The sequence below is a fragment of the Strongylocentrotus purpuratus genome, unplaced genomic scaffold (assembly GCF_000002235.5).
Source record: "Strongylocentrotus purpuratus isolate Spur 01 unplaced genomic scaffold, Spur_5.0 spur5_scaffold_10, whole genome shotgun sequence".
In the NCBI taxonomy this organism is placed as follows: domain Eukaryota; kingdom Metazoa; phylum Echinodermata; class Echinoidea; order Camarodonta; family Strongylocentrotidae; genus Strongylocentrotus; species Strongylocentrotus purpuratus.
In genome coordinates, this window is record NW_022145595.1 from 7,090,252 (window position 1) to 7,161,263 (window position 71,012).

A 71,012-nucleotide genomic window follows, 5' to 3' on the forward strand; every position below is an offset into this window, starting at 1 on the left:
TCGGGGGTAATTCTCCGCGGGTAATTTTCCGGGGAAAATTGTCCTGGGGGGGGGGCGATTACCCAGGGGCCAATTGTCCTAGAACCCTTCATGAGTGACAAATGAAAGAAAGTCCCGAATTTTATTTGTAATGATTGTTTTATCCTGAAATAACTGCAAAACTTTTTAATTTACTTTATTTATTTTATTCATTCATGGTTTATTGAAATGGAAGCCGATGGCTGAACTGCTCACAACTTAAATAATATGTAGGCCTATTTCAAAACATGCAGACACATTCAGTATAACTCCATGTACAATAACATATACGATAATATGACATGACAGGAAGTCAAATATATAATGAACATGTAAACAGAAAAATTAAGGAGAATGAGAACGTCAATCATATCTTTAATTTTTTTTTCATACATGATATGCAAACAAAATAATTTCGTCTTATAAATAATTAACGTTATTATGAACAAAATAATATCAATCATATTTCTCAGTCATAAATGCAACACACTTTCCGTAATGAAACTCCATTCTAAAAACAGAAAGATTATTTCTTTGATTCAATTTCATTATTTTTTTTCCTATGTAATTCTAATGCTGTCAGAATCGAAGCAATAAGTGTTTGCTAAATTAAGACACACAGCTTACTCCTACCCCTCACCCACCTCTTCGTCCTTCACCTGAAATTAAATGGCTCAAACTCTTTTCATTCATATATCGATTGTAGTACGAATTAAAAGCAAGATCAAATCAAATAAATTTCCCACAAGTAAAAGGCATAAATCAGATAACCATCGAATATAGTAAAAACATTGCTAATATGGCAAAACAAATTAAAACAAAATTGGAATGTTTAAACAAAAGACTTTGAGTTGTATTTGCTAAATAATTAATTACATCACAGTTATCTGATGAATTTCGTTTTGATATAACTTATGACATATTTTAGTTTGAATTCAAAAACAAATTTTGCATTGACAATCTTGTCTTGGCACCAATATAAAATATCATTAAGGTTTTTTATATCATTTAAGGTTCGTTCAGGAATGACGCGGTAAACCGCGGCGTTTATTAAAGTTTTTTGTGAGGCCTATACATAGTGCAATGACAATGACAAATACAGGAGAGTGAAACGTATTACACTAAACTCACTGTAATAATAAAAGAAAACAAAACCGCCGCGGTCTACCACCGCGGTTTACCGAAGCGGTTTACCGAAACGGTTTACCGAAACGGTTTACCGAAACGGTTTGCCGCGTCATATCTGAACAAGGCTTTAGGCCTACATGCTGTCGAGAATAGGAAGATGGACCTAAATTTCTAACTGACTTATTTTCGCCGAGCTTGATTACTAATGAAAGCATCATAACAAACTCGGGTGCTATTGGCAAAGCATGGAGTATGTGACCATATAGTTCGCGCATAACCTCAGAAGATCGGTATTGAAGATTTTGAATATGTGATACCGCCAATGAACACCAACATAAAATGACCTACTGACAACATTTTCCTCGTAATCTGGTGCGAAATTTTGAAAATATTGACCACAAAAAAATATTAAGTTACCAATGGGATTCAGGAAATCTTTATTTTGAGAGAAGATGCAATCATCTTTTTTGTTGTAAAACGTGATGACAACGGATTGTATGATAATTTTCCTTTGCAATAATTTATAACATCATAATACCTTTGAATTGGGGGGGGGGGGGGGTTCTCGAGCACGAGTTAAGGATTCATTATTTTTATCAACTCATTGACTTTTTCTTCAATTGGAGTGCATTCCAATCCTACATCGAATTTTGAGATCGCTATATTGCAGGAATTCTTTTGCCGATAAATTTCTACCAACTGTAGTCTAAAATTGCTGCCATCCATTTGGTTGTGATTGTTCTACATACATTTCTGTAGAAGATGAGAAATCATGGTTCGAATATCACTTTCTAGATATTTGTTTAACCCTGTCTGCACTATTTTGGCCAGGAGGGATTATACCTCCCTGCAAGGTCACTGACAGATGGTTATCTCATCAAATCAGCTCTCAATCAACATAAATTATGAAAAAGGGGATCATGGAGAACCAACGGGTACCGCTTATGCATTGTTTGCTATATAGAGGGCGCAAGTAGTTACAAGTATAGTGCAGTCCCGCTTAAATGTGCGCGAACTTTGGACACCTCATCATAGTGACTAGCTTTAGGTCTTATCTCTCCTCGATGAGGATCTTGTAATTCTGAAGGACACGCCCTGCGGCTGTCTCAGGAAGGAGCTTCAGCAGGTTCTCCTCGGAATATTCCGGAACCTTTCGAAAGGTGTAGTTCTGCAGAAGCCAGGTGAAGATGAGGAAGAGATCTGCTTTGGCCACGGCTTCCCCGAGGCAGCTCCGACGACCAGTACCGAACGGTTGAAAGCTGGATGGATGTAGCCGGGTAGTACCGCTCTCATCCAGAAAGTGCTCTACGAAATAGATACATAAACTTAGGATGGTAGTATATGGCGGGCCAAGCAGGCCAATACTCGTACAACGTACATTGTGCAACCTCTACGAGCGCAACAAGGCAGCGGTAGTATAGCTATACAGACAGCATTATATTTTCAGAAAAGAGCGGAGTCTGAATTGATCGGCAACATATCATTTTGAATGAAGGCTCACAGCTACATGTATAATCATACCGAAATCATTTAGGAAGCTATCTAGAAGGAAAAAATACGCTTTCTGATATAATTCTTTTGAATTAACTTTATGTCATATTCTGATTTTCATAAAAATCAGTATTTTGTATACATTCTATGTCCTTCCGATAATGTATATATATCTTTGTAAACCATACCCTTCCATTCTAAAAAAAACTAATACATATGGAATAGAATATACAGTTTTAGATAAATAAAAAAGAATCTGAACCCGATGGGAGAATTTGATTGAGGTGAAAAGGTATTTGTTTGGCCTATTCTGTAGTTGGCCGAATTGTAAACGCCCTTGAAAAATAGCAGAGCCTGCTCACACATATCCTTTAAGTATACATTAAAGCGCCATTGAACTCCAACTTTTCTTTGTACGAAAAACCTAGTGTAAAGCTCCTCATCCCAAAACAAATTATCAAATTCTGTTCCAAATAAACAGGCAAATATCATGTCATTATAAAATCAGTATATCTTTCTTCACTTAAAGACTGAATAATCTTTTCATTTTTTGTTTACAGAATTATATTTCATTTGTAGCGGATAAAGAGCTCGACACTGTACGCTCCATAAATGAATGGAGAAAGTTACTAAGTCCGTTGTTATACATAAGAGCCTAATGCCTCAGTCATACCAACGAACCGACACCAGACCAAGCTACACCGAACATTACATTACATTAAGCCAAACCCGAATAGCCACGAATTGGCCGGTTTGGAGTCGGGGTGAGGTTCAGTGGTGTGACTGAGGATTGATACCTCCGTCAAACCTCAGTCACACTGCCAAATCGACTTCAAACCGATAGAAAACCGGACAGACTCTTGACTATTTGGGGGTGATGTAATGTTTTGCTCGGTCTGTAATATGTCTGGTGTCAGTCTCGCTGGTAGTACATGGGTATCAATCGATTAAACCGACACCCGACCGACAACACCTGACCATACGACGAATAGCCAAGAATAAGTCGGTTTGGAGTCGGTTTGAGGTCGGTTTGGCGGTCTGACTTAGCTTACCCGGTCGGAAAGAATGAGGGTCTGTCCATTCTCTTTCATCGAAGTGCATTGAGTATTGGTTTAGAAGAACAGTGGTGCCTTTGGGTATGAGATATCCACCTGCAAGGAATGATAAAACCACAATGCCTCGGTCACACCAACGCAGCCGACAGCAAAAAAAAGACATTTCCTCCTATCGCCCCAAATCGGTCCTTTGAAGTCGGTTAGGAGTCGGTTTGACGACAGACCGACCAATAATTATATTACATGTACCAGGAAACTCCCAGACTCAGGCGGTTGTGGAGAGTCTTTAAAGCACATCTGTACTAGTTTGGCCAGGAGGGGTTAGTCCTCCCTGCATGGTCAATGACAGGTGGTTATCTCAACAAATCAGCTCTCAATTAACATAAAAAAAGGGAACCATGGGGGACCGATGGTCACCGATTAGACATTGTTTGCTATATTATAAAGAGGGCGCAAGTAGCTGTAAGTAGTGCAGTGGGACTTTAAAGTTAGGGAAGGGGAAGTCGAGGACAGTGAGCAAAGTGCAATGAAAGAGTGCCTCTTCGTTAAACGAACTCAAGGGGTATTTAAAGGCCACTGCTACTTTGCGTCATTTACTGGCGACTGAGCAGTAACGAAACACGAAAACTTAATAACAAAATTCGAATTACGACTACATTTTTATCAAAATAACCTTGGTTAAAACTACGTTGCTAATAGGATTATATGAGGTGTATTGTCGACTACGTGCTTTACACAATAAACACGTTATCTCTTACCTTTGATTGTGTATCTGGCTTGTATTGACAAAGTCTACATTAAACATAAATCAGACAGTCCAACTTTATACAAGCGTTCTACGTGACAGCTAAAGTTCAAATACCTCTCAAACAAACACTCAATGTTAGTCAAGTATTACACAAAATGATCAATGTGGCATATCTGAAGTATACCCATTATTTACCGAAGCTTAAAAGTGCTGACGAGATGACGAGGTAATTCAGGACAGGAAGATGAGAAGGCGAGTCGTTCGAAATCGTTCTCATGTTCTAAACGAGTCGACCAGTCCCCCCCGGCCCCCCCCCCCCCCCACTCCGTGAACGGAGGGATACCATGCGTGTTACCAAAATGTCCTGTAAAGGGGTACTTTTCACGCATCAAAGTCCGGCTCGTAGTACACAAAAATGACTTTTATACACCGGACTTAGAGGGTGTTTTAAAGGAGGGAACGTGCATTATTATGCGTACGCGTACCCTAAATAACACTGAGTGGAGGGGCCGGGCGACCAGTCTGGTTTTTTTATCAACTCGTCTGCTGTCTTTTAGCTCATCTTCTCGTCTTCCTGCCCAAATTATCTCGTCATCCTGTCGGCACTTTTAAACTTTCATAATTTACCCATTAAATACAAAGAGAACGAATACCGTAATTACTCGCATCAGATAATAAGGCTCACTGAAAACCACTTCAAATGAGATAGTTTTGTGTGTGTGTGTGTGTGTGTGAGTGTGTGTGTGCGTGCGTGTGTGTGTGTGTGTGTGTGTGTGTGGGGAGGGGGGTGTCACAGAAATTCGCAGTAAAACACACTGGTAAAGAGGCCTCGCCACATGCAATCATTCCTATTTACTATATAATCAACTATTAAAAAATGAAATCAATACCGTATAATACAATCACACGACCATTTTTAACACTGATTAATATCACCATAACATTACCTTGACATCGAGATGATTTATTTATGTACAGAGTTTGAATGAGAAATTTCGATTGAAACGGATGTTTCCACATGATTAGGTCCCATTTGATCCAAAATCGACTTGTGATGTCTGTGACAAAAAGAGTTTTTTGTATAAAAAAAAAATACTTGTACTGTTTTATGCCAATACTATTAACAACAATGTTTATCATACTATATAGTCATACTAGACACTTCAGAACGCTTGTACAGATGTTTAAAATTGACTAACGCGGTTTCAAATTAAATGCCATGTGTTATGAAGACTATGTGAACAAGAATGTTTTTCAACTTTTTCATAATGCAATGTGTAAATCAGAGCAATGTAAAATCGCCCAACTCACCCGATGGCTTTGATGCATTTTGCTTTTCAATGAAAAAGATTAAGTAATTACTGATCAAAATGAGTATATTTCTGATATGCATAGAAACAAATCCCCGACGTTCACATGAAACTGTTTTTCAAATTAACAAAGTCATCTAAAGTTTATTCAATCAAACATTGAATATTTGCCAATCGATTATAGTTGCCTGGGAATGTGATCTCAACTGACATAAACCAGTATTTGTTTTGATTCACGGACTTTGGAATGCGTTAAAAAGGCGTGCACTACAATATAATGATAACATTTATTATAAAATTGATAATAATAACTATATTATAATGATAATGAAGTAAGCCTGTTTTGGGAATGAGGAAGGAAGTAGCTGATGTAGATCAAAGTGAATGTTATTATATTTTCTGTAGTTGAAAGAGTGAGTAGATGTTTGGAGGAAGTTTGGTTGACAAAGATTTGAAATTTTGAACAAGACAGTATCCAATATTGTATTTTCTCAGTTACTGAAAGCCAATGTATTTCGTGTAATATAAGACATTGTAATATTAGATATAATACAAGGTTTGTACAGCGGTGTGTCCAGCTTACTGTGAAATCGCCACATGAAGACCCCTCCCCCTCCAATAACAACAAATAATAATAATAATAATAATAATAATAATAATAATAATAATAATAATAATAATAATAATAATAATGAATAAATGAATAATAATTTTAAAAATATATAGGCCTAGATATTTATATAACTTTCCGTTTGTTTATGAACTACGCAATACATGCTGTTATGATACCTTCCATTTCCCTCTCCCCAAGCTTCGTGGGGTCGGGGGCGTGCCTCCCCGCTCATGTGGTTAAAATAATAGTATTATAAAAAAAAAGAGGTAGACAAAGCTGCAAAATAAAGAGAAAGAGAGAGGGGTAGAAGATCGAGAAAACAAAATGCGACCTCCTGCACCCTCCGCCTAATCAGTTTGCATTTCCACTTAAGACAGGTGCTCCACACCCCCCCCCCCCCCCCTCCCTCCCCCTCCTCGGTGGTTGAATCACTCCTGGCCCCTCCTCTTTATTCATCTCTGGATACACCTCTGGTCAGACACACTTATGTATTTCCAGGAACGTTATTGTTCTAAATTTGTTACCCAAACTTCAGTCACCTATAACATCAAACAAGGATGACCTAATGGCTGATAAAGTTTCAGTTAAAAGAGATCATTTCTTTGGTCATCTAACAGGTTTTGAGCCAACTTTTTTTGTGGACGTTATCCTCGGACTTTGGAATGCAATTCAAAGGCGAATGCTCTGTCCTGTCCGTTAAGCTGTCAAAGTCAATACACATGACATCACATATGTTTTAATGGATTTCCATGTGCTTGGAGGTGGAGCCACTTTGGTGTATGGTCGGTCTTTTTTTCTTTTCTTTTTTACACATTAGGCAAAATTTTGATTCATTTTCACCGTATATTGGTCAGTGCAGGGGCAGATTTGGGTTTTTGTAAAAGTGAGGAAGGGATTATTACGAGAAAAAAATCTCTGACAAGCATTTGAAGTATGGTCAAGTCTATCACGATCCTCAGTGCCCCTATATCACGAATATAATACAGTGAATCCGTATAAAGACCGCCAAATGGAGACACAAATAGTAGTTTTCATAGACATGTGATCTTAATTATCAGGTACCCTTTAACACGTGTGTTAATGACGAGCATTATTTCCAGAGGAATAAAAAGAGCAGTCTGTATAGATGGGTAGCCCTTCTAAACAGGTGCTCGCTAAAACAGCTTTAACTGTATTATACACTTTGAAATATAGTATAGATAAATCGACTGCTATGAGAGGTCCGTCTGTTTTTTTCAAGGGGACGTCGCATCCTGTCATGACCCCGAGGCGCGCCCGAGAGCCAGTATAGAAACAGCCAGGCAGTGAATATTAAAGCAGTCGATATGTCTTTTATATACCGAATTAACACAACAAAAGATTGGTTAAAACATCACAGAACATCTGTGACACTGTCTGTTAATCTTCGCTGGAAGGATGAGTAAATGTTACAATCATTTGGGAATCGCAGACAAGCACTGTATGGTATCCGCGCTCGCACAAAGTAAATTTTAACACGTAAACCAATGTGGATCTCATCAAAATTTTACTATTTTCCCGGTACCCGGAATCTTTCGGGAATCTTACTCGTGAACTATTAGTCGATACTGGCATTGTTCGATTCTTTACGGGAATAGCTAACATCACGACTCCACTTTCGACCAATCAGATGGCTAGATTTCTAAAGAGAAGTTTATAAACTTTTAATATCGCAGTCACTGCAACTAGATTCCGACCAGTTCTTTGTCATTCGGGCTAATGTTATGTTTTGTTTGGTCTAACGCGTTGTTGTGCCTGTGTGGTGTCGGTATGACTGAGGTATTAAATTGTAAATGTCTAAAAATGATAACAGTAAAGCCTGACATATGGCACGGCAAAACCCGATTTTATTTCTTTTTATGATGACATTAAGTATATTAAATACGCTTCAAATTTTGTATCTAATCGATAACGCAGGGTGCAGTAAAAATGCAGTGATTTTTTTTTTTTGGGGGGGGGGGGGTGGGGAGGGACGGTTTAATACTGCACCATATCTGAAAGAGCCTCAAGTACTTACGGAACTTGGTATCGACCATGGTTGCATGAGGTACGCCTACTGGGCCCACGGTGCTATACCTGATCATCTCGTACAGCGTCGCCTCCGTGTACGGCAGGTTACCGCGGTCTTTGATGACGGGATGACGACCACGTCCGATCTCGACTTCAATCTCGCCCTGGATCTTGGCCTGGACGTCGGGGTACTCCGTCATTAGAGCGATGGCCCAGTAGAGCCTCTGCATCGATGTCTCGATTCCAGCTAAGAAAATAACGAAAATCATTTTAAGTGGAGGCGTAGTGGTATAGTAGTTCATTCACTTGACTCTCAATCTAAGGGTTGAGGGTTGTTATGAGTTAATGGCCTTTTGAATCTCAAAAGATGAAACATCACACGTGGTAGAGTGGGTACGTCACCGAACTGTGGATCACAAGTTCACAAGATCCGCGGTTCGAGTCCCGCCGCGGCACTAATGTCCTTTGGCGAGATATTAATCAACATTTGCCACACTCGACCCAGGTGACGTAAACGGGTACCTGGCAGGAATTAATTCCTTAAAATGCTAGAGCGCCGTAAAGGCAGCCATGGTAAAGCCGAGGTATCAATTGCGGAGCGCCAGGAGTGTAAAGTATGACAGATAAATATGAGCGCTATACAAAAACCCATTATCATTATTATATCAAATGCAGAAGAAATTCTTTGAAAAAAACATTGTGGATTATCCTCCCTAAAAACACAGTAGGCATACAATTATTCGTAATAAACAGGTGAATTCAATTATTCGTAGGGAGTTAACACAGATTTGTGAATTTACAATTTGATTACATAACGCCGGAAAAATTGCCTTTAGATCTTACCCAAGAAGATATCGTTGACTGTTTGTTTCAAATGGATGTCCGATAGATTCTGGGATATTTTCCGATCTTCTTCGCTGTCCATCGCTTCCATTTGAGCGAGAAGCATCAAGTCACAGAAATCACGCGCTTCATCTAAAAAATAAAATCATAACATCTACAGTCAATACTTCCTCTATAAAAGGTTAATCTTCAAGGTCAATGATAGTAGACCAACATAGTCCAAATGTTATGCATACTTTTTAAACAAAGGTTGTTCTTTACCACCCTAAAGCTTGCCCGAGGTTTAGCCGACATAGCAATAAGTCATATATATATATATATATATACATATATCTATGCAGACCGGATTTCGAGTATTGTACTTAATTCATTAAATTTCACTAGATTAATGGAATAACTCGTCACTATGTTCCCAGGAAAGAAAAATACAAAAATGTGGTTATGGTAGTAAACCTGTCTATTCTGCAATGTACTCGAATGGATGGGAGAGTTTCTTCTTCTTAATTTGTTGTATTCATGAATATTGTAATTACGAGGTTGTAGTTCTCAGCCCGGGATCAGTGAAAAGGAACCTGTCAGTTTTCAATAACTTTTCAGTGTGTTTAATACTACATACTGGTTGTTAAGCTAAACCCCTGAAACACAGAGCAGTTTCCGAAGCTTATAGATTGTTATTTGCATTATCTTTCCTTAACATTGTCAGGAATTAATTAAGTGATGACATTATGAGTACGTTGCCTAGATCATTGAAAATAAGTATACGTGTGTATGTAGGATCAAATTCGAAATCATGAAAAAAGAGTCAATAAAACATGACGTCCTTACATTAGGTGATTATATTCTCAAAACGCGTTTCACACGAAGCGTCATTGCGATTGCGTCCATTACTTAAGCTTATCAAGTCTACGAAGGCAATAATACATGCGCTTTGCATTTTCCCTTTTAGTTACTCTTGTACAATACGACGCTTGCACGGCGCGTCAAAGGGCGCGCCAGCAGCTCTTGACGCAGCCTTACGTCAGCACGTTACGACGCCTCGTGTGCAACACTGAAGAGTCCTATGTGCATAATAGTGCATTTCTGTTATTACTTGGGTCCAACGTCTCACGGTGGCGTTGCAGCTGGGGTGAGGTCCATTCCATGTACTTCTGCTTCATTCTCTGGATGTAGCTGGCACCATTGTAAGACAGGAACCTGGCCCATGGAAAGTAGTCCGCAACCAGACCAAATCCGACCTTTTCAGCTAACTCCTGTGACATGGTGATGTATCCCAGCATCCTAGGATCGCTGAAGTCATAACTAGTGGAGGAATAACAATGATGATAACAAGTCATAAGACAAAATAATAACCCTACTATCCACTATCCGATGATGGCAGCTATTAGGATGGTTAATTCTTAATGATGCACGGACACGTGGTGCTATTTGACCAATAAGATTGCGACATCCGCTAGAACCCGCTTTATAACATATACAATTTCGAAATCTATGGTAATTTGGACGACAACGATAGCGATTACGATTTTGATTTGATTTGATATGATTTATTTATTTCTGTTTGATAGTAATGTTGACGACATTGTTAATGACGGAAATGATGAGGATCGAAATGGTGATTACTTAACTATGATGATTATGATGATGACAATGATTGGGTAAATGACCATTGTGATGATAACGATGATAATAATGAGCTGATGATAATGGTGATGATGATGATTATGATGATAATTATGATAATGACGGAAAGTACGATAAGGATGAGGATAATGTTGGGAATAATCATATGAATAATGATGGTGATGATAATGACGATGATGGTAATGATAATAATTGATGGTTATGAAGATGATAATGATCATATGATAATGCTGATGCTGCTGCTGGTGGAAATGATGATGATGGCGACTACGACGATGACCACGATGATGACCACGCATCGTTACCTTTCACTGAAGCACATTTTGGAAAAGACGTTGTAGAGGGTTAGGGTGATCATAAGCTTAGGATCAAACGGCTTTCCAATGTTCTCTTTCAACATTTGTTGTACTTGAGGAATGACACCGTGCACCAACTCATCTAACTTGTGTCCTGTGGCAAATTTTCTGAAGAGAGAGAGAGAGAGAGAGTGGGTGTGTGTGTGTATGTGTGTGTGACAGAGAGAAAGAGAGAGAGGTGGGAGTAAGGGGGAGGAGTGGGGGAGAAAGATAAAAGTGCGTATTTTAGGGACGAGTGTAGATCTTTTAAATGCTAATTAGGACTGACAGGAATCCGGGGAGGCGGCTGCTGGGATGTTTGTATTAGGACCAAGTGTTGGTCACGTGTATATATTGATCGGAATACATGTAGATTATCTTTTGGAATAACATACATATGATGCTTAACAATGAAATCAATAGCTTCACCCGACATTCACAAATTTGTTTGTCATCGTGCTTTAATAATCAGCAAACTCTTACAGGCAGGTCTTGAAAGCCACTGAAGTGATCCACTGCCTCTCGTATTCATACTCCGTAATATCTTTAGATTCCTAATCCAAAACAACGCCAAACTTATCTTAAACTACTAGACTTATCTTGAGAGGGATTTCTGACTTATGTCTTACGACTTGACACCATTTTGAACTGGACACCTTAATCTTTAACCCCTTTTGCCAGCAGCTACAGGGCTAGCTAGAAGTGTTAGTCAGAGAGAAAGGTAAGACATGTGCATGATAGGCATACGTGAGCGTGGTTATGCTTTAAATCTTGGAGCTCCAAAGAATTATTTCGAGCTCCATCGAGCGATATAAGCCAAGTAGAAGAAACTGGTTTTACCTGAAAGCTGAATGGGCCAACTTGCGATGAAGTTTCCAGGTATCCGAGTAATTGCTGAAGACGATGTCTTTGAACCCGTCAGAAGCAATTTCCGCTGTGGGTGTGTGTGTGGGGGGGGGGGGGGTTCAAAGGTCAAAAGAGACACGGCGTTGAGCAAATCAAAAGAGTTTTGAAACAAATGGTGGGCGTTCTGACTACAGGGAGGGTGGCCTCGGGGGAGCTCAAATTCCTCAAAACCGACAAACAAACAAACAAACAAAATCTTCTAGCTCCCACCTCCAAAAAGAAATCGCAAGGTACATGTACAAAAATGAATGTAAGAAATCAAAAAGCCCCCAAAGCCGCAAGCCCCCCCCCCAAAAAAAGGGAGAAAATTATATATATATATATATATATATATATATGTTTAAGTCCAACTTAGAGTTAAGTTCGACTTAGGACCCCCCCTCCCCCAGCATTAATAATGCTCTTCATGCTCTTCATGCATGCATTTATCATTACCCCCCCCCCCCCAAAAAAAAAAAAAAAAAAAAAAAAAGGAAAAAAATTATATATAATTATGTTTAAGTCCAACTTAGAGTTAAGTTCGACTTAGGATCCCCCAGCATTAATAATGCTCTTCATGCGACTCATGCAGTAGGTACCCATTACACCGGAGAGTGGTTATTGTAGATCATTATTTATCCGAAGAACATTAGTGCCAGGCTTGGATTCGAACCCCCAACCCTTACATTGACAGTCAAGTGATTAAACCAATACACCTCGACATTTCTTACCGGAATAAAACTGAGGTCTGCCACTGAACTCGACGTCGTACTTCAACATGGCTTCCTTGATGACCTCCTGATGATTCAAAACCACGACCCATCGGTCCCCGACCCGGAAGCTAAAGACATCGCCATAGACCTTGGACCATTTGTCGAATAATACTTCGCTGGTCGCTGTCAAGTCTATAGTTTGAAGAGGAGATTTTTAAAAATAAGAAAGTATGAATAGAAGCAAGTGCGAATAGATCTTGAAAAAAGTACTGACTAGTATGATCAGTGGCGTAATGAACAAAAAAGTTTTTTTTTTTGGGGGGGGGGGGGGCTGGCAGACAAAAAATCCGCATCACCCCACTCTTACATGCAGGCCCCTGTACGATGTGTCTCAATTTAGTATTTCTGTGTTTCTGAGTGGTCTAGGCACCGTGCATTACAAAATTAAAAGATCACTGCGCACGCACGCCGAGTAGCCGAGAAGCCTGTTTCAAATCGAGCAACGCTAGTTTCCATGCAATCGAAACCGGGCTGACCAGATTAAACTTAAAAAAAGCAGAAACACGAAGTTGCAAACCATCCAGAGACTCCTAATAAATTGCGTTACTGATTAATTAATTAAATCATTACAAATCTTTATCCTCAGTTTTCTTATGTATAATTGATTTTTCTTATAAAATTAAAGATATGGCGTATACTGAATGAACGCCATTAAACTATTACCTACAACAACATCAACATGCAGGCCCCGCTGAACGTTTTTCAAAGTAGGTGGGGGGAGGCTAAAGTATTTACGATCAGGTAGAGTGTAGTGTAAATTGGCGTGGGGTCTAGGGGCATAGCCCCGGCAGGGGTCAAGAGTCCCCAGAAGCTCAGGGGGTATGGGCAGATGAGCATATTTTGATACCTTATTCATGACACTGGCTGGTCACTAATTGGCGTGGGGTCTAGGGAGCTGAGCCCCCTGAAACTTAGGGATTTGAGGCATTTTATAACGGTCATTGAGCATCCAGGGGCCCGCCTTAGGCCCCCTGGTGGGGTCGAGGGGCGGAGCCCCCGGAAGCTCAGGGGGTTTAAGCATTTAATTACGGTCAGATGAACATATTTTGATACCTTATTCGTGACACTGGCAGGACACTAATTGGCGTGGGGTCCAGGGGGCGGTGCCCCCAGAAGCTCAGGGTTTTGGGGGCATTTTATAACGGTCAGATGAGCATATTTTGATACCTTATTCATGACACTGGCTGGTCACTAATTGGCGTGGGGTCTAGGGAGCTGAGCCCCCTGAAACTTAGGGATTTGAGGCATTTTATAACGGTCATTGAGCATTCAGGGGCCCGCCTTAGGCCCCCTGGTGGGGTCGAGGGGGCGGAGCCCCGGAAGCTCAGGGGATTTAGGCATTTAATCACGGTCAGATGAGCATATTTTGATACCTCATTATTTTGTGACACTTGCAGGTCACTATTCTTTTTTTCTTTCTTTCTTTCTATTTCTCTTTAGTATACTTTTTCAAAAAAAGTGGGGGCAGAGCTCGAGTAGGCCTCTAAATAAGCATATTTCTTGCCTGACTGTAAATTTAGGAATTTGTAATTTGCCAACAAACGCATAAAAAGTATAATTTACTAAAGATTGAGGAAAGATCTCGGAAAATTATGTCATTTCATCAACATTTGTAAATCACCGGTATCGAATTAGAAATAAACCACGTTTGAATTGTATTTGGGGGGTATCTGCCCCCAGCCTCCCCCCCCCCCCCCCCCCCCCATCAGTACGCCATTGCCCCCCCCCCCCCGATCTATTCCTTGTTGGCGGGGAAAATCGCAACTAAACTCCCCTACCTATCTTCTTTCTCTCTTTTTTTTTAAATTGGAAATTAGTTTAAGTATTAGAAAAATCAGAAATAGAATTGATGAGAAAGTTATATAGTTGTTTTTATCGAGATCAATTCATGTAATAAGATGGGGAATCTCCAACTGGCATTTAAATGCGATGTCACACGTACTCGTAACCCATGTCACACACTCCAAGGATAACTCCCATTTGATTTGTGCACACAATAACTCGAAGTGTCGATTTTCTGGATTTTTTAAAATAAAGGAACATATATTTATTCACAGGGGGACATATTAACAAGTAAAAGAATATCTCCCATAACAAATTACAAACACATGCCATATGTAATGTCACTTATGATGACATAGCCATAATGATATGGCTTTGCCATCAAAAGTGAGAAAATTGTATTCTTTTATGGAAATGGGAAAAAGAGAGAACGATAAAAGGAAAACATGAGAAAGGAAAGAGAGAATAATTTAAAAAGAGAAGAAGATAGAGGATGGAGAGAAAGGAGAGTGACAGAGAGAGGGAGGGAGAGAAGAAAAAAAGAAAGACAAAAAAGGAAGAACATGAAACTTAAATTTACCCTTACAGATTACATTCCCGATGAGTTGGCCCGACATGTGCGGACGAAAGTACAACAATATGAAAACAGAAGTTCTATAAAATTGTCTTTAGGAGAGAAAGAGAGGTTATTTCTAAAATGAAATGAAAAGGGGCTTTGTGACTTTCAAGGAGGAACTAACAATTTCTATCGCTTGTGACGACTTATTTGAATTTTTCTAATTTTTTAAAAATTCAAGATTTTCCTGGGGCTCCGCCCCAAGACTGTCGGCAAAGGCTCCCCCCTGTACCCCATCTATAAAGATAGATCGAAGTGGTTCCCAAGACAACCTTTTGTTGTCAAAAATTGGAGAGAGTGCGAGTTTTATGTAGTTAAAGCTTCTAACAACCACTCCGTTGGACCTTTTATTATTTACACAATGTCAATGCCTTGCTGTCGGCTGCCTCGTGCTCACTGGAGCGAAAAAAGGTAATAGTAATAACCCCTATCCTTTTTATCCAGATGATTCTTCTACCATTCTTGACCAGAAGTGCGTTTCAAACTCAATGATGTGGGCGTCATTCCATTGAATGTTGAGTCCAGTATTAAGGGCGTTTTCTGCTATATGCAGACTAATCTGAGGGCTTTTTTGTGCTCTTTAAAAAGAACACACAATAGGGGCAGTGCAATTTAAATATCAAGGGATGGATAAGAGTTTCTCTCTAAAAAGAAATGAAAGGGCTATTTGACTTTCAAGAGCGATAAAAACTATATAATCCATCCCTTGAAGTTCAAATTGCACTGCCCCCATTGTGTGCTCTTTTCGAAGAGCACAACAAGCCCTCAGATTGAACATTCCATCTCATAAAATTGTCTTTAAGAGGTAAAGAGAGGTTATTTCTAAAGGAAATGAAAGGGCTATTTGACTTCCAAGAGCCCTTTAATTTCATTTTAGAAATAACCTCTTTTTCTCTAAAAAAAAAAATTCTCTCTTGAAAGTCAAATAAACTCGAGAAAATCCTGGGATTCTGCTCTGCCAGGCCCCTCAGTGGATCTGCCATGTTGTAGGGATCCATTAGAAAGCACAATAAGCCCACCCAATAATTAATATATATATTCAAACGTCATAGCGATTCATCCAAATAAAGTAGGGAGATAGAGAGAGAGATCGAGAGAGAGAGATGAAAGAATTATGAGGGAGAGAAAGAGAGAGAGAGAGAGAGAAGGGGAAGGACGTCCTGTGGAAAAAGTATGGTTGAAACAAGATACCATACCACTCTAACCATTTGGACACAATAACAGATTCCGAGCAGTTACAGATATTAAACAAATATATTGATATTTATTTTTGCAATTTGCTGTTGAATATGAGAGCAGAAATCAGTGCAGCGAGCGTGAACATACACTCACACATACACACAATTAACACCCATCGACAAAACAATTTCAGTACATTATCAAACTATCAGTACAGTACGTACGTGTAAAGGTTTAAAATACAGTCCAGGCTTTCCGCGAGCGGTTTCATTGGAATTAATCGAAAAAATGGCTCGGTGTAAAAATGTCAGTGGAAAAAATGTCAGAGGTAAAAATGTCAGAGGTAAAAATGTCAGAGGTAAAAATGTCAGAGGTAAAAATGTCAGAGGTAAAAATGTCAGAGGTAAAAATGTCAGAGGTAAAAATGTCAGAGTTTAAAATGTCAGAGGTAAAAATGTCAGAGGAAAAAATGTCAGAGGTAAAAATGTCAGAGTTTAAAATGTCAGAGGTAAAAATGTCAGAGGTAAAATGTCAGAGGTAAAAATGTCAGAGGTAAAAATGTCAGAGGAAAAAATGTCAGAGGTAAAAATGTCAGAGGTAAAAATGTCAGAGGTAAAAATGTCAGAGGAAAAAATGTCAGAGGAAAAAATGTCAGAGGAAAAAATGTCAGAGGTAAAAATATCAGAGTTTAAAATAAAAACAAAAGCATGTGACAAGTTTGTTATGTTTACACCCGGGTTATATATCAGGCTTATTGAAAAAGAACAGCGAGGGATATTCTGCAGTCGTTATTTCACCGCTGACTTATTGTATTGTATTAGTTAAGTCTTATTTTGAGCGTATACCAAGGTTGTAACTTGTAGAGGAATCATGTACTTTGAAGAATGCTATCAGTTGTCTGATGACCGCTTGCAAGGCGTGAAACTCGGAGTACACCATCCATGTCCCATTAGTCTGCCTTATTCAATATTTATATACCGGTATATTATGTTTTTGTATAAGCAAAGGGTACTGGTACACTAACCAAACTTCTAGGGAAAAAGATTTCTAAAATCGATAAGTTTGGCCATGTTTTATAGGCTGAGTTGTCGCTCCATGGTGTAATCATTAAAAAAAAAAAGGAAACAAGGTTATTTAATAAAAGGATCATGCGACAACTAATCATTGTGATTCAAATTGATGCAAGGATTTTTTTGAATAAGCAATGCTTTTCACCAGAATCTTCTTTGTAAAAACGACTTTTACAAATATCAGCCATGCAAATCTGCCACTGTGTTGTAAGATCACTTTCAGATTAGGAGAAGTGTATTCTGTAATGAGTATTTTACATTGAATGGAACGTGTCAACTCTGTAAGCATGGCTGAGAATTGTAAAAGTTGTTTTTACAAAGAAGATTCGGGTGAATAGCAGTGCTTATTCAAACAAATATTCGCATCAATTTGGATCACAATCATTATTTGTCGCTTAATCCCTTTTAAAGACCTTGTTTTCTTTCTCGTTTGCAAGGGGAGAAGAAGATATGTCACGTTAAAGACATCATAAAGATCAGTGTTGTATGCGTATATATTATATACACAGGCCAGTAACAGCTATGTAGCTTGTAAATTTGTAAGAGGGAAAATGCTGATTGAAATGATAATGATGAAATAGCAAATAATCGAGGAGTATCATAGGTACCAATTCAATGGATATTTGTATAACAGAGAGCCCCCGTTGGGGGGGGAAGAGCCCCCGTGGACAAAAAATTAATTTGAGCCCTGGTTGTAGAGGAATCATGTACTTTGAAGAATGCTATCAGTTGTCTGATGACCGCTTGCAAGGCGTGAAACTCGGAGTACACCATCCATGTCCCATTAGTCTGCCTTATTCAATATTTATATACCGGTATATTATGTTTTTGTATAAGCAAATGGTACTGGTACACTGAGCAAACTTCTGGGGAAAAAGATTTCTAAAATCGATAAGTTTGGCCATGTTTTATAGGCTGAGTTGTCGCTCCATGGTGTAATCATTAAATAAAAAGAAAAGTCAGTACAGCCCCCAAAATAGGATCAGATATCTATGAACCTTCCCCCTCCTACTTCTCCTTCGTATTTGAAGATTGTTGGACATTTTAACTGCGTGGCAATGTCTACTATTATATGTAATTTCCAATAAATGCATATTTCCGACAATTCCACTTTCTTGAGGGCTTGGTATTTTGATACTCTGAAACAAGCAGAAAGCCATGTTATCAATGCTAACCGCACCATCACATTCCCGAAGTGCGCGCGTTGCAATAAAATATTGTCGATTACTATTGCGGTATAAAATAGTCTGGGAGAAAATCAATAAGCAGCTTTGTTACTCCGATACAAAGCAGAAAGCCGCCCATGTTACATCAATTAAAGAGAAGGTTGAGTTCTGGGGAAAGGTAAAAAAAAATTATTTGTGAGCGTTCAATGCAAGTGTGAAAGAACATCAAAGAAAAAAGTTATTCCCTGAAAATCTATTTCAAATGACTTCATATCCCAGATATAACAAGTAACATCTTTGTATGCCTGCCCGATTTGTATGCCATATGTTTGTGTAGTCCCATATCAATATCTTTCTGTGTACAGTGCTTGTTACTTTACCAAGACTGGGCCAATTTTTTTATCATTTTGATGACTCCAAAACCTTGCACTACACACCAATACTTACATGTTTATGCTAGATGATTAACCTTCTCTGATTGCTTCCCAAAAAAAAAAAAAATTCAAAATCTATTTTCCACATTATATTATCTTCAGGACATGTACGATATACAACACATCCATTTAGAAAGGAATATAATAGACTAGCCCATGCAGTAGCTGTACGTCTTGACATTCTGAGTGATAAAAGTGCTGAGATATTATGACGGCACTCATTTGTTTTGCTTGTACCTCTGACATTTTTACCTCTGACATTTTTTCCTCTGACATTTTTACTTCTGACATTTTTACCTCTGACATTTTTTCCTCTGACATTTTTACCTCTGACATTTTTTCCTCTGACATTTTTACTTCTGACATTTTTACCTCTGACATTTTTACCTCTGACATTTTTTCCTCTGACATTTTTTCCTCTGACATTTTTTCCTCTGATATTTTTTCCTCTGACATTTTTACCTCTGACATTTTTACCTCTGACATTTTTACCTCTGACATTTTTACCTCTGACATTTTTTCCTCTGACATTTTTTCCTCTGACATTTTTTCCTCTGACATTTTTACCTGGCACCGAAAAGATACCCCTCGCTAGCGTATAAAAAAAAAAATACGGACATACGGGTATCCAGATTTTTCGCTAAACTGGATATACGGTTATCTACTAGCGTTACTGTTAGTGGCCACTATTAAAGGCCAATTAATGACTATAAAAAACAAATATGCTCTTCCTGGCTATTTGGAAATGTGTCAGTTTGCAACAGAAATGGAGAACGCGCATTTTGTTGAAAATCATGTGATATCACGAACATTTATAACTCACTTCATTGTATGGAATTGTAAACAAGTCATGGTTTAATTTTATTTGGGGGGGGGGGGCTGGCCCCCCCCCCCCCACCACCAGTATGGACTATGAATATTGTCGAGAGTAAATATAACTTGGGGAAAAGAATGATTGTGTTTGATGAATGGGAATAATATGATATTGACGAGTCTGAATAGAACGTGGGAGGTATGTGTTTGACTATGAGAAATAGACTTTATTGAATATTGCCGAGTATGAAAGGCTTTGTTTTTGACCAGTAAGAATAACATTTGAATATTGTCGAGTCTGAATAGAACTTAAACGATATGTCTTTGGCTATGAGAAATAGACTTTGAATATTTACGAGTATAAAAGAGCTATGTTTTTGACGAGTATGAATATAATTTTAGTATTGATGGGTGTGATCAGAAACTGAAAAATATGCGTGGAAGATTAAACTATGCATTGCATTTGAATATTGAAGACTGTGTATAGGCCTATAACTTGAAAGATATGTAATTTGAACCTTAACGAGCATAAATAGGCCTATAAATTTGAAGAGATAGCTTAGTACTTTCCTAATCCAAAATATGAAATACCTTATCCGAACTGAAAAATGAAATGGATGAATTATGTATCAACGGAAAGCTTATAATAAAGCCATAGATTACAATAATATCAGATACAAATAGGACGCATTAAGAGGCTTGTTCGATCAGATATGCAGCGGTAAACCGCCGCAAATCTGCGCACAACAACAGTCCTACGCGCATTCTAGCGCGTTATAAGATACAGAAATAAGCGTATTACCCTTTACGGCATCATTTTAAAAACTGGAGGTAAAACATGACGGTTTACCGCGTCGTATCTGAACGAAGCCTGAGAATTTGGAATGCGATGGAGATGATGATGACGACGACGACGGCGATTATGATAATTAATTGTTTGTATTATGAATGGACCTACCGAAAACATTTCCGATGATCGGAAGGCCTGGGGGTCCGGGTGGAAAGCGATGTGGTCTCCTCGCGTTCTTTACGAGTAGGACGATGATGAGGACGATACCCAGAATGAACGTGGTCCCCACATTGAGATAGCCATCGCTTGCAGTAAACCCGGTCCATTCGGCACTCAGAACCCTGTCTTTCATTGTTGTTATTTTTTCTCAGTACCAGCGTATCATTCGACCTCAACACCTACCAATTGACATGCAATTAGTAGTATGGATAAGTTTATTTCTTGCTCTCTCTCTCTCTTCCTTTCTCTGGCCTTTCTGAATCTGTTTCGTTGTCCTTTTCCCGTTTTTCGTTCTTGTTCTCCTTTCCTCTTCTTGTAGTCATCCACGTTCTTATTCTACTGCAACCTCTTCATTCTCCCCTTCTTTCTCCTCTACTTCTATAGGTTCGTCTTCTATTGTACTTTGGTATAGGTAAAATATTGTGTACTTTTGTCTAAAATCACCGACTCGGGCACATTTGTGAAGTAACTTATACTGCTCAATATCAGATATGGAAGCACTTCCAAAAATAGTTTTAACCGGTGAATTTCCATGAAATTGTAATGCTGTTCTTGTAAAAAATCCCGCCCGTTGAAAATATTCGGACACTACTGGTACGTGGAAAAGTTACCTCTATTCACCAAGAGCATGCGATGTTTGGCCGACATTCTAAGCACAAGTCTCACTTGATTGAAGTTTGAAACAAAATTTTCAGAGGAAAAAGAAAGAATTAAGAAGAAATATAATCAACGATGCCTAGATAGAGTTCGGTGTAAATGACAACGTAAGAAGATAAAAATGCTGAAGTATGCATTGATTGTCTATGTCCTTATCAGAGTTACGGACTAATGCTTGTCTTTCTGATTTAAACAAAGTCTGTTAGCGTTTTTCATACTTTACCAAGGTCTACCAAGAGTAAATAAAGAATGATTAGTAATTTGCTCTTTGAACTGTCATTACCAATGTGATTAAGCATTACAGTTATATAGGCCAATTCTATCATTGTAGACGTTGCACTTGGGGATCCCCCCCCCCTGCTCACCACCCCCAACGTCCTGCCCATACGTTGCTTTCATGGTTTTAATTATGGTCATTTAAAAAGGTATTGCAACCACCAAACATACATTGTCGCTCTGAACTTTATAATAGGGACTTTTAGATTTGAGTGGACTGAAACGTGTGACGTCCATTCAAGGCAGTGCATTATTAGGACGTCGATCGTAGCATAGACCTACTGTCTTCGTGCGTATCTAAAAGTCCCTAATAGAATGTGTTGAAGAATTTATGTTTGAGTGTAAAGTAAGGACGGGACCCTGATAGGGTTCATCGCGAATGAGGATGGAGGTACCAACATGAACTAACCAAAGATTGTTGTTGTTGTTGTTGCCTTTTAACCCATTGACTACTGAATTATCTAATTCCCATAGACTTAACACAGGGACCACCAGGTTCCAGTAAGCAATGGGTTAAGGCTGACCAATCTAAAAAGATTATTTCTGCCTAGCTGTGCTGTGTTTTTTTTTTTGTTGTTGTTGTGGTTATTCATCACTGATGATTAGATGGCGCCGTTTCTTTTCCTCTTCAGTGGGTATCATGTACTGTGCAGCCTCCGTTTATTCGATGGTTTATTCGATAGACCATGTTGTTGACCTTCATAAGGCTGCTGAAGTTCCCCCTTTCTTATTCAGTGTAGGATTAATCCTTTTAAAAGAGCACATAAAGGCCATCAGATTGAGCATTCTATCTCATTAGGCCAAATTTTAAAAAAAAATGTTTCAAAATGGCCGCTCAAAATGGCCGCTCTGTACATTTTCCATGACAGTGGGGCTATGTTTCAAAATGGCCGCCGACTTTTTTTTCTTCTTTTTTAATCAGAAATAGATACATTTTAGCAGCGTTTTTCATGTGTTTTTTTCTATAAAAAATGAAGAAAAAAAAAAATCAACAAAATTCCAACAACAACAACAACAAAAAAGGAGGCGACCCCCAAACAGGAAGCGGATGGGGACGCTAAACATGTATATTTTTAATGGCCTTAAGCAGTAGCAGAACACGCCCTTAAAGAGAAGGTTGAGTTGAAAATGATTTGTGAGCGTTATCATTGTATTATGCAAGTGTGGAAGAAAATTAGATAAAAAATGTTCCCTGTAAAGCATGGCTTTTCAAATGCCTTAATATTCTAAATGTGGAGATACAAACTCTAATCCATCCCTTGAAATTTAATTTATATTCGCACTGCCCGCATTGTGTGCTCCTTTCAAAGAGCACAAAAAGCCCTCCGATTTGACATTCCATCTCATTCAGCAATAGCAGACACGCCCTTGAAGGTAATACAAAGTTTTGGTATGGGGTCATGAATTCGGTTCAAATGAACATATTTGAAGCATATGCGATCCTACAATACTCAGGGATCGTTGTCGCGGTTGAAACCGAGTCTAAAGTTATGAAATTGTAAATAATAAACACTTTATGTTGTATAGCTCCCTCTCAAGGTCAAGATATTAATTAAGCTATAAAACAATGTATCTTGACTAAACGACCGATTAGATATTCCCGTTTTGAAATTATATATCACAGCTACATTTTTGGGGATTTTCATGGTCGCAGCTATTATTGTACGGCCGTAGGCGCTATTTGAAACTTATTAAAATTTACCGGGAGCACCGGTAAATTTTTTAATTCAATTTTTCTCGAAAGCAGAAGGTATTTTAGGGGCTAAATTTTCTAGTGCTTTTAACACATCCACAGGGGCATCCAAATATATAAAAATTGTAAAGAATCACTGCCACTCAATTTTCAAAATTTCCAGTCTTGGCCCAGTCTTGTTAAAGTTGCAAGCACTGCACACAGAAAGATGTATATGGGACTATGCGATATCTATCCAGTCCGGATAGACATAATTTTAATAGACATAAATTTGTATCATCACGTATTAGTCAAACATATTATTTCACATTATGATTGGTAATAAGAGCTTTCATTTCATTTTGAGAGGGGAAACGTTTCCAAAACTGGTCTGTTACCGGAAATAGTTCAATTAAAAAATGTAGAGGATTTTTTGTTTTTGATACACTAATACTGCATCAATGGATATTCTCTTTAACGTTTGAACGTTTAAATATATCGTGTAAATATAATATATCAATCAGAAATTTAAAAAAATGTAAATAATTATGAACTTCAAGAGAAAAAAAAAATGTTCTTGACGAGCATACACTTTTCATAAACATAAACTATTCCGGGTTTATTCAATAATCCAAAAATGTATTTATTCACAGTATATTTGTTATGGTTGTCGTGTGGACGAAAGAGGTAATCTAGTTACGTTGCGGACTTTCCATTAACAAAGAAGTGATCAGTGGGACTCTAAAAAGCACATTGATTTGCAAATAAGTACATTTTTTTGTTAGTTTTTGTTGTTGTAATAAGTGATTTTTTATTGGTCATAACAAAAACAATTTTTTTTTTTACAACAACTCAAAGAGAAAACAACAATAAAACAAAAAAAAACAAAAAAGAATAAGTTGATTTATTAATGATGAGTTTATTCTGCATGATTTTGAATTAGTGTATTTTGCACGATTTTGACTGAAATAATATACCAAACATTAAAAGAAAAATGATGCTGTGAAAAAGAATAAATGACATATCCAGAGGAGACAAATTTTAAACTTTTAAAACAATCTAATTACAGGTAATGACTAGGCCAACACTGTTGTTAACACGTGAATAAACAAAAATCATATTTTTCCTGTTTGCAGGAAATTTCAACAATAGAGAGAAATTATTATCTAGTTTAAAGTTTCAACATATAGTTCTGCTTTTGTTTGAATTATGACACTTTTTGGAATCTTGTGTGGAATCTTTACAAATACCCGGAAATATCATGCACGAGGTAAGGTCACACATTTTGACTGAAGTCAGTCTTGGAAAGCCTTCCAATTTTCTCGTGTTTTTATTGATTGTAAGTTTACACAGCTTTGAACTGCTTAGAATTCGATTATATGATATATTATTCTTATTACGTATATAACATGAAATATGTTGATCTACGTATTTCTTAATGTGTGGGGGAAAAGGGAAAAGGGAAAATTTGGTCACCCACCCCATCATGTATGCACATTAATTTCATTTCAAAGCTCGTGTATTTTGAAGTAAAACATGTGAAAGTACCGATTTCGGATTTGATCAGAGCTCGTACGTAATCACAGTTGAATGTGTGAGAGTGAGTTAAGGCGCATTTCCCTTCGTGCAACTTTTCATTAAGCCTGTAGTTAGTACAACATATTAATTAAGTCCCCAATAGTTTAGAAACTACCCGTATTTTTCATCTATATATTATATCCACACCGGTGTATTCTCATACTTTAGTAACAACAATATATTAAAACGATATAAAATGTCGCCCTCAATATAAAATGATATACATCTTTTTGGTAACGCAATTATCTCGCTCGCTAAATTTTACAAACTAAAAGTCCATATTTGGGCTAGACACGAGAACCCTTGCGAGTTTGTTCAACAAACAGTAATCAGCAAACACATGAAAGTAGTATGAGCACAACTATATATCTTACACACTACACGATCGCAAAAACTTTCGAGAAATCAGCCTAAGGTCACTTCAATACCCTTGTACGTCATCTTTTTAAATGTGCGGACATTTACAAAGTCGTATTACGCAATCCGCACATAAGTTCCTAGGGGTATACGATAGGGTATTGAAATTGCTCCCGGATCGATTTTTTTCGAAAGTAATTGCGATCGTTCCACGAATATACTTGCCTTTATACCAAACACCTGACCAATATTAGCTTAATAAGAACACAAGAGTATAAACCTCGTACCAAAATTTATCACCAACATGTTTTTTTCATCAGAAGTGTACCATTAAAGCCTCTATTTATTTCTTAATCTTGAAAGAGATCTTTATGCAATCATAGCTGCATCAATATTACGACTCTTGTCCTTTTTTAGAGCAAACAGTCATGGCCCCGTCAGGGCCCGTAATCTACCAATTCAGTTAAAACATTGAGCTGGGCTTGAAGTATCTATCATATAACGCTTTGTGAAAAGACACCATTAGGTCATGCTTAACAAAAGAGCAACTTAGACCTCGGTCTAACCCTAACCTCAACCCGAGTGTTGACCAGCTAGTACCTCAGTCAAACCGCTAAACCGACTCCAGGCCAACATCAAAAAGACCGATTTTGAATCATTAGTAGGTTATTAATTCTCGGTCAGTTGTCTTCCTGATGTCCTTGATCAAGTCAATTTATCTATATTTCTCTCTTTTACCCAGGTGGTAAATTGGTACCTGGTAAATTGGCGCCATCTATATAACAAACAGTGCCTAATCGATGACCGTTGGTCCCCCATGATCCTCTTTTTCTTATGTTAACTGAGAACTTAGTTGATGAGATAACCACCTGTCCAGTGACCTTGCAGGGGGCTCTGATCCCTCCTGTAAACTACGGCAGATAAGCTTTAAGATGTCTTTCATCGTTTCATTCTCTAGATCTACATGTTAAGTACAATTCCCTTTATAATAAAATATAATAGAATAGAATTTATTGACTCATTCGACCCCCTTCTGGGGTATGAGAGTACAACACATATAATACACTGCACTGCTGCTAGGTACTCGTACTCGGATTCGGTCTAGTCTAGACTCTTCGCGAGCGGTTTCATTGGGATTAATCGAGAAATTCCCCTCGCTGCCATGTAAATAAAAAAATACGCACCCGGTAAGATGCGAACGTCAGCAGTGGCTTCATTTAGCATGTGCGCGCCCGTAAAAAGGCGACTAGTTTGAATGGCCCCATGGAAAGGGAAAAAACGGACTGTAAATAGTAAGTGAATCTAGTAATCAAACGGTTAGCGCTTTCAAATTCGTCACTTGATATTAAAGTGCTCTATCAGAAACCGGTATTACTATGATCGTTTATAAATGGTGGTCTCGTATTTTTGTTTACTTTAACATGTTTGCCGCTCTCCACCCAGGCGAAGTATAAGAGTGGCCGTTAAGAAGAAATTGCTCGAACGTTCAGCGCCTTTTCATGGCGGCTCATCTACAGCAGGGGAAATTATGATACTCTGTATTTTACACAGCAGAGCCTATCAGCTGCTCCACATAAATGGGCATAGGATTACAGTAGGCCTAACCACCAAGAACCATCCATGGTCATCCTGTTTTAAAGAAAACCTTACCCCACAGAATGAGTGTTGGTATTCTGAAAAAGGGATATGTATTTTTGCCCTTTGATGTAAAATATTCCTTATGAGAGTCTACAAGAGATATATTAAGAAAGATATTCTTGGCATGATATCATTCCTAATAGCATGACATTGGCGCAGCCATTTTTTGTTTGAAAATGTAACGTACCAGGTGGAGTTGTACATGTATCATGCACCAAGCTTTAGTTGGAAAGACATTTGAATAAAATAACAAAACCTTTATTTATCAATCAGAGAAAATTATAACTGAGATCGTACAAATTATATGTGTTGAAAGAAAATTTAACAGGTGAACAATTGTTACTCACTTATTTAAAAATACTAAAATATAGCAGTTGGCAAAAATGCGCAACCTTCACCCCAAAAGAGCACCATCTTATTTATGGAATTTGCGTTCTTGCAATAAAATTTGGTACAAAGGATAATATCAGGTGAAAGAAATACTTCATCACCATACACACCTGGGCAGGTAGCATTCATAAATTATAATACATTTGAAAAATAAATTACTTATTATGGCAATGCCCATGTCGTGCTAAGAAACTGTACATCTTTCTTTATGCCTCTCTTTAACACTTTGGTGTGGAATCTTGTAGGTTAATGGGCAAATGTAAATTACATATCTCAAAATAACTAAAGTTATATCTTGAGGTATCTTTTAAGCATGCTTCAGTCATTATCGTCACTTGATCCCTTAACGAAGCCGATTACTCGGTCGATGAAACCTAGTCTAAACTTCTGAACCTCTTCTGTCACTTCGTCGTCGGTCTCCACAGTTCGGCCCTCTGCGAACATATTCGCCATCTTTTGGGTGAGAGTCATCTTCGGTTTAGGAGTCGGTTCAGTAGTCGGTTCAGTAGTCGGTTCAGGAGTCGGGTCCGGCAGGACTATGGGTGGCCCGTCGATCACATCCTGACCAATTTCATTATTGTCACTTAGTTCCGTAAAGAAGTCGATTACTCGCTCGATGAGAGTCCTCTCCGGTTCAGGAGTCGGTTCAGGAGTCGGTTCAGGAGTCGGTATAGGAGTCGGTTCAGGAGTCGGTTCAGGTGTCGGTTCAGGAGTCGGTTCAGGTGTCGGTTCAGGAGTCGGTTCAGGAGTCGGTTCAGGAGTCGGTTCAGGAGTCGGTGCAGGAGTTGGGTCCGGCAAGACTATGGGTGGCCCGTCGATCACATCCTGAACAATTTCCTTCCGACGCGGCTTCGGAGCGACTTCGGGACGGTAGCCGAGCTCTTCCATGACGTCTTCGATGACCACCTGAAGGTTACCTATGTCGTTATCAAGGACCGGATAATTAGTCTGGAACATATCGATGACCTCGGTTCGGGTAACCGGTATCTTGTCTTTTATGTCGTCCATGATTGGGAAGTTGCACTCGATATTTCCGATTGTTAACCATATGGCGTCTATCATGTTCTTGATGACTTGCAGTTTGGTCTGTACATTGAATCTGAATGAGAAGATAATTAAGCGTAGAATAAGAATTGAATTAAATTAAACAGCGAGGTTTATATCATTTCGTCCCAGTTGCTGGCTGAATTGCGAAGGATTTACAACTTTTATGCGAACAATGAGAAATGACATTCTTGACAATAATTCGTCGCTGTTTTCACGAATTAAGTGACGGTAGTGAAAAAAAATTGCATTCACTTTGCGTCACGATTTTCCTCACTACCGTCACTTCGTGAAAACAAGGACGAATTAATGTGTAACATGACTATAATAAATTAATTAATTTACATTAGAGCAGCGATTTTTAAACTTTTTCCAGTCATGGCATCCTTTTAAGATGACAAAAAGCTTCGAGTGTCCCCAGCCCCAAATTCATCAACGAAGATTCATTTTGCAACACTCTGGCACTCGTCAAGTGCCATGTAGGCAACATTAATCTCTAAACTTTTTGAGCGAGCAATTACAAAATACATGTAATGTCGTTTTCAATTTTTAATTTTTTTAATTTCAATACACTAGATAATATATCAAAAAATGTATGCCCACAGACCGTCGCCAAATATATATAAACACAAAAATCATCTATTCGGTCACCTCGATACACGAATATGAGGATATTATGGCATCTCGTTGCCTAAAATTATCCTTCTTTTACATGTTGCGAGTGCGTAGAGCGAGCGTAATAACAAATATAATTTCTTTATTATAGATCAAAAATATGTTCGGGCACCTCGCTGTCTAATTTCATCACATGAATATTATTTCAAATTATGCACAATATGTAATTTATAAATGTTACGTTAAAAATATTGTCAATGGTGCTGTTATTTACGCGCATGCTTTTGTTTAAAAATCCAAGTCGTTGCTTAGATTGTTTTTAAGGTATAAATGTGTTAGCAAAAAAATAATACTAAGCAAGAAGAATTGTTGAATATATTTCAATTTTTAGCCAATGTTAGTTTTCATTCAATTATTGAGTAATGAATGTAAATATGTATTGACATTATGGAAATAAGAACCTAGCTTGAGGAAAAGAACAAAAAAGAACAAAATCTTGCACTAGAAGCAGGCACACAATACGTGGCACAGAAAGATTATTTGGGTGGCATTTAAAGAGTTAGGTACTATGTCCCATTTGCAGGCCCAACAAAATAAAAAGGTTAAATTCCGACGGCATTTGAAAGACAATACTTATATATAGAACTTCCCTCAAAACAAAAGGGCTTGAAAATGGCTTAGAGTGGGAAAATAACGTCCATTAGTTGTCAAATCGACTTAAGTGATTGCAATCACCTAAGTAATAGTCTAATTTTCAGACCCTTTTACCGAATGGTCTTACTTTTTTGCTGCACAAGTCGACTTAAGTGATTGCGTGTGTGTGTGTGTGTGTGTGTGTATTGGGTTTTTACAGACGTGTATATGATTATTTACGTCTGGGACCGACCTTTAAACGTCACCATCCGAAAGACGTGACTCAGTTTCGAACCTGCGTCCTCGGCTGAATCAGTTTGTAACTTCCACTTTTTAGCTGGATTACAGGCGCACGCCACAACGCCTAGTTGCAATCACCTAAGTAATAGTCTGATTTTCAGACCCTTTTACCGAATGGTCTTACTTTTTTGCTGCACAAAGATTCAATCAGTTTAATTTTGGCCATTACAAGCAGTGGGTTATTGATGTAGACCAATGCTCATGTACAGTTCCTCTTACAGCTCATTTTATGTATATTGTTACCAAAGGGAGAAAAATGTCAGTCAGTCACTCAATAGTGTCTGACAGTGAATATTTTTTTTTTTTTATACAATTTTAATACTAGGACATTGCTAATGTTTAGATTTCACAGGACATACATGACATATTCTTAATTCCTGCAAAGATCTACAGAATTTGATGTTGGCTGCAAAAGGGACATATCTTTAAGGTAGAATGGAGCAGTGGGTATATTCCCGGCGTCGTCGAAACAAACCTACTTGACGGTGACGAAGTCTTGGTTGATTTGACGAATATCATCGATGCCGAATGATTCTTCATCGTCTGGTTTCTCGATTTGAGTCGTGTTGTATCTCTTAAGTATCTCTTTCATTACTTTCTGCAAAGGAACAAAAAAGATGACTATACATTTAAATTGTTTACAGCGCCCCGTTTGCATTCGTGCTATGGCATTCAACATTAGATTGTATTCGCCCGTATTTTTGATCTAGCCCTGTAACACAAAGGTTTGCAGATTTGAAATGACCAATGTGATTGGTTAATGGTCATCCTTTTGAAGAATACAATAATGCAACGTTGATCTTGATTGGCCATTATCGTTTGGCAATTGATTGCAAACCTTTGTTTTACGGGGCCTTGGTAACAAATTACGATCTTTAATTTCCATCTTAGACTACATAGGCCTCTATAATGCCCGTTGCATTCAATGCGTCATTTTGACTGCGTTATTATCAATAATAAACTAACCGAAAAAGGCAATCGGCGCATGCGCCAGTAAAGCCCATGCAGCGCACGTTGTACGATTTTGCTGCGATCCGACATTTTGAGAAAAAATTGCAATTACATCAGAGATGGATATCTAAACAGACATCACCTTCCTGATTTTAGTTCTGAATAATTTTTTTTTTTTATTTTCCTCTTGTCAGAGGTACTTTATTCATTTACAAAAATAACCGACACACAAATCATTACATCATAACAAAATTTTACATTCACTTTAAGTATTTTCTTAAACTATTAAGAGAAAATCTTCAGTGATATAAAATATCCCCGAAGATTTTCCTTAGTTCCCAGATGCTATTTCAAAAGCTCTCAAAAACTCTCCAAAAAAAAATACTATGTCCCGAGAGCCCCTGAAACAACATCCGAGATGTTATCCAAGAGTAACTCGTATTTAAAAACATGCCATATGAAAAAGCTGTTGTATGGTTTACCTTGAAAATAATTTAACATATACATCAAATAGATTGCGTATTGAGCATATGCAACGATTGTATTTATATCTGCTCCATTTGCATGTTTGAAATCAAAACCAGCAATTAATAATTCTTCGTTTAATATAATTTTTTCTTTAAAGTTCAATTCAATCAATTCCACAATACGTTTCCAGAAAAGCTTTACGCTCGGGCACTCTAAAAGAACATGAACGAAAGATTCTGCTGTTTTACAAAAATGCAAAGGTTTTCATTTACAATTTTCCATTTGCACAGATTGTATCTAAAGGGTAAAATCCTATGAAATGTCTTAAAGTTGAGTTGTTTTATTTTATTGTTTTTCAATGTCTTAAACTTAAATTTTAATGTATCTCTCCAATCAAAATCAATGACAAGGTTCAGTTTACCTTCCCAAAATGTTAATACAGCTGGTTCTCTTTTCTTAAAGTCACACAATAGGCTATAGAAATGGCTAGATTTCATTGAAGATAGTCTTATAAAATCAAGTGTTCTTATTTCCTTCGAATTGTGAATTTGTTTTATCGTCATGTGCGTAATTAACATCTTGAATTCTTTCGATCCACATTTTTGGGATCGCATTTTTAAGCTTCGTATACATAAAATCAACTAGCAAAGAATTTGAGCCAAGCACTCTACAAATATGTTCTCTTGGCCGAAAACGTCCATTTTCTACAATGTCATTCATTGTTATAATGCCTTTTCTAAACCATTCTTTAAAAAAGAGAGGTTTGCTCTCATGTGTAATATTACTATTGTACCACAATACTTGATTTTCAACATTCATAACTTGTGGAAATTGAATATATTTAAGTTCGCTCCAAGTTACGAGACAGTTAACATAAAAATTAGGTATTTTTTGTTTTAAGCATAACTTTAACATGTCTTTACTGGAACAATTTGTTTTCAAAATTACTAACAACGGACATATTTTTTCAATCCAGTATCTAAACATAAACTTCCACGGTATATCATAATTATTTTCAAAGAAATTGTTAAACCATGATAAATGTAGCGATTAAAATTTAGAGTTTAAGTCGACCATGCCCAATCCTCCCTTTTCAATATCATTAATTAAGACTGTTCTCTTGACTTTTTCTCTTTTTGAATTCCATAGAAAATTATACATCTGTTTATTCAAATCAACAACTAGTTTCTGAGGGATAGGTAATACCGAAGCAACATACACAAATTGTGAGATTACAAGTGATTTAAGAATTACAACTTTACCATAGTAAGTTAAGTTTCTCATTTTCCAAAAAGTCAAGATTGATTTTACTTTTTCTAGTTTCACAAACCAGTTCAATCGATCAGACTCCTTTTTATCCCTTGTTAGATACATTCCCAAATACTTGACAGGTTCATCGTTCCATTTAATACCTTCGATAAATGCTTGTTGCTGTTGTATAGTAACAGCATTTGTTTTCATCACATTTAAGCTCGGCCCAGCGAAGTGTCCGAAATGTTTTACTTCTTCGAGAGATATGTTGGCAGATTGAATGTTGTTTAAAAAGAGAACAGTGTCATCTGCCAGTTGGGATATCTTAAATTCTTTTGAAATACCAGTGTCAGTAGTTACGACTGTGATACCATCTATATTATTATTTTGCTTTATTTTTAATGCCATAATTTCAACAACTAGAATAAATAATAGAGCAGAAAGCGGACAGCCCTGCCTAATGCCCCTTTTTATTTCAAATTTTTGCGAGACCCAACCATTATTTATGACACTCCCTACAGCATTTGCATAAATGACTTTGATCCATGTAATAAAGGATTCTTTGAACTTTAACTTATATAATAGTTGAAATAAGAACTCATGAGTAACCGTATAGTTCTGAATAATGATTTAAACGATGCAAATGCAATTCTTAAAACCCTCTAAAATAGTCAGAATTAAAACCGAATCGGCTTCACATCGTAGACAAATGCCCGACTGATCTGAGCCAATTTCGCTCTTTCTTCTACAAGTAAGCTTGAAATGCTCCCAATATTCTATTTTCTTGTTCGTATGAATGGAACCCAAATCATAATGACTTGATAAGTAAAATATTCAAATGTCAATACTATAGCGATTTCTTCCAAATTGGATCGTACTTTGTTCGCTGGGCTTAATTCATCAAAGTATTGCCAATCTTAATAAACCTCTTGCTTTGCATTGTCACCCTCACACGGCCCGTCAATTACCGCGCCTGTCGCAGACGCAGTCATGCGTCAACCAATGACTGCGTCAGCAAAATGACACCCTTTGTGCTGCGATGCAAGAAGATGAACATATAGCTCCGTTTAGTCTCATTTGACAACGCCCCCTATCGTCAGAGTCAGCAGCCTAACATGTTAGCCTATGAACTTTTACACACAAAAATCGTTAAAAATTCATTTTTTGTTTAAACGAAAAGTACATCCACCCCGACGTACGTTATCACTAGCTCTTTCATTGGAACCCTCATTTCTCATTGACTTTTGAAAGTTCACCCACCGTAATTTCATCAAAATAGGTCGCAAGCTCGCCATTGCCTATATAACACATGTACAACAAGTCGAACTTTGGACTTAATTTTCCACGCGATTGTAAGGTTATAAGTCGAGTTCATTATGTCCATTTCATCCAGCCCCACACCGTAATTTTGTCCATTCAGTACAGGCAAGCATTTTGCCGAGGTAAGCAAAAAAATGAATATTCATGAACGGTCAGACAATACAGCCTTTTAGTACGTAACGTATAGTGAGCCGTATCGCTCTTGGAAGTGTAAAATGGCCGCCGCGCGTGCGAGCCCACTTCAAGCGTTATCACGGGCGGGAATGGGCGATGAATTGTGAGTGTTTGTTTTGCGTGACTGCTAAAGCATATGTGTGCTACTATGCTAATCAACTAGTGGACCTACGTCCTTATAACTGACAGTAATGAGGATTAATGTTTCACAAAAGGGCACTAATATAGCACATCCTCACAGTTTTGATCCTGGGGCCTGACAGTAACGAGGCCATTGCTTAGCCACTGAATCATGACTGTACGCAGCGGGGGCTAGGGTACGGGGCCGCCCCCACAAATACAAAAAACAAAGAAAATGCAATTAATCATCAATAATTCATTGCATTCCCCCCCCCCCCCCCGATCCCCAACAGAAAAAAATCCTCTGTGTGAACCGTAATGAATGGGATAACAAAAAAATATTCCACCATTGTGACCAACAGTGTATGTACATACCCTTGCATTGCCATCGTGGTTAGTTTTTTCTTCTGATTTCTATAAAAAGGTAAAGGAAAGAAAAACTTACATATGTCACAATTTTGAAAAGGCTGATTTGATCTTTCTATGAAAAGGGATCTAACAATATATTAAACAACTACTTTATTATGAAACATCTGTTCTGGACACACTGTTCCCAGAATCAGTTATTACCATAAATTCGGTAGCAATAATGCATGCTTAGCAATGATCATGATAACCAATCTTCAATAACGATTCAAATCTTGATTCATTTAAGTTGTTGGATTTGTTGCTGAACAAATATGATGGGCTGATATCTCATATCATAACAGAAGTTTACATATTTTCATGCCTACATTGATATCGACTATGAGGCTATTTAAACAGCAAGTCTTTACCACGATGGAATTCCCGGCTAAATGCCTCTTTCGAAAATTTGGTCTGGCCCATTTTAATCATCAGTTGTTTAGACTGGGCAAATCAGTATTTTTTAACAGCGTTTCAAAGTTTTACTATCTTAATCGAGTGAAATATTGCTCTTTACTAGTTTATTATAAAAACTTACAGTGCCTATAATGTTTAATGTTTTGGGTTACTTGCTTAGATCATACAGTGAGAGAAAATTATGAACACTAGTTGAAAATAAAAAACAAGACGGACAATTCATTCTTTATTTACTTTCAAATAAAAAAAAAAATCTTACCTCAGGCTGTTTCTGGCTCGTTTGGGTGCATCCGGCGGTACAAAGTGAAAAGCAATTCTTTAAGAGTCGGATAATGAACCCGGTTGTCGGTACAATGTTGAATGGAGGCGGTAGAGCAATATCAGTTCGGATAAATCGCAGCCACATTTTGGTCCGTCCAAACTTCCACTCGGTATCCGAATTTTCCTAAATAAACGATGAAATGCGGGGGGGGGGGGGAATCGTAATTTTTTGATGACACGACAATGACCACAAACATAAACATGTAGGTCTACAAAATTGCTTTTCTGGTCAAGAGATTTGGGTTTTACCGAATTGATAGAAAAGAGGAAACATTGCACTCTTTATTGACTTTGGGGCGATTCTAGTGCCACGAAGAAAATAGTGTTTATCTTTGTAGCAATTTCTTCAGCACTTTATATACATGAAAATGCACCAGGGTTCATCCTAACATTATTGGAATTTCACCCTCACAGAGCGTGTTATTTTGTTAACCTTATAGCCTGCCATAAGGCTGCATGCACGCTATCGCTATGCTGTTTTGTATATGCGAGAGAGCTACCTATTGAGTGCCATGTGCGTGCAATGCAGCATTCGTAATAGCAGTTATTGTTCATGCTCATTGGACTTGGCACAATGGGGATTAGCCCTGTGGCATGATAAGAGTTAATAAGAAATGTTCTAAATTCGACGAACCGCGATAGATTCAAACTTGGAGGCGAGGATGGCAATCAGAGTGTTGATCAGGACCAGGGCAACGGTGTAGTAGATGCCGACGATCACGATGTGCACGACGTTGACGAATGTGACTTGACCGTTGAGCTCCGCTTTATCGCCCATACTATTGAATACCCACCAGAGAGTAAGCAGTGCGTTCGGGATGCTGTGGGCCAGAAGTTGAGGTTGAAAGAGAGACAGGGAGACGGAGAGAGAGGGAGATAGAGATTAAAAAAGAGAGAGATAAACAGACAGATTGAGAGAAACAGACAGAGTAAGAGAGGGAGAGAGAGGGGTGAGAAGGGAAGTGGGTGACGACGCAAAGAGACGTAAGAACAGAGGGAGGGTGAAAGCGAGACACGGAGACGGAGAGGATGGGAAGAAAGAGAGAGGGAGCAGGAGAGAGAAAGAGTCAGGAGAGAGAGAGAGAAAGAGAGTGGCGGGTGGGAAGAGATGGTTATTTGCATAAAATGAAAAAACTTAAGCACTCAATTCGCCCTTTAAAGTACTACTGTTAACATTTGGAAATACACCTGACATAATCAGTTCAAAAGTTGATGTGGCGCAAGATTATAAAGATGGAGACAATGCTATAGGCTTCCTTTGAAAATTATTCCTCAAAAGATAAATATTCATAATTTGACCTAGTAAATTTAACTCACAATTAAGACACTTAGTACTGAATTGAATTGAGAGTTATGGAAGCAGAAAAAATTAGCTAAACAGAAATGCGAAATTAGAAATAAACCGGGCCAATAATAAGGGAGTTATAAATGTTTAAAATTTGAGATCACTAAATTTCAAATTAGCAAATTGTTACGTGGATAATGAAGATGTTGTCATTGGACAACCCTCTATTTTGTCGTGTACAAAATATCATTAATTTCGCTTTTCTAAATGCCTCCTCCCTTAGAGCACAATATTGGAGCGTAATATGGGTAGCATATAATTATAGGTCCCCTATACTGAAAAGACCCTCCTGATTCATACAATTTAGTTGAAAAATTGAAGTTCTTATCATGTTATGTGTCTAAACAAATGGGGAATATATTAGCCCGGTACTTCGTCATAATTCAGTCAATTTGAAGTGCCCATACCTTAGTGATTACAATTTTTTCTATAAACAAATTCTGTCAAATCTAATTCAAACTTTCACCAGTCTGCTTCTCTGATTGTTTCCTGTTTTCTTTTAAAATAGCTCTCTGTTAAGGTTGGATTTCCCTTTAAAACTATGGTTTTAGGTACATCGGTATTAATAAAATGTATTAATAAAATGTTTATATATTATTTCATTCTTACCATACTCAGTCTGATCGTTTTGCTCCGCCCCCCCCCCCCCAGAAAATAGTCTATTTTCCAACACATTATCTAATCTTACTATTTACAATGTAAAACAGGTAAAGTTATTTCATTATGATAATTTGACATACCTGTGATAACCCTCATCAGCCAAATCTTCTGCATAGATTTCTTTCTGCATTTAAGAAAATAAATATAGTAAAAAAAATTATACATTTAATTGATTATTACACTTATTTTGTCGATTACGGTAACTAGGAAGAAGAATTCTGAAGGTATGAGCCGAGAAATCTGGGCTCCGTGACACAAAGGTTTGCGATCGATTGAAAACTGACGATGGCCAATCAAGATCATAGTTGTGTGCACATTTTGTTCTGAAGGCTGACCACGATTCAATCAGAATCGGGGTTTAAATTTGCAATTGATTGCAAACCCTTGTATCACGGGTTCCTGAACCCAATTGACAATGCTGTAGAGGAGTGAAGTATACTCCTCGACTTCCCTTGTGCCCAACCACTGGTCAACTCTAATCAAGGCAGCCATTTTTTAATTTTTTTTTCAAATATCTCTAGCCTGGTCCAATCTAACTAGCCTATCATCAATAGGAAAGAAAAAATACATTGTAGAAAAATTAAAGAATAAGCATTATAAGGTCTTTTCAAATTAACTTTAAATACAAATCTAGCGTTGTCCCGGAGGCATCGCTTATATTAACTGTGTTTACTGATGAAAGTTGAACATATTGTGCTTGTCTATATATGTCACTTGCCAGTGGAGGACGAATTTTTGCATTTTTCAATACAGACAATAATCTTACATCTTGGTAATTCTTGGATGTTGCTAAAATAGTGGGATTTTCGGGGACGTTGACGCTCTTTGAAATGGTCGCGCATGTGTAAAAGCATGAAATTTCATGAAAGGGGGACATATTTTCACGATGTTTGTGGACGCATGAATCTTATGAACTTGTCTGATTGTGTACTCGCCAGGCTAAAAATATGGTAACATTTTGTACCCCATTTTGTACCTGTTTTCATGCAGAAAAAATGTTCTTGAAAGTATGCAAAACTAATATATTTTTGACCCCGCTAATGAAAATGCGTCAGTGCAATGTTTAACATGAATCAGTGTCGTATCAAGACATTGGCGTTATGTGGGCAAACATCTCACTTGACCTTGATCCATATACTTTCAGTACTAATAAATCAATTTTTAGGTCCCTCACTTGCGCTACAGGAGGCGGTATCACCCAAATTGACTTATTCGGGCAGGAAAAGAGTACGAAATTTAAAATGGTGTCATGGTACAGTGGTTTGTTCACTTGACTCTCAATCTAAGGGTCGGGGTTCGGATCCCAGTCCGGCTTTTATGTATTTTGGCAAGACATTAATCCACAATTGCTACTCGTCATCCAGGTGTTAATTGGTCCAGGGCCCACATGAGGAGCAGTCTTAATACTGATGTGGATACCCTAGGTAAATGAGGAACCCCATGGATTTTACAATCCGATCGCCTGTCTGATTATCAAGATCTTCATGATTGGAAATTGAAATCAAATTTTGCGTTTTCCTATTGGTTTTCATAACACTACAGTCTATTGGGGGGAAACGAGTATGGTAAAACCGGTCACTCAAAGATTTTAACTTTTTTGAGGCACTTCTTGATCGTTTTGGAGCGCATTTTTGTATTGAAATACAGTATTGACTTGCAATGATATCCTGATCTACCCCCTACTAAAATGCTGCATTTTTTGCTCGGTTGGGAGGAGGGGGAAATTGCCCCCCCCCCCTGTCTTGCGTCTTTCCCCTCCTTTAACTTTCTATATGCCACATTGCCATATTGTATTTACTATCATTGGATATGCTAAAGGCTTCCAGATTAATCCATACCGATATTAAAAGGGTCGGCATGGAGCTATAATAAGAGCCTCAGTGAAATGGGTAATTTTGCAAAGCCATTGCCTGTTTGCGTTGCAATCATTCATTCATTGGTGCCTATTGTTTTGTGCAAAAGTGCACGCGTGGCAAACAAGCGATCCTGAAGAGAGGCAAAGAAAACTCCCAATAAAACGCTAGTAATATGAAATGAAAGTGACGGGATTCTCACCTGAGTTACGTAAATACCAAACAAGCCGACAGCGAATGCGAAATGGAAGATGGCGAAGACAGTCACAAACTTGAACATATCACTAAGAGCGCCCACTGTTGATTCCCAGATGCTGTATAAGTCTTGGTATGAGTTGAGAGCCGTGGTGAAAGCGCGTATTGCATTGGGAAGAACCACAACACCTGCTCATATATAATGATTATAATAATGATAATTATAATAATAACAATAACAACAACAAAAACAACAACAACAATAATGATAATAATATAGCAGTCAAAGCAAAACAAACACTGGAAAATCATTATTAAAAAAAAATCTGAGAATGTATACTATTATCTAGATATATTAGGAATAAATCATTGTCAAAATAATTCCATAAATTGGGGTAAACAAAAAATATTCAAACTATATGAGCGACAGTGTACAATATTCATTTCACGTACCTACTCTCGAAACATGGTAAATAGTACAATTAAATTAATCATACATAGTATACAAATGCACAATGACACTCGAGGATCTAGATGGCCCGAGAGAGAGTAATTCTATTGATATTCCTGAGTGCGAATAGTTTTAGCTTGCTCCGAGAATGAGTCATTGTATATTTGTTTTATATCCCTTCCACCTGTATCATTCCTTTAATAGACCGTAATGACATGTACCGTACTCACATTCACGTCACATTAAAAAATGAAATAAAAGAAAATTCACGGCTCAAAAGAAACACTGAAGGATGTAAATATTTTTAGCTAGCGCTATACAGGTACTGTAGTAGTAGTGTAGTGCATTTACTGTGGCTCAGCGTAAATTGCACGGCGTAAGCGCCGTGACACCGAGGGAGTTTGCCGCTGGAGGCATTTGAAACCCCGTACGCTCGCTGAATGTTACTAGTTTGAGGGGGAGGGGGTAATGTAATGATTATTTTTTTTTACTGGATATCGGTTTTTTCGATACCCTGCCTTCTTTTCGAGGTACTGGTTAAAACTATGGGCCTCGGCGACTCCAAACGTACTATTGGCGTCACCTCTTGCCCGTAGTTTAAACCAGAACCTCTGAAGTGTATATTTTTTTGTTTACTATTTCATGTTCCTATACTCACCAAACACTGTGGATAGTAACATTAAACTCATCATGCATAGTATATACTATTTCATGTTCCTCTACTCACCTAACAAGACATATAACACGATCTGAGGATCGTTCCAGTCCAACGATACAAATTGTTCAAGCCGATCGGTCACAGTGACATTGGATAGCTTCAGATCTGACGTCACAGTAACGTTGTTCACCATCGCGACCCGTTTATCGTGACGTTTCATTGCACGCGTTTCGTACACGTCCTAAATGTGGAGAAATTAAAAGTTTCAACATGTATTTATATATTTCTCATGTTTAAAAAAAACAGTTATAAAAACAGGGGAGTAGCCTACTGGGGAGTGTTTTACAAATACTAAGATCGACTTTAAGTTGGACTTAACTATGGCAGGCCGTTCATACCACTGTTTTCTCTCACCATCTACTGGCATTGGTCTCTCAAGGGACGTACAAATCATGGTCACAAATCTACAAAATTTACACTTTTTGATAGTTTATTATTGAGGAAAAAAATATCATCTTCAGACCATAATTGAGAGACCAATGGCGAGAGCAAACAATGGCATGAACGGCCTGCCATAGTTAAGTCCAACTTCAAGTCGATCTTAGTCTTTGAGACGCACCCCAGGTCTTTTAAAGGATTCTGCAAAAAAATGCAAAGCCCCGGCAAATATCAATATCCTGCATGAAATACACCAACGAGACCAACAACAGACCAAACAAATATAACATTATTCCGAAAAAGGCCCGAACATGCCGAACGGTTATACTACTACTACTACTACTACTACTACTTCGACTACTACTACTACTACTACTACTACTACTTCTTCTTCTTCTACTACTACTACTGCAATTATTTCAAAATAATATAAAATGACATGTTTTGTCGCTTAGGATAGATGCCTATTCAGACACGTTTCCAGTTTGGACGTGCAGTGATGATGTATAAATCATTGAATAACATGGCACCAACATACTTAAAACAAGATTTACGTCATGTTAGTTCACTACATGATCACAACACAAGACATACTGTAAGGGATGCATTGTGTGTACCCAATTATTAAGGATTATAAGGTATTAAATGAATGTTTTTAAAAATTGTATTTAATTTGAAAATTCCATTCATCTATTTCTTGTAAATGATCAAGGATGATTCGTGAATGATCAGTTATTTCAAGGGGATACCAATTAATTTGTATTTTACCTGTTTATATGCTTGTGTATTTATCTATTTTGTTTTTGATGCTGTTATTTGTTTTTTATTATTACCAAACAGGGCCTCATGGAAGACCACCAAATTGGTGATATGTGCCACCCTGTATAAATATCAGAAATAAATAAATAAAATAAATAAAATTATTACTATTACTGCTACTTCTGATATTCATATTACTGTACTACTACTGTTACTACTACTGCTGCTGCTTCTGCTACTACTACTACTACTACTACTTCTACTGCTGCTACTACTACTACTACTACTACTACTACTAGCCTACTACTAATTAACAATAGTAATACAATCATTTACCAGAAGTAGAGTAATCGATTTACACATAAGCAGAACAAAGCTTATGATGAGTGTGATTGACTCCAGTATGTTTGCTCCGTAACCGAGAAAGTCCCCGATGCCATACTCCATGATATCACAAATATGCTTCCAAGAAAGCGCTGCAAATGAAAAAGAGTTTATGTCACACTTGTAATAGTAAAGTGTCGATTTGCAAAACGTTAAACCACAATTGCCACTCTCCGCCCAGGTGTATATGGGTACTTGACATGCGCGTACGCAGGGCAGGGGGTGGTTGGGGGACGAACCCCCCCCCCTCACATTTTTATTTTGTAAGTGTTTTGTGACCTTACCCCCCCCCCCCCCCCACCGAACGAAATATCAATCGGCCAGATTTTGAAATGTGGGGACCAAAAAAAATAAAACATGTGCTCGTAGCCCCCCCCCCCCGGCCGGCTGAGTCGTTGCGAAATTTTTCATCAAATTCTGGACCCCCCCCCCCCCCCAAAAAAAAAAAAAAAAAAAAAATTGGACATAAATATGATATAGACTAGGCCTACTCACCGAAGAAAAAAAAATCACAATGAAAACCGTAAGGATATCGATGATTTTGTTTTTATTTTACTTCAGTTTGATTATATCAACTTAATTTGATCTGATTAAGTTTGAATTGGGTTCGATTAGATTTACTCACCAACACAAAATATCAATATGAAGACCAATATGATATCAGTTATTCTGGGATCATTGACGACACACAGAGCTGCATAACAGACAAAGATGGCAAGATCGGATCCAAAGAAAATGCACAACTTGATGTATCTGAAGGGCAAAAAGAAACATATCACAAAAATACATTTACCCACTATTGCTTAAAGGGGGTGTAAAATGACTAATACATGGGAACGCCATCTAAGTCTCCTTTTGGAAAACTGCACGTAAACGAATGGACTTGATTTAGTCAGCGACTTTTAAGTCTCTACATGGTCGGCGTTCGCGAAACAGACCCAAGTTCTCCTCACGCTTCGGTTTCGCGTATGTTGCACGCACGTGATTGCTGCGGTCGCGTCGTCCGTATACCCGATTGGCCCCGAGTCAGGCCACAGGAAAAACACGTAGTCTCTTCAGTTTACAACCCCTTTAACTGGAAAACGGTGCCCCATTCAAATTCCACTCGTTAAAATGCACTTCTTGTTGTTGTCACAGAATTTTAGGAATTTCGTCCCTTCTTCACTTTTTTTTTAAATTAATATATTTTGTTACAGATTCTTGGATATGACATGGGTGTCACGGTACCAAAGTTTCAAAACAATATCTATGAGTTTTCGTTTCTATCTTTTTTGTCTTCTTAAAAATCCTTATTATAAACCTCTTGACCTTCATACTTTATGTGCCACAAATAAAATTAGCATTGTGCCACATTTTTTTCCCTAAGAGAGCATGTGAAACTATTGTGTCCTCCGATGAATTTTCAAATCGACTAATGTGGCAAGTTAAGAGTTAACATATAGCTCCGTTTAGTCTCAATTGACAACGCCCCCTATCGTCAGAGCCAGCAGCCTAACATGTAAGCCTATGTACTTTTACCAAAAAAATCGTTACAAATTCATTTTCTTTTTTAACGAAAAGCACATCCACCCCGACGAACGTTATCACTAGCTCTTTAATTGGAACCCCATGTCTCATTGACTTTTGAAAGTTCACCCACCGTAATTTCATCAAAATAGGTCGCAAGCTCGCCATTGTCTATATAACACATGTACAACAAGTCGAACTTTGGACTCAATAACCACGCGATTGTAAGGTTATAAGTCAAGCACACGAAGGATACGAAGCATGAATAATAATAGATCAGTTCTGATAAGTTCATTATGTCCAATTCATCCAGCCCCCCACCGTAATTTTGTCCATTTAGTAAAGGCAAGCATTTTGCCGAGGTAAGCAAAGGTAAGCAAAATACGTAACGTATAGTGAGCCGTATCGCTATTGGAAGTGTAAAATGGCCGCCGTGCGTGCGAGCCCACTTCAAGCGCTATCACGGGCGGGAATGGGCGACCGGAGCAATATTAGCGGCCCGTCTGCACTAGTTGGGATTAGACCTTCCTGCATGGTCACGGAAAGGTGGTTGTCTCACACAAAAAAACTCTCAATTAACAAGAGGATCATGGGGGACCGACAGGCACCGATAATTGTTTGATATACAGAGGGTGCAAGTAGCTTTAAGTATTGCAGTAAGGCTTTAAAGATGTATGAATACTCACGGTATAGATAGCCATCTTTTTAAGCGTGGGTGCTGTACGAGGATGTAAGCCAGACAGATGAAAGGATATCCAAACATGGTGAGGAGACTCAGAAATCCGAACCAAGGCGTATGAGTGTCGATGTTCCGATAAAAGTTGATCGACATGATCTTCTGCGTGTATGCGTGTGCTACGAACTGAAGTAAAAGACGAGGGAGGAAGTATTTTCAAGGTAATAATTTGCATTTCAGAAGCGGACACTGTACACAAAAGATTTAAATATTTGAATGGAAACATGTCAGGGACATGGAAAGTGATAAATAACCTAATGAGAAAGAAAAACAAAACGGGATGGTGAGACCATTGATGATGCAGCTGTTGCAGATGAGAAGTTTCAATCGAGTCATGATGAGAGAGGGGGAAAGGGAAGTGTAAAAGGATGAGAAAAGGAGATGACAGAACCATTTCTGTACCATGCCCAAATAAATGTTACCTTGTCAATTCCGTTTCCGAGAAAGAATGGTACCCCCCCCCCCCCCCCCCCCACTAAATTGACTGGACCCACATCATGCCATTGCAAAAACAGAATTAAATATAAACAGTAAATTAGTAAATAGGGCATAATTCAGGTAGATTTACTTTAAATGGGCCAAATGAAAATAACGTTACTTTAAAATGTTACAATCATACAGTTTTTTTGTCAGATGACTAGGACCTTGAGGAAATCTCGAGAGTAATTACAACAATCTGCTTTACCAATGATCATGGTTTTAGAACCAATTTTGTTTGTAAGGAAGAGAAAGAATTTGATAGCTTACTGCTTTCTGTTCAAAATCGACGGCATTCTTCACTTGCGCGACGACATGGACTACTTCCGGGTCATCACTCTGCCTGAAAAGTGTTCCAAGCTGTAATACGAAAAACACAAGACAAAACAAATCAATAATAATAATCTTTTAAAGTCCACTCCAAATGTAATTTAAACCGAAAATGGAGATTCTTTTTGCCCAATTGATCGTGAGCCCGGCAGCCACTGGGCAGCGCCAGATCGACGTTGCTCTATCCCTATGTCTATTTAATAACTTTATCTTAAAGAATGACCTGTATTTCTGCTCCCGTCATTTTTTTCAACTTCTTTGTCAACACCATTCTAGCTCTGAATAGAGAAATGTGAATTACCTCGACAGAGTTGGCGACGTAATCGAGCAGGGATGCACAGAACTGTTCCACCTGGTCGGCGAGGTCGTAGAACTCCTTGTTGACCGCCTCCCACAACCCTGCAATCTTCCGCAGTCGGCCGGTGAGTTTGAAGGCGTTGCTCAGGGCGTTGGGGTGCGCCAAGCCGAGGTACGCCGGACTCGACAGTGCCCTGCATAATATGACGATCAATAAGTATATCAATATATAACATTTATGAATATGTTTATATATATATATTCAAGTCACGTCGCCAAACCGACTGCAAACTGAATGAATATTGGGCATTCTATCTATAATAATGTTCGTATATTGACAATATCACACAACATAATGTCGTGTCAAAGACAACTTGATGATGTGGTCCAACTGGTCCTACGTTCGCAAATAACGCTTCATGTACAAATGGCATAAATTGCGTTTGATTTGGTTTGAATGTTTAAATGACATTTACAGTCCATCGAGTCATATTAACATCTAAAATCTTATAAGTTTAAATGTATGATAAAGACTTGGTACTGTAAATACAGAAAAGGGGCCGTCTAAAGCATAAGCTTGAAGTGACGTCCTTTCAAGAATGAAAAATAAGAATCCATATAATATGAAGCAATGCGTTGAATTACTGGAATATCAAATGACTACTTGCTTTCACTGGACTTCTCGTAAATTTCAGCCAATTTAATGCAATGAATTCAGTAGCTTATAACATGTTACTGTATCTTGTTTACCTGTAAATGTCTAGGTACTCGACAACCTCAGACAGCGAGGCCTCGGATAGCCCTTCAAGCTTTGGTTCTCGAATCCTCTCCGCTCCTGCTTTCAGTAAATACTGGAAATATAGCGAGAAAGGGCAACAAGGGTAATTTTCTTGTAAAATGGAAACAATTTGGGTGATCTGAATATTGTGGAGACCTTCGCGCCACATTGGGTGCATTAGGGCGAGGTGGGGATATTTACTAAATATACGTTACAAATTAAGCGCTGTGAAGAAATCAAATTTTACCCGTGAAAATACTTGTTACTTGTTTGTATCTACCAGTTTGTCTATATTTTTTTTAATAATGAGCGCTTTGCCAAAAAATAAGACCAAAATCCATGAAATTTGACATAGCTATGACGGGATAGGGTGAATAAGGTTATCAATTTAAGAAAATCTAATCATACTCTATGCCGTAGAATTATGATCAAGCAATGTAATATGAATACATTAATCAAAAACAATAAACACAAATGTTGGGAGATACAAATCCTTCGCGGCTGAAAGCCTAATTGTGGTAATTAACACAAATGAAAAGATTGAAAACATCGAATATAACATGTAAAATTTGTTTTGTCAAGATAAAGTCCAGTTCTGGTCATGCGGTTGCATTGTGAAAGAAACGTTGTGGAATCGATCAGAAAAGGTTGATCATCTAGCATATAAGTATTGGTGTGTACTGCAAGGATCTGGAATCATCAAAATGATAAGAAATTTGGCCCAGTCTTGGTAAAGTTACGAGCACTGTACACAGAAAGATGTATATGGGACTACGCGTTATGTGCGCGATATCTATCAGGTCCAAATAGATATAATAGTTTACCAAATATATCAATTAGTAGGCGGTTTTCTCGGCAAAATTTGTATCATCACGCATTAGTGAAAACATATTCTTTCACATGATTGGTAACAAGAGCTTCCATTTCATTTTTTGAGAGGGGGGCGTTTTCAAAACTGGTCTTTACCTTTAATGCTAAATGTTTTCTTAACATTTTTAATCTCTCAACGTGTAAACAATTTGAGGATTCTAAGGGTTATTTTCCTTTTCAAAAAATCATGACATCAAACGCTATCTAGTCATGGACCAAAAACGGGTGCAATGTGTGCTGTAATGTTTGCTCTCTCTTCTCATGCATCTGGCATAATACTTGTGGGCTCTGGATCAAAAGTTTTTGAGCCAAACCATACAAATGTGGAATGGAAAGGGATACAAAACATTAGAACTGTTTTTGTTTATGTATATGTTTAATTTACCTGAACAATGATGAAATTGTTTCGAATGGCAGCCATCTTGAGCGGGGTCATTTTTTCATGAAAGTCATCATTATCACAGCGGCATTCAATAACGGCTTGTCTCTCCTATAAAATAAATCAAAATGAGTTTTTTTTTTTTTTTTTTTAGAACTTAGCCATGACTATGAAGTAATTATAAACACTCGTCCACTCCCTCCCTCCCTCCCTCTCCCCCCCCCCCCCTCTCTCTCTCTCTCTCTCTCTCTCCCTCTCTTTCTCTCTTTATCTCATTTTCTTCCTTGATCTTTCTACTTCATGTTAGTCATCATTATCGCAGAGGCATTTAGTAACGCCTTGTCTCTCCTAAATCCAATCGAACTGTATTTTACCATCACTGTTAAGTAATAGCTCACTCTATCCCCCTTTATCCACCTTCCCCATCCCGTTTTTTTTCTCTCTCTCTCTCTCTCTCTCTCTCTCTCTTTCCTTCTCTCTCTCTCTCTCTCTCTCTTTCTCTCTCTTATTCTCTTCCTCTCTCTCTCTTTCCGTTCAAAAACTCTTAAACAAGGTCGGTAATCTCGTCTTTTTTCAGTGTATTCTGAAGGTGCAAATCGAATAAGGAACTATGCTCTTTATATTGCTGTCTCCGATTTCATCCTTTAAATATCTTCTCACAAATGTTACCTGTCCTTTGGGGACTCTTTAAAAAAATGAAACTTGAAAAATCATGAAATTTGATGGGGAAAAAAATAGTTGACGAGGGTCGGGGTTGAGGAACATCGGATTACTCCCACCTTGAAAAAGTGTGCCCTCTTTTGTCTCTCACCTCATTGGATAGTTTCTTGGTGTGTTTGATGATGATCTTCATGGCGTCTTCGTAAGATGCGGCGCATGCCCTGAGGAGGGCGTCACCGAGAGGGACGTTGTACTGGAGCAATGTCTCAACAATAGCTGGAGGAATAAATGATAATGATGGTTATGACAACGGTAATAATTATAACAATAGTGATGATAATAATAACAAAATAATATAATAATAACGAAAACATTAATAATAATAATGATAATAATAATAATTATAATGATGATAGTATAAGAAGATTTAGGCTCCAAGTCCAGGCGCACTAGTACAAAAGATAAAATCACTTTTAATAAAGGCGTCTGCATTGTAGACAAGAGAACGTCAGGAGTGAGGCAGAACATACAAAATGTACACAAATGAAAGAGAACAGTTTTAGATTATTTTTCCGGACACTTCGATTGATCTCCTATTGCGGATCTCTCTAGGGGAGAGCAGAGGTGTTGTTCATCGGTTTGAGACAACAATTTATTGAATTAAACAGATATAGAGTATGAGACAATTTGTTTTCAATAGCATTTTTAGTTCAAAAACGTTTGACAAGCCAAAACGGAACGACGATTTTTCTGTCATTTGCTACATTTAGTTTTTCTAACCCCTCCCCCCCCCTTTCCTCCCCGATCCGCCAAAATGTGTTATCTCATATCTCTTATTGCCAATGTGCAGTGAACTGGCATCAACATTGAACATTCGAGCAGTATTAAGATAGACAGGTTCAAGATTTTATCACAAGTATTATTACTGCTACCATTAGTATCAATGTTATTGCTATTATCATTATTATCATCATAATTATTATAATCATTATTATTATTATAATCATTCGATTTTCTTGTTGTCCTCCCTATCGCACACTGTTCCCCACATATATACACACCCATGTTTGTGGACTCATAATACATATCAGTATGTTATTCCATATGCGAGGACATTTAGTAGAAAATTTACTGATAACCGAGACCTACTTTTTCCGTGCAATTAGAGCATCTAAATATACGTAAAAATAATGAAAGGGCCTCAAATTCTAAACGAATTCTAGAGTTATCGAAGCGATTGGTGGTCGTTACAGTGCACATTCTAAGGGTATAGTTCTTATTGTTGTCCTCAGTACCAACCCCACACATACGCACACACACCTCGATCATGTACATGTGAATAGTACTTTACTTTTCCAAAAAAATCACGGACCTTGCAGACTTTGCAAAGAAAGCACAAAACACAACTTTAGCCACTGGCTTGAGTAGACATAGTGAATACTATTATCCAGAATGCGGGATAATAACCCTCTCTTAAGATTGTGGTGATCAGTAATAAATGAAGGTCGGAAGAATAGGGGAATCCATTCATGGTGCAGATCACGGCACATATACAAAAGCTCACAGTAAACACCGACATATTTGTGCTACCTAATCCACCTTTTCCTAAATCACTTTCCAACAGTTATTTTCACAATCATTGGGATTGACAATGTAATCGCACGACTAGCATTCAACTCTATCTTTAAAGCTAAAGACCAGTAATTGTCATGCAATTGCATAGTGAAAGAAACGTTGTGAAATCGATCAGAAAAGGTTGATCATCTAGCATAGATGTACTGCAAGGTTCTGGAATCATCAAAATTATAAGAAATTTGGCCAAGTCTTCATAAAGTTAGAAGCACTGTACACAGAAAGATGTATATGGGACTACACACACGTGCGCGGCACGTGCATTTGTATCTCTCAACAGTATATATATATACTAATTTACCAAAGATATCAATTGGTAGGCGGTTTCCCGTCAAAATTTTTATCGTCATGTAATATTCCAAATATTCTTTCACATGATTGGTAATAAGAGCTTCCACTTCATTTTTTGAAATTGGGGCGTTTCCAATACTGGTCTTTACCTTTAAGTACTAAAATTTATTTTTAAAAACAATTTTTTTTTTTTTTTAAATCAAAATTATAATGTCTTACGTGAAAATCCTTTGCTGATTGCGTGAGAGTAGGTGTTCGTGCCATCTTTGTCCCTAATGTCCAAGTTAGACGAGTTAGCTGATATTCCTCGCAATAAAACGTCGACCTAAACGAAATGAGAGTAATGTAACAGAAACCATGAGAATAGTCATTCACAGAATTCGCAGAATCTAAGAAAGAAAGTAAGAAATAATATTGTGTTTCGTTATTCACTTAAAAAAAAACTATTCTACACAACCGTTTACGTAATAATGATAATACTATATCGTACTGTATCGAATACCTGATTTTCATTCTACACACTCTACACATCACATGCATGACAAGTTATTACAAAAAAGTTATGCCATATCAAGAAAAAAGTTTTGAAAATACCAGTTTCCAAAAAATGTAATGTATCATCTTCCAACATTACTTAAATACAGCAATCATCAAGGTTAAAGAAGAAGTGTTCAGTGTAGGGTTAAGGTGTTATACGGTGTCCCAAAGGGGTCAAGGTGGTTAGTCATATTGTGTCTCAAAACCATTGTGTAGGGAGCCTGAACAAGAATAGACGTCAACTGTGTCATTATACTTCATACTTCAACCAGTAAATTTAAAACAAAAAGAAAACTTGCTGGAAATCATCTTCAATAAACAGCATAACTTTCATTTGCACATACATGTACATGTAGTGACATGTGTTAAGCACATGGTGTCGGGCCTACTTACCTTGATTTCCTTATCTTTCTATGCTCATTACTCAGCCCATATACATTTTCTACCAAAATAGTTGTCAGGTGTTTGACTTGTAATCTTGAACCTTCAGTGTAAGCTTTGTTGGATTCTGATAGAATTTATTTTCTTTTATTACCAGGACTCAAGTTTATCTTTAATTCAATAACAACGAACGGGTAATTTATCATATAATCATAGGCGTGGTCGGTAACTTGTAACACAAAGTAGTTATAGAATTGCCCTTCTTCAATTTCCAATTTGTTCAAATCACCATACTTTTGTGCTAATGTTCTACATATTTAATCATTTTTTCTTTATATTTCTCTTCTTTTTTTTCCTTGTATCTATACTCTCTCAGGTCCGTCTTTCCCTTTTTCCTTTTCATTACTCCGTACTCTTAAGTTACAGCCTTGTAGCTGCTGATTCAATATGTTTAGTAATAAACTATATCAATTCAAATTAATCAAATCGAACCACGTCATACCATAATATGGTCATTTTAACGTTTAAAACTGTTATTGCTTCTTCATGTCAACAAGGAAATAACAAAAATACTTTCATAGGCGTTTTACAAATTAATAACTTCCATATAATAATAGGACATAATTCAGAATCATAAATGTGAACATACATGTAAATAGATGTAGGATGAAGGCAAATGAAAATGAGTACGACCTTTTAAACTACACTATGGGTTTCCATTTTTTAAGATGAACATGCAGTTTCCCTTTACGTATAGCAATAATTAGTTCAATTATTGTTATCGTTTTTATATATACCTTTATGAGGTCGCCCTCATTGATGGCCTCGAATAGTTTTTTCCCTATCGCCCTGAGCACGCCCTCTTCGTCGTTTATGAACACGTCACCATCCTCGTTCTGATCACGAGAGATTGTCATCCCCGTAGCCATTGTCGAGTTCGTACAACCTTTAACAATGATGATGATAATAATAGTTATTTTTATAATCCACGCATATCCGTCACAAGGGGATGCACAAGGCCATGGGGGTGTTTCACAAAGATCCTAGGTCGAACTTAACTCTAAATTGAACTTAAACATTATGGAGAGCCATTTGTAGCCTTAAAATAAAATATATTGAGCAAAAATTCAAGTATTTTAGATATTTCATAAATTCCACACCAGGAACGTGTAATCTCCTCGTTAAAAGAAAATATGGATGATTTGAATCCACATTTGATGCCTTTTCTAAAATAAGATGCTAACGGCTTTCCATAATTGTTAAGTCTAACTTAGAGATAAGTTCAGCATAGGATCTTCATGAAACACCCCCATCTTTACAAAGAACTATTAATATCCCTGCTTTAGCCCAGCTGCCCTTAGGCGATTATATCATTCAAAGAGTATATTTCTACCAGGTAACAATTCATTACACCCGGGTAGAGAGTGGGAAATGTAGATTAATGTCTTTCGAAAAATCATTAGTTCCCCTAACGGGACTCGAACCGTGAACAATGTCATAGTCCGGCGATGTATTTACTAGAACATGCCATTATTATGTATATATCTATATATATATCGTGATTACCTCACACAATGCCATATATAATTATATACCTCCTATATAGTACTAATTTGTCATAGATTCTATTAAATTGGTATTCCTCAGTCTTCTCGGCCATAAATCCACAGTCTTCTCAGCAATTCCACTCCAAAAATACCTTACTTACAATAGAAGCAGAAAAATCCTTTTTTTACAATAGACATTTACTATCAGGTGTAGACCTACCATTTAGATTACTTACTTACTTGGACTTACTTGGGTGTAGAGACGTAAAGCTTATAGCTTATTTGCCCCTCGTCACGTTGGGTAGTCTCTGATATGGTGAAGATAGATTAACTTTACTTGGCCTATACATCATATCTTTGATACAGGTTTAAGAAATATTCATTGTGTAACAAAAATGTTCACTCACCCTAGTTCACAGTATCCACTGCTCTTCCGAATTTACGTGATATTCCATGAAAGTAAGTCACACACAGCGATGATATTGGGGAAAGTGAAGCTACTGTGATACAGCACAAGAAAACTTATTCGGGCGGAGAAACTATTCTATATAAACGTTAAGCTCCTTTCTATTACGCAGGCGTAATTTTTATTTAGTTGTGGTACGGCTGACCGAGTTGAATCCTTTTGCCAATCATAGTCCCACCCTAAACGCATGAACGGTTTTTCTTATTTATTTCCCTAATCCTATCCAGAGAAAGAGAATAGAAAGAAAGAAAAGAAAAGAAACCTTTAAGAGCCCGATGTATGGAGGGGAAGGTGCATGAGAGAATAAGAGAGATCGAGTGAAAGAAAGTGCGTGGGTGTGTTTGTGTTTGTGCGTTGTTGTTGGTAGTAGTTTTATAGTGCTCATTCAGTCCTGAATATATACACCATAATCTTCTTCTTCTTCAGTAGCAGTACAGGCCACCGTCAGGTGTATTGTCGTACTAGTGAGGTGCAGTGCAGATATAAGAAAAATATAGATATAAGAAAAATAAGTTATCAGTAAAGAAAACTGGACAAAATTGTAAGAGTATAACTCATTAACCAGTATCGCAATTTATTAGGAGTCTCCAGATGGTTTACAACTACGTATTTTTTTTAATACGTTTATCTGGTCAGCCCTTTTTCAATGGCTGCATAGAAATCTAGCTTTGTGTGTGCGCGTGTGTAGGCGTGCATTTTTCAACACAGTAGAAAGTAATAAAAAGAAACTAGGTACATATTATGTACATTATTAACGAAAGTTCCGAAAGTTGAAATAGATAGATATAACATCATATCCAGAGGCGGTTCTCCCGGGGGGGCAGGGGGGGGCACAGTGCCCCCCCACTTTTTCAGATACCCCAAAAGTGCCCCTTTTTACATAGGAAAAGTGCCCCTTTTATTTTGTAAGAAGTGCCCCTTTTACATAGGAAAAGTGCCCCTTTTACTTTGACAAGTGCCCCTATTACTAAATAAAAGTGCCCCTTCCCCCTTTTCACCTCTGACGAGTGCCCTTTTTATTTTTGACACGTGCCCCTTTTCCTTCGACATGTTCCCATTTTCCTTTGCAATAAGTGTCCATTTTCCATTCTCATAAATCTTGAAATTATCTTTAATAAGTGCCCTTTTTAATCTCTAGTAAGTGCCTCTTTTCAGGTACGAGAAGTGCCCCTTTTCACTTTTGATAAGTGCCCCCTTCACCTCTGATAATTGCCCTATTCAAAACTGAGAGGTACTCCTTTTACTTTGACAACTGCCCCTTTTTTCCTTTGTAAGAAGTGCCCCTTCTCCTTTTAATAACTACCCCTTTTTTAAACTCGCATGAGCACACCTTTAATTTTAACATGTGCCCCTTTTTTTCTTCTAATAAGTGCCCCTTTTCCTTATGATAAGTGCCCCCATTAAAAAGAGAGAGCTCCTTCCCCTTCTCATAACTACCGCTTTCCCTTTCTAATAAGTGCCCCTTTTCCTTATGATAAGTGCCCCCATTAAAAAGAAAAAGCTCCCTCCCCTTCTCATAACGGCCCTTTTTTTAAATTTGAACAGTGCCCCCTTTTCATTCAACAAATGCACATTTTCCTTTATTATAAGTGCCCCTTTTACATTTTCATAAGTGCCCCTTTTCATATCTGGTCAGTGCCTCTTTTCACCTCTGATAATTCCCTTTTTAATAATGATACGTGCCCCTTTTCCTTTCTAATAAGGGACCTGTCCCCTTTTCACCTCTTATAAATGCCCCTATCAAAATCTGATGGGTGCCCTTTTTCCGTCAACAAATGCCTATTTCCCATTTTCGTAAACGCCTCTTTTTCATCAGGTGAGTGCCTCTTTTCAGGTGAAAAAAATGCCTCATGTTCACCTCTTATAATTATCCTTTGTACTTTGACACGTGCTCCTTTTCTTTTCTAATAAGTGTCTTATCCCTTTCGATAATTGTCCCCTTTTCATGAAATCATTAAACATGCCCCTTATTTAAAGCGACTAAGAGCAATTTCCCCCAAAGTTCGCTCGCTGCGCTCGCTCGCATTTAAAGATGATATAATTATGTTAGTTATCAAAGGTCTTTTCAGTCTTCCGTTAAGAGAATGTGCTTATAACCCCATCACGATTGGCTTTTTTCCTCTTTATAAGATGTAATTTTTCGCACTGCGACCTCGCAGATCTTTAAAATTTTTCTCGCTCGCTTCGCTCGCTCGTAAATGCATATTCAGACATCCCACCCAACTGTAAAGTATGATGCTTAAGCGATATCTTGTATGATGTATGAAGAGAAACAAATATTGAAATCATCCCTGATAATGTAATCACAATGCAGGGGTATGTACCAATGTCTAAAAAATTGTATATTTTCGCTTTGAGATTTCCCACTGTAGGTGCCCTTTTTTCTTCAGAAAGTGCCCTTTTTTGTTGGTGCCCCCCCACTTTGGAAGTCGCTCGACCGCCCCTGATCATATCATAATGAATAAAATAACATCATTAAATAATTATTCCTTCAAAATTCAAAATTGAAAAATGGAGGAGACCGCCATTTTAAGCTAGAGATTGAACGTGATGGGGGACTTAGGGAACAAAAATGTGAACAGCAGATAAACTTGCAAGATTTTCCCTAAGCATTTTGTATATCTCTCGTTTGCTCTTTCTCTCGCTCTTCATCCTATTTGTTGTTTTCTTTTTCCTTTGTTACCCATCGACTAGAGGGAACGTCCCCCCCCCCTTATCTGTTCCTTTTATTAGTGGAAATCTTTTTTTTTTTGCTTTTCACAAACACTCATTCAAAAATATTGTATTTTTTTGCGATTAAAGGGTGGTCGCACGCTGGTTGTAATGTTTGCTGATGCTGCAAAAACTTTCGTGCACGTATGAAATAAAACATCTTGTCGGAAGTATATTGAAGATCAGCGAAATGCCCCGGTCGTCGGCAAAAATCGCTGTGATTGTACGTTAGTAAGTGAGATATTTCAAACCAGGTTAAAGAAAAGAATAAAGGACTTCGTAAAGGACACGTCCAAGGAAAGACAAGTTGACGATTGCAACGTGGTTAAAAAAAAAAACCGCGTGCACGTCTTCGAACACCTGCGCTTCCCCCCACTCGTCCCATATGGCTTGCCCTTGGTCTCTGGCCAATAACCGCACAAGCCGCTGAAACGAAATGTGTCCTGCGGCGCGCGGGAAACACGACATGCAAAATTATCGCGGTGAGATAAATCATCTTCCTTTTCACACCACTACTTTGTAAAGTTGATGACATTTGAAACATTGATATGTGGCTTGCTACATGACAGTTTGTGTTTTATAAAAAGACAAACATTGACGTTGTACTTGTAGGCTCTCTGACTGAGCGATATACATGTATAAGATTTATTAGTTACACAAAAGAGTGCTCTTCTTTTGTGATACTTGAGCAGGCGCGTACACAGGGGGGGGGTGTTTGGGCCCCCCCCCCCCCGCTTATTCAGCGGTTGGCTGAGTCGATGCGATTTTTTTTGGGGACCAAAAAAAAAAAGTGTCCTCTTACCCCCCCCCCCCCCCCCCCCCCCCCCCCCCCCCCCTCCCCACTTATTCAGCGGCTGGCTGAGTCGTTGCGAAATTTTCGGCCCGATCTATAAATGTTAACCCCCTCCCCCCTTGAAAAAATCCTGCGTACTTGAGTAGTGTGATACCTGAGTAGTTGATATTAAACTTGAAGAAGTTTTGCTTCCCGTATTCCTCCCAGTCTTCAATGTAGAAAGTTAATGAAACTTTATTATATTTGATGGATTTTTATCTTCATACCGCAGGCGAGCTATCTTCATGTCAAAGACATACATGTATCAATTAAGAAGGAAGTTCAGGGACGACACCTGCTTTTGAAATGACATTCTAAAGAAGGATCTGATCAGAATGTGATCTACAGCTTGGGAACAAGGACGGGGTAAACTTTTTCACGTCGGGAATTATGGTAGTTAAAGATACTATGTCCCTTTTGCAGCCAACCTCAAATTCTGTAGAACTTTGCAGGAATTATGAATATGTCATGTATGTCCTATCTGTGGAATTTAAACGTTAGCAATGTCCTAATATTCAAATTATGCAAGGAAACCCGTTTACTTGCTAGACTTCACTGTCAGACACTATTGAGTGACTGACTGGCTTTATTTATTCTTTGGTAATAACATACATAAAGTGAGCTGTAAGGGTACATAAGCATTTGTCTACATCAATAACCCACTTCTTGTAATGGCCAAAATTAAACTGATTGACTCTTTGCGCAGCATAAAACGTACGACAATTCGGTACAATGGTCTGAAAATCAAGACTATTACTTATTGGCTCTATAGCTCCTAAGTCGATTCGACAACTAATAGTCGTTATTTTCTTACTTAAAGACATTTTCAAGCCCCCCCCCCCCTTTTTTAGGGAAGTTCTAAATTAGTATTATCTTTCAAATGCCGTTGAAATTTAACTTTTCATTTTTTTGGCCTGCAAATGGGACATAGTACCATTAAGGAACAGTTTTTGTCATAAACCAGGAGAGCATCAGATTTGCTGTTGATCGATCATCTCATTAGAGAGAGACAGAGAGACAGAGACAGACAGACCGACATACAGACAAACAGAGGGAGTGTGACAGAGGAATGGCAGAAGTACAGTACATAGCTATGCAACCCTGATAGATCGTTTTCAAAAGATTATCATTTGCTGAAATAAAACTTGAGTGGGCGGGCATTCACATATCGCTATAGCAAAAGCCCTCTTCAGTGACGCCAAAAGTTTCATCCAGCGAATTTTGAAACAGCAAATTTAAGGGGCACACAATCCTCTTTCCGTTTACCGACAACATAAAAATGTATTTGCTGATAGAAATGTTGGCTACGGTCACATTTTCTCGACACCCCTATCATGTGACGACTATGGTTCACCCGCCATTTAACAGGAGCCTTATGTACATCATACAGCCTGTACGAACATGATGAATTGAGCCTGCTTTCCAACAATGTGTTCTTGTTTTTTGTTTTTTTTTAAGAGCGATATAGTTTATCAGTTTGCTGGGAAGAGTAAGATACATTTAAGATTGAGATGTGAGCATAACTTGACGTCCCTTCGAGTGATGCCCATTCCTTAAAGAGAAAGTTGAGTTCTGGGAAGAGGTGAAATAATTTGTGAGCGTTATCATTGTATTATACACGTGTGGAAGAACATCAGATAAAAAATGTTCCCTGAAAAGCATAGCTCTTCAAATGCCTTAGTATTCTTGTTTTTTGGTAAGAAATATAGTTTGACGGCAATCGTAAGATATATAATGAGGTTGAGGTGCGATAATAATCTGACCCTTTTCAAGTGGGCATACATCTTGCAGCTGCCCATTAAGTATTGACTTCATCTGCCGGTATACATGAAATTTGATCTTCTACTTTGCCGCCATCCCAAAGCACCCATCATAGTTGGTTTAAAATGTCCTTACACGTAAGCTGCATCACGTAAAGCCACTTCAAGAAAGGGAGATAAAAGGCGGTTGAGTTTTGATTAAATGGAAGTATTTGAAGTTGGAATGATAATTAGATGAGATAGGGAGTGAGACAAAAGACAGGAGTGGTGAGAGAAAAAAGAAGAAAAAAAGCTAAATATGAGACGAGTTTTTATTAAACGAAAGTATCGGGAGTTTAATGATAATTATAGGAGAGGGAGAAAAATAGAGGGGTGTAAAGACGAAGATAGTGTGAAGAGAGAAAAGTAAGAGAGGTGAAAATGGGACGAGTTTTGATTAAATGGAAGTATTGGGTTCTGGTATTATTATTATAATATGAAAGGGGAAAGGATAGAGGGGGAGTAAGGAAAAGGATAAGAGTGAAGAGAGAAAAATAAGAAAGAGAGATAAAAATTGGACGACTTTATTTAAAATTAAACGGAAGTATTAGGAGTTTTAATGATAATAAGGGGAGAGGGGAAAGAATGGAGGGGGAGTAAAGAAAAGGATAAGAGGAAAGAGACAAAGGTAAGAAAGAGAGATACAAAATGGGTTTTTAATATTTATCATGGAAGTATTGTGAGCGGGATGAAACAATAATTTTATTTCAGCGCATGGAACTATAATCCCAGATTGAATGTTCCAGATTGTATAGTTTGATCCATGATGCTACTTAGAAGAGAGAATTCTTAGCATATTTTTTTTTTTCTTTTGAATAAATAAGTGATAATAAATACATTTGAAAAAAGTTTCAAAAAGACCGCATATCCTTAATTAGTCGTTATCTTTGCCTAAATTGCACTGAAAAAACAACTGTATACAAATTTGATTTATTAGCGCAAAGGGTTGCACCTGATTTTATAAAGATGATAGACATAAGGAATATATTTACGCATTTTTGGTGATAAGACTAATGAAAAGATTTTTTTAATGCGGTATGGTCGGTGGTAGAACAAAATTGTTACCAATGCTAACTCAAATATGTTTACCCTATCCTACGTCCTTTATTCTTATTCACGGTATTCGTGCTTAATTCCTCCGGCAGTCACGAACTATTTGTGTAACGAAGTCCAAACGTACCACCCCCCCCCCCCCTTTTTTTTTTCTTCTAAAGATAAAGACAGAGACATTGTACTGTACGTGCAAAAAATTGGTTTCAGAATACCCATTTGCATGAACAATTACGAGATGCAAAATGTCACATGAAGTCAAACAGTACGAGATCTTCCTTTTCGACATAAAGCAATTAGGTTAATGGTTCAATTTACGTATACTCCGCCCGTCAGGGAAAGGCAAACTTCTATACCTCGTGAAGTGGCGGAGCTAGGGGAGGGGTACAGGAGGTATGCATCCCTCCCTTTCTTTGCCACCCTCTTACATGTATAATGTGTTTACGCCAGCCCCTTCAGTTAACAGGACTTTGCTAATAAAGACTACCGCAAAAAAAATGCCCTATGCGTCATAACCTACGCTTATCAATCCTATGAAATCAACGAGCGAATGCGTCAGACCCATTTGTTTACTCTTTTTAAACCGCATTCAATCCATGTAGGGTGTCACTTTTATATGTGCGTCAAAAACCACTTCAACTGACGCAGTATTCCGTCAGGAAACGACACCTCGCGTTCAACGGATACTACTTAGGTTTATCTAAGTGTATATTCCTTACTGATTGGCTCCCGAGCGGTGAGAAGTTTTGCTTTTGACCTTAATGACCTTTGCATGATTGTGTCAAATTACTAGGGGTTTTCATCCAAAAAGATCTAAAATGGACTTCTCATGTCAATGAAATTGTTAAGAAGGCAAACATGAGGCTGCATGTGCTGTGAGTTCTCACTAAATTTCGATTGCCCTTAGATGATCTAGTTCTCATTTACTGTTCATACATAAGGCCAGTGTTGGAATATTGTGCGCCCGTTTGGAACTCCGGCTTGTCTGCCAAACAAAATGAACAAATAGAGAGAATTCAAAAGCGAGCGTGCCGCCTCATGTTAGGGCCACGTTTTGTCTCGTATCAAAACGCTCTTCAAATGTGTAAAGTGTCCTCTTTGAGTGACCGCAGAGAATGTCTGTGCCTCAAATTTGCAAAGAAGCTGCTCGAGCCTGGGTCAAAGTTTAGTCATTGGCTGCCCCAAAAACGTGGGGACTCCCATTCTCGAAATCTGAGAAATAAAAGCAAGTTCACTGAAATGTCATGCAAAACGACACGGTATAGAAACAGTCCGTTGCCATATCTAGTCAGATTGTTAAACGCTCATAGTACTGAATAATTACCAGTTTCACCTTCGACGAACACATTCATTTTTCTCTACTACTTTCACTCTCTCAATATCCCTATTTTCTCCTCTCTGTCAGTGCTGTGCTGCGGAGCGGGTAGACCCTCTTCATGGCTTCCAATTGCTCTCTAGCTCTCTGTCTTGTTACTCTCACTCTTTGTTTCCCCTCCCTCTCTATCTCTCTCTCTCTCTCTCTCTCTCTCTCTCTCTCTCTCTCTCTCTCTCTCTCTCTCTCCCCTCTCTCTCTCTCTCTCTCTCTCTCTCTCTATCTCTCTTTCTCTCCCTATCTCTTCCAATCTCTCTCCCATCCTCACCCCCTCTCCCTTTTCTCACTCTCCTTCTTTCTCTCTTTCTCTATCTCTCTCTCTATTTCTCTGAGATAACTTCCTAAATAAAAGGATGACATGTGAATGCATTTTTGAATAATGTTATAGAATTTTACTTTTTTTAAACTAAATCAGATTTAATTGTACAAAATCCTGTTTGACTTTTTAACGATTCCCAAGATGATACACATTCTATCGAATATTACAATGGCAACCTTTTACCCATGTTTGTATGCGAAACTTATCTTACCATATTTTTATGCAATATTCTACATGTACCTTTTACTAAATTGGCCCAAATAAAAAATGTTCTACATTTTACCTACAATGTATAATTTGTATAATCTGTTTAAATCATTGGAGCATCTATTTGACTTTATAATTCCTGGATTTGGTTTCTGTTGTTGTCCCTGTTATTGAAGAAAACACCATAACTATACCTTGCCCATTTGGCTATGCATTTTCCAACCAAAACATTTAATTCTTTTGAACATCAAAAATTTATTGCTATTCATGTATTGTATAAGTTTAATATATCATTTTATTGCAAATATGGTAATACAATTCGAATTTCTGTATATGTACCAAGCAATTTGCCAAGGTCGTTGAAGCATAATTATATATCATTTGTACAAAAGAATTTCAATTTTACTACCATAATGCTACCATGCATAATGTTTTACGTGTAATTTTACTTTGTCACTGATGTATACCTTGTAAAAGAAACTGCAATTCGGCTCTCGGGCCGCAAATGTTTTTTAATGAAATAAACCATTTTAAATAAATAAATAAATTACAATGAGCCATTGGCTTGCGTTATTACCTGCGCTAATCAAGCATGTAAGGCAACTATTGTATACACCATTTATTCAAAGCAATGTGTGCTCTATTTATTTTTAATTTACTTTTCGTATAAAATCACTCCCATGGGCAGGTCACTCATTAGCCGCGCCAGTCTCTGACGTAACGCTACGTCAATAAATGACGCCTCGAAAAGTTATCATTCTTTCAGTCGGAGGAAAGTCTCAAATCAGCTTCAAAACAAACAAAAAAATCAATGAAGGCAAACACGACTGGGTTTGTCATCGTCACTGCGATTTCCAAGTGATAGGACCCTAATTCCTCAGGTTAGAAAACTCAAAGTAGACCGAATTCTCGATGCTAATTTTTAAAAGACCCTTAATTTTGTGAAACACTGTTTTGAAGAATAGGCACTTCCATTACTTTAATCACTTTTGTTGTAGATTCTTACAAAATGTAGTCGTCGTTGGGTCGAATGTTTGAAGCATGCCCAAGAAAACGACATAAAAATTGACGCCCCGGATGTATGCACCCCTTTATTCAGTCTATTACGAAACCCTGGGTCCGCCGCTTTCCGTCTCAACTGAGGCGCCAAAGCTATCAAAGCTTTCCAGGGCAACTCGGCTCAGGTAACATTGTAGGGAAAGCGTTTTGTTTATGAACCGCCATCAGAAATAGGGAGCGATTTGTCTCGAAGTGTTAAACATTTAGTGCAAAGGGCTCGGATCAATTAGGAAAAGACGGGTTGAACTAACAGCTCCTATTACAAGAACTTAACCTTTCAGAACATCCGTTAAAGCTGTTTCGCTCGTGTTTACGCAATGGTTTATGTTTCGCCTGATATTTTGAGATGTTGAGTACTAGAGGAATATAAAGTCTGTGTTTGTGTGTTTGGGGTAAAGCCAGAAGGAAAGGGGAGGAATGATCATGTATCAAGCAATTACATTGAATCCCACCGTTCGTGCCCATTTAGGTTTTGGTGACACAAATACATGGACAGATTAAGCGACAAAAGCCAAATAGCTATTTTTCCCCCATAAAGTTATTTGTAAATTGTCACGAGGAGCCTACGGTGCGTGCACTAGCTTTAATGTTCTCCGAAAAAACGGGTTTGCAAAATCTTCGGAGAGATAAAGTAATAAATCAGCTTCGTAAAATTTAGGGTAAACTTGCAACTTGCCATGGCGGGGGGTTTATGTGGCATGAGGGAAATTCGGCAGGAAGGAGACGAAGTTTCTAAAGCGAACGAGAAACGAGAAAGTCGGAGAGGAGAGAACATTTCATGAATGAATGTGTGCATAATAGAGGAGAGAGAGGATAAGAGGTTGGAGAAACTGAACTAACCAGGGTAATGTGTTAATAGATAAAGAGGGGATTGGGGGAGAGAGAGAGAGAGAGAGAGAGAGTGTGTGAGAGAGGGAGAAAGAGAGAGGGGTGTAGAGTATTAAAATGAGAACGTGAGTGTGCGCATGTGCAGTGTCTGTGAAAGAGAAAGGGAGAAGAAAGAAATGGGGACAGAGACAGACGGAGACAATAACGAAAGATTTGTATGTACTTATATTCTTTCGTTATTGTCTCCGTCTGTCTCTGTCCCCATTTCTTTCTTCTCCCTTTCTCTTTCACAGACACTGCACATGCGCACGATAATTATTATCGTTATTTGAGGGATGCACATTCTACAAGCCTTACTTCTCGATGAATCCCTCCATTTCCACAATTTCCTTTTTTTGTAATGCATAATATACATCTGGGAAGCAAATGTGTACATTTCTTTTGTAGTTCAATTAATAATTATTTGCAAAATGCATTATATTAAATTCATTGATTTCTTTGAAAAGTGAAGAAAGCAAGGTAACTGAAGGGGAAAGAAAAAAAATAGTTAGGAGCCTAAGTGAAAGAAACAAAATGAAAGTAACCCAATCCAATCCTTTCGATAATAGTGCCTTACACAATTCGCCCCACAATGTAGTGTAATGACCGCCCAAGGGGGTAGTCAACCCTGGAAGCAAAAAATGAGAGTAACAGGTCAGTGAAAGATTGAGGAAAATCCTTTTATTTTTTGTTTTAAAGCCCATCTGTACTCGTTTACAGAAGGGATTAGACCACCCTGCAAGGTCAATGGTCAGGTGGTTATCTCATCAAATCAGCTTTCAGTTAAACTTCAAAATTACATAACTTTCTTATTTTCAATCGGAATTCGCTCAAACTTTTAACTGTTTTACCAACATCACCTTAATATCAGGGTGAACTTCCCTTTAAACAATGGGATAAAGAAGAAGAAAGAACACGAGAAGCACGAAGAGAATAAAATGTATAGATGCAAAAAGTAGCATTAGATTGCTTTCCTTGTACCGTAATTTCTGTACTGACTGTTATATAATGAAATGCCTAACATGTTCATATCTTACGGAGATGTGCCTTTGTCACGTGACGTTTCTATGAAGTGGTCACGTGCTGCCTCGGGGCTTGTGAAGTTCGCGCTGTGGCCACTGTCCGGCTTTTTATCCATGCAGTATCATGCATTGTGTACATTAAAACCTTTTTATGCGCAAATGGTAGGCCTACCTTTAAAACGGTTTTCCGTTTGTGTCAACTCACTCAAAAAAGGAAAAGAACAGAAGAAACTCACATGAAATATATCGTGAATCTAGAACTCGACCTGGGACCCGTTTCACAAAGCCTTTTTTTCAATGACAAATGACAAAAATCAGTGACAAATCTGCTGATAACTAATCAGAAGCAAGGATTTCAGTAGCTTAACACAAAAAATGTCATGTGTTACTGATGACAAGTTTTGTGAAACCCTCCCCCCCCCCCCCCCCCCCCAGAGCAACAAAGATATTTTTAAGTGGAAATCTCCCCCTTAAGCAGCTGTGCAGAATTTCCGAGTTGATAGGCATCAACAGGAAATAAAACCATCCAATTTCTCATTATGTGTACTAAAAACACCCACAAGCATTACACCTGCCAAACATATCGCTGCTTTCCTCTTCTTATTTGGACTTAGAGCCCCCCCCCCCCCCCCCACCTTTTGCTATTCTATAAACGTAGTATTATTGTTCATGGTTAATAATAATAGTATTATTGTGTAAAGTGGTGCTTTCTTTTAATGCCCCTCTGCACTAGTTTGGCATGGAGGGATTAGAACTCCCTGCGAGGTCACTGGCAGGTGGTTATCTCATCAAATCAGCTCTCAGTTAACATGAGAAAAGGGCATCATGGGGAATCAATGGGTATCGCTTAGGCTTTGTTGGCTTTATAGAGGGCGCAAGTAGTAAGTAGTGCAGTGGGGCTTTAAGTATATATCTTAGGTTACATTATGAATTTTTAAAACGATTATAGTAATTAATCTTTGTCATTATTTTTCTCCTATTTTTTTTTAAAGGATGTCGACTTTGTTAGTTGCATGCAAAGCAATCTATTTTTTGACATATTGTTCAAATAATTATAATGACAGGTGATAACAATGTAAATGCAGCAAGAAAACTATTTAATTTCTCTTTTTAAATATTTGAAAGCAATTCTTATCATCTTATTTCAAGTCTAATGGTTTTAATTGTAAGTCCAACAAGAATTGGTTTGAGCTGAGCGCACATTTATGACATCACAGATATATTTGCAGAAGTTGCTATCATTAAAAATGTTAATCGTACATTCCGTTAAATACATCTTACATACTTTAAATATGTTTAAGTTTTAAGTATTCAAAATGTTAGTCATAGAAATTAGGACAGAAGGAACTTATCAAGGAGCACTTGCTGCGCTAGCATGGGTTGTACAATCCCTGCATGGTAACCTTTTATTTTCGACAGATGGAGAGAAAAAAGGGCAGGTATGAGCGAGAAAGAACATTTGCGGCTAACCAAACATTCTGGCGAAGTTTCTGTAAATTTCTGTAAATACGGGCTGAAGAACAATGTGACTATAACAATATCGTTTACACGCACGGCGAAAATGCTTCTTTTTTTTTAAACATCAAATCAATGGACCATTTAATATGCGACTCCTTTTGAGTTTCTCTTCAACCATCTCCCTATCGTCGCTAAATATTGTTTTGTTACAAATAATCACTGGAAAGAAAGAAAAATCGAGCTGGTGTTGATGATACCTTTCCAAAGGATACACAAACATACTGAGGTGGCGACATTAAAAAGTCTTCGAGTAATTCATACCCCCTTTCCAGTATCAATATCATTAATGACACTATACAAACTTTACATGATTTGAAGTCAACCATTAAAATTATTTTTTGGCATACGTTCGAGAAAAAAAACTGTTTTCTGCACTCCCTTTGATATCATTTTTCATATTTTGCCAATGATTTCCATTTGTTTTTACGTATTACTCTTCGCGTTCTTTCATCCGACAGCCATTTTTCTTTAAGTTCCTCTCTCTCTCTCTCTCTCTCTCTTTCTCTCTCTATTTCAATGTCATGGACTCCTCCCGCCCCTCCTCTTTTATCTCTCCTCTTCTCTTCTCTCTCTCTCTCTCTCTCTCTCTCTTTCTCTCCCTTTCTCTCCGTCTGTCGATAGAATATGTTCATGTCGATGGTTTACAAAACTGTACGCAGGAAGTTATTCAAAAGTTTTGATGAACTCGGAGAGCATACACTACTCGTTCGAATACCATAAAAGTAGTTCTAAATGAAAGTAGAATATTTCAAAATAAAAAAAATTGAGTAAACGCAAAAACATATTGTATTAATTTTGTGATGGTAGAAAAATTTGGGGGATATAGAGCCAGCATACGCCCTAAAAAAATGTCCCCTTATCTTTGTCATCAAAGAACAAAATGCTAACCTTTTTTTTTTCAACTTAAAGGCAAGGTTTTTTTACCGACATCGCTGCTGTTAATGTATTTTCCTTTGCGCCATGTTTTGCTTGAGGCGCGCTTAGAGCGATTTCCGCTTCCTGCATCATATCATCACGCGCGAGTCATGCAGTATAGGTGATGCACTGTGGGACATGGCTGTCGACAAATCGGGACATTGTAAGCAGTAGATGGCAGTATACATAAATCTGAAGTAGTGTCAGTACAATATCATTCCTTTAAGAGGTGGCAACGTTACATGAAATGCATATTAGAAGATCTTGAGTTTTATCATGATATACCATTCCCTTTAAATAATTCCATATCAAAATGCAAAAAACGATACAATTTTTGCCCATCTGATTATACAGACATATTTGACCTTTCGCAAGCAGATCAACTTCACCAAGTGTTCTTCCGAAAGGACAAGAGTCCTTGTGGCTTGTGGGCTCCACTAAGAGCTCTTGAAGTCTGTTAAGAGCTTTTTCGTTTTCGGTCTCCGGATCAATATGCTCATATCGTCTTCGAGACAATTTTTCGTATAAGTGTCTCTGTTTTTAAGAAACAATATGGTCTGGTGACAATAATCTCCGCGTTCAATATCCTACACTACTGGCTATTTCGGATATGACGCCGTAAAACGCGGGTTCTTGCTTATGATATAAAGTGTAAATATGCTTCATATTTTTGTATTTTATAATATTGAATTCAATGAATAGGAGCAGGGCCTTTGTTGCCCGCAATTGCCATTTATTTACATGATTTAAACAAATCCGGCGGGTTTTTTAGCGGCATTTTACCACGTCATATCCGAATAAGCCTTAACCGAATTCTTAACTCGAACTCTGGATCAAATACTACACGATATACCTAACCCTAACCCTAAATTAAAACCCAGCTGCAACCCGATATTTGGACGAAATAGATACTGGATTATTTGTCGGTGGCGCATTCGTCGCAGCACCATTTTCCCCATCACGCTGTAAAACACTGAAAATGCACTCACAAACTAACATCGAGTTCAATGTCCTTTTTTGGTTCCCTCTACAAAGAAAAGTAGATACCGATCTTTACTTTAAACACTCGAGTATGATATCAATACACAATGCACCACTTTATCAATTACTGCAGACATATTGATAATACGAGTATCGTTGGGTTTTTGTTGTGGTGGGGGAGGGATCAATATATTCACTCTATGCCGAATTGACTATTCTGATATTGTGCATTATCATGATTATCTTACTTTCATATCCGATTCCAATACAAGCAATGTGAAGATAATTAGTAGGAGAAATTTAAAACTAACATTCTTGCACTCGTACCCATCATTCATTTTTTTTAAAATAGTACAGAGACACCTTTTTGCCATTAGTGGTTGATCGAAATTTGCACCCGTCGCTGATTATGCGTCTCATGAAGGAAAAAAGGCACGTCTAGACATTTCTAGGTGTGCTCGAAAGTGAGAATCCCTTTGAAGAAAATTTGATTAATTTTTCTCACCTCACTTGTGTCTTTTTTATATTCTCGGACACGGTGCAGAACACGGGACCCATGTCTTGAAATTTGATTTCAATTCAGAGGAAAATAGACGTGACAATCGAGAAGCAATCATTCTTGCAGTCGTGATTTGAAATTCTAGACGGTTTTCTGCTTTTCAATTCTCCCGCTCGCCATTCCCTTGATAGATCCATATCGGCCGATATCGTACCGGGCCATCGCGTGATGCTGTATGCCGACCGGAGAAGGACTAGGATAGATCCTTGCCCCTGATCGTACTTTAGACGAGAAAGAGAGAGAGAGAGAAAGAGAGAGAGAGAAAGAGAGAGAGAAAGAGAGAGAGAGAGAGAGAGGGAGAAAGAAATAGAGAGCGAGAGATAAAAAGGAGAGAAGGAGAGAGGAGGAGAGAGAAATAAAGAGAAAGGGAGAGAGAGGGAGGGAATAGAAGCAAGGTAGACAGATATAATATCTATATATAGGTAGATAGATGGATTAAGGGAGAGAAGTGGAGAGGGAGAAGGAGAGGGGGATTAATAGCATAGAAACTTTATAGAGGAATTTGGGTGGCGCTTCACCCAAACACATACGGACATAGACCAATCAAAAAGCAGAGAACTAAGTGCGAGAGAGTGATTCGGGGAGAAAAAGGGATAGAAAGAGATTCATACGAGATGGAGGAAGAAGTGAGGATGGGAGAAAGAATGGATAAGAGATAAAGACTAGATAGTAATGGAGACGAAGAGAGTGCAATCTACTGTCTTGGGAATGTAACCAATCTGGTAAAAAACAAAGAATTTTGCTTGTTTCGGTCGGATGGAGAAAACGGGTGGGGGGGGGGGGGTTAGTTTGTTGCAACGGCGATGGAAGGATGAAGGATGGTACCAGAGCAGCGAGGATGCGCCGCGATGGTCCCAGAGGAGCAATGGGGGAAACGCAATATTTTCACTAATGAACTACGGGGAGAGTTCGATGGGAGACGATAATGAGAAAGAAGATATGGTGGATCAGGGAAATGGAGAAGGGTTGGAGGAGGGGGCGTCGCCAAGTAAATTTGAAGTGGGGGCGAGTGAATGAATCAGTTTGCTCGCACACCCTCTCCCCCCCCCAAAAAAAAAAAAAAAAATAATAATAATAATAAATAAAATAGGTGATATTATTTTGTTAGCGCACAAGTGGTAAAAACTCTTCAATTATTATTACGATGACAAAAATCTAATTGAGGGTACACCTTCTTTTCCGACCAGTTTCTTCCTTCTTTTCATTAAGGGTGGAAAAAGGCAGCAGAAAAAGACGTAAAACATATGGTCAACAGTGTTTAAAGATAGGGGCGTCGCTAGCATTATTTTGAATGTGGACGTCGGTCATAATATTCAGCAATTTTGCAACCAAGAAACCCCCCCCCCCCTTAAAATAGTACCCACATTTGAAATTAGCCAAATTGGTTTTTCCTTTGACCAACATTCGAGCACCTACACCACCCCCCCCCCCCCCAACCTGGATATTAACTGCAGTATTTCTCGTATGCACTAACATTTGTTCTAGCTACACTCCTCATAAGAAACCGTGCACAATTTATTGGGGGTGTCACTTGATCTAATATCCTTTTCCACTTTTAAAAGAAGATCCCCTTTAATAGTATAGTTTATTTTTATGAAAGAGGATAGAAATTACACAATTTTTAGACCAGGAAAATTGCGTTCCCATCAATTTCTATTATAAACGTCCATAATAACTGCAAAATATATCTGAGTTTCGGATTTTTCCTCAAACTTTCACTGACCTATCTTCCTAATGAATTTGAAATCAGGATGCCTCTCCTCTTCGATAAGACCGAGTCATTATTAAGAAAAGAGAGCAGGTAATGATTTACAGGGAATAGGGTTCAAGAAAAGTTCGAATTGAGGGCAGAAGCTTATTCGGTGTTAAATTGGTTACATGAAGGTTCGGGATTCCGAAAACGAAACGGGTTTTTGTGTTAGGTGTGCTTTTGTTATTGTAATATTTTTTTTTCCTTTTAATAATTGATAATAGATATTGTATGATTCAAATAGTCTTATTTTCAAAAGATATATGTTTAATTTTATATTTCACATGTATGTACAATTTTTAATTATTGTATTATTATACTTATGTTTTTATATTGTCATTTTATTATGCAGGGCTTTCTTGAAAAGCAGATCCACTGGCTTCAAGTGGAACTGAATGAAACTACCCTGTTGAAAGAAATCATGAATAAATAAATAAATAACCCTACATCATTTGCGGAATTACGAACCTTCGGAAAATAAACCCTATTTCGACCCGGGAACTATAAACCCTATTTCCTTTTTGGATTTTTAAACCCTATAAATTTGTATTTTAGCCTTGCAAACCTTCTGAAAATGACACCTCTCGTTAGGTCTTCCCATGTTTTGTGATTTGAAGCCTTTGGTATATCTATCCCTTGATAATTACAATGTGGCCCGGGAGGTGTTGTGTGGCAAACGAGTTTAATGATGGGATTTGTCATGAGATCTACCGGTAACTGAGCAAGTGCCTCGTGGGAGCGACCGGGGTATTAAAAGGAAATCCAACCATGATTATAGACAATTATTTTGAAAGAGAGCAGAAAATCGAAGAAGCAGCAAATCAATTAATGATAATATCCTATTTTTGGTTGCGGCTCATTCTCGAGCCCCTTTAAGGTTTTAAGGGCCTCCACCA

At 37.9% G+C, this 71,012-nt stretch overlaps 2 protein-coding genes across 6 annotated transcripts; both read right to left on the reverse strand.

Annotated features, from left to right (window-relative positions):
- Window positions 1-725: 725 nt before the first annotated feature.
- LOC115918075 (steroid 17-alpha-hydroxylase/17,20 lyase-like) lies at window positions 726-21,649 on the reverse strand. 3 transcript variants are annotated; one of them, XM_030979333.1, is made up of 9 exons: window positions 20,887-21,649; window positions 12,827-13,000; window positions 12,051-12,144; window positions 11,181-11,339; window positions 10,325-10,533; window positions 9,235-9,366; window positions 8,399-8,638; window positions 3,690-3,788; window positions 726-2,451 (listed from the first exon to the last, which is right to left on the reverse strand). In XM_030979333.1, the coding sequence occupies exons 1-9, from the start codon at window positions 21,068-21,070 to the stop codon at window positions 2,198-2,200; spliced, it is 1,545 nt and encodes a 514-aa protein (XP_030835193.1). In that variant the 5' UTR covers window positions 21,071-21,649; the 3' UTR covers window positions 726-2,197. The 3 variants fall into 3 exon arrangements, with proteins under 3 accessions (XP_030835193.1, XP_030835195.1, XP_030835194.1); XM_030979335.1 differs by lacking the exon at window positions 20,887-21,649 and adding an exon at window positions 16,670-16,732; XM_030979334.1 differs by lacking the exon at window positions 11,181-11,339.
- A 2,788-nt stretch (window positions 21,650-24,437) lies between these two features.
- LOC100888115 (short transient receptor potential channel 3) lies at window positions 24,438-53,248 on the reverse strand. Of its 3 annotated transcripts, none has more exons than XM_030979336.1 (19): window positions 53,096-53,248; window positions 51,939-52,087; window positions 50,443-50,548; window positions 48,452-48,576; window positions 47,647-47,751; window positions 46,364-46,464; window positions 45,618-45,807; window positions 45,257-45,346; window positions 44,460-44,635; window positions 42,893-43,020; window positions 42,220-42,359; window positions 40,756-40,927; window positions 39,585-39,766; window positions 37,610-37,653; window positions 36,159-36,345; window positions 35,463-35,648; window positions 34,757-34,795; window positions 30,577-30,695; window positions 24,438-28,604 (listed from the first exon to the last, which is right to left on the reverse strand). In XM_030979336.1, exons 2-19 carry the CDS (start codon window positions 52,068-52,070, stop codon window positions 27,824-27,826), a joined length of 3,003 nt encoding a protein of 1,000 aa, XP_030835196.1. In that variant the 5' UTR covers window positions 52,071-52,087; window positions 53,096-53,248; the 3' UTR covers window positions 24,438-27,823. The 3 variants fall into 3 exon arrangements, with proteins under 3 accessions (XP_030835196.1, XP_030835197.1, XP_030835198.1); XM_030979337.1 differs by lacking the exon at window positions 53,096-53,248 and adding an exon at window positions 52,929-53,059; XM_030979338.1 differs by having other exon boundaries at window positions 28,493-28,604; window positions 30,573-30,695; window positions 53,096-53,246.
- Window positions 53,249-71,012: the final 17,764 nt, after the last annotated feature.

Bases quoted from the DNA above. Each gene is read 5' to 3' on its own strand.
- LOC115918075 (XM_030979333.1), bottom strand. From the start codon at position 21,070: ATGAAAGACAGGGTTCTGAGTGCCGAATGGACCGGGTTTACTGCAAGC. The intron at 12,145-12,826 runs GTAAGAAATGTC...ACACACCCACAG, and splicing joins CAGACCTCAGTTTTATTCCG to CGGAAATTGCTTCTGACGGG. The intron at 8,639-9,234 runs GTAAGATCTAAA...TTATTTTCTTAG, and splicing joins AGTCAACGATATCTTCTTGG to CTGGAATCGAGACATCGATG.
- LOC100888115 (XM_030979336.1), bottom strand. From the start codon at position 52,070: ATGGCTACGGGGATGACAATCTCTCGTGATCAGAACGAGGATGGTGAC. The intron at 45,347-45,617 runs GTAATTCACATT...TTCGTATTACAG, and splicing joins ACGTCGCCAACTCTGTCGAG to CTTGGAACACTTTTCAGGCA. The intron at 35,649-36,158 runs GTTCGTCGAATT...TCGTTTATTTAG, and splicing joins CCAAGTTTGAATCTATCGCG to GAAAATTCGGATACCGAGTG.